Below are 72,089 nucleotides of genomic sequence, written 5' to 3' on the forward strand. Positions count from 1 at the left end.
AGTTACCTGGTCGCTCGCTTCACTGATACATTATCTTAGAAAAATGCACGCTTCTAACTTCGTTTATGCGACATTCAAGCTATAAATAAATGTATTATAGTATTAGAATATCAAAAAAAGAAAAAAAAAACAAAATGCATTTTTATGTGAATTGCGTTTACATTTTGAGAATTTTATACTACACTATAGAAATTAAAATTATAGCCGGTGAGATAATATCTCATAAATCGCACGAAATGTTCCGAACTGAGAGATGTTTTAATTTTATTTCAGGCAGATTTCGGGGCAGCCGGAAAGGTCCTGACTCACGTGCGTCAGAGGCAACACGTTTAACGCACAGTAGATTCACATTTTATCCGAGTTGAGAGATACTTTTCTTTGCATCCTGTCACCACGTCGTTCCGCAGACTTTTCTCCAGAATCGTCTGTTATTCCGACATGGGGAAGAGAAGCAGGCAGCGGCAGAAGAACCAGCCTGCTGGCAGAGACAACAGAGACAACGCTGTAAGATTCACACTGCTGCTGCAACTCCTGCTAATGTTAGGAGCTCAATTAGGCCATATAACACCTTTTATTTAACGGAACTACACGAGAAGGGAACTGAGAGTACTACAGTGGCTTTTAGCTTTATTAAACTTGTGCAGCCACGCAGCTACGACACGACTGAACAGCTGCAACATCACGAAGCTTTGCTGTTAGCTTCCGTTAAATCAGCTCATTTCAAAGCCATGTGTGGCCACCTGTCACCTTAAACTTTACGTGGCTCTTTGTTGTGTGGAGAGACTGTGAGGCTTCACCAGACTTCGCTCAAAATTGTGATAATTTAATGTGTCCATGCGTATGTGTAGTCAAGTTTAATCAAAACAAAGTGGCGAGCAATAGCAAGCAGGGTCATTAAAAAGTAGGAAACTTTATTGAAATATGCAAGGTATGATGAAAATGACCATTAGACCATGCCAACAGATCTTATGACATGTTTTGCAAGTCAGTTACATTCTCCCATAAGACAAAACATTAAATTTAAGGATTTTTGAACATTAAACATAGACATTTAGTAGGTGCTTTTCCAGTAAAGTTTGTAAAGGCAGTTATCAATGACCCACACTGATATCCATGCATCCATGTGTTTCAGGGCTGGGGAGCTGGCTATGCTGACATTGTCAAGGAGAATAAGCTGTTTGAGCACTACTACAAGGAACAGGGCTTGGTGCCTGATGGAGAGTTCGAACAGTTCATGGATGCGATGAGGGAACCGCTGCCAGCAACCATCCGCATCACTGGATACAAGAGGTGAGATGGACAGATTTATGACCCCGGTTCATACTCTTTGTCTCGTTCGTGCCAAGTGTCATGCTCTACACGATGCAAGATACTGTAAAATGAATGTGCCTTTTCCTTGACAAGTGTATGCACACATAAGACTTTTCTGAATCATTAGGAACACTTGTAAATTCACCAAGAGACCTAAGATACTGCTCAAATTTTCAAATCTTAGAAGTCATACTCTTTTATCTGTTGCACATTTCTCACCTTTGAATTCCTGTTTTTCAGGACATGAAATATATTGTTTTGCACACCTGCTGTCTCTTGATCTAAGCTCCCGTGTTTGGGCTTTTAAGGAAGACAGTGGTTTGAATTACTGGATTGTTAATGTTGGATCACTGCTGCCTGATGCTACCAAATATTTAAAGGTACCTCAGTTACCACATGTTCAGTTTCTCTTCCTCTCCGACTTATTCCAGTCACGCCAAGGAGATCCTCCACTGTCTGAAGGAAAAATACTTTAAGGATATTCAGGAGCTGGAAATTGATGGCCAGAAGTTTGAGGCTCCACAGCCTCTCAGCTGGTAATACCTCACATCGTTTATCCAAAAATTACATAACACACATACATGTAGTCACTTCGCACAGGAAACACAGATTAAAGAAAAACTCACACTGTACCTGTCTTGCCCAGGTATCCTGATGAACAGGCCTGGCACACCAACATGAGCAGAAAGATCATTAGGAAGTCTCCCCTGCTGGAGAAGTTCCACCAGTTTCTGGTCAGCGAGACTGAGTCGGTGAGTCAGACCAAACAGAAAATCAATCAGAAATTTCTGTCACTCTGACAGGAATAAGGAAAACAAAATGTCAGAAGTTGCCAGAGAAATACAGACATGAGTTTTATGTTTGCGTTTGTCCTTGCAGGGTAACATCAGCCGACAGGAAGCTGTCAGTATGATCCCTCCTCTCCTCCTGAAGATTGAGCCCCATCACAAGGTAAAAGGAGTGCTGTCTTTGAATGTTAAATCTGTCAGTACTCATTATTTTCTTCCTCTTCTCACTGGGAAACACACATTCCCCGTGGCTTGACAACAGTTGTGTTTAAAATAAATAAAAATAAAAATTTGAAGCGTTGGTCATGCATGTGTTTTTGTTCAGATCCTGGACATGTGTGCAGCTCCCGGGTCAAAGACGGCCCAGCTGATTGAGATGCTCCATGCTGACATGGAAGTGCCATTTCCAGGTAAGAAATGCACTTTAAAAACTGTGAAAGCTGTTTATAATAATTGATTTCTTTTTATTTTAATTAGAACAAGAGGAAATTAACAGCAGTCCCTGCTACTGCAGTGCCACTGCATTAAGAGTATTTAAATCTGACCCAGTCCTTCACCTTTCAGAGGGCTTTGTCATTGCCAATGATGTGGACAACAAGCGCTGCTACCTGCTGGTGCACCAGGCCAAGCGTCTCAACAGCCCCTGCATCATGGTGATCAACCACGACGCCTCCTGCATCCCCTCGCTGCAGGTCCAATCAGACGGCAAGAAGGACATCCTCTTCTACGACCGCATCCTGTGTGACGTGCCCTGCAGGTCAGCAGACGGCTGCAGCACATTGCGTCATATATCTGGCTTGTGTCTGCGTCACTGATGGGTGTTATTTCAGTCGGGTTAGGGTTTAGAAGTCTGAGGAGGGAGTGGATAACGCAGGGTATCTACAAAAGGGCTGTTAATACTAATATTTACTTCTTGATGTTTCAGTACTTGATTAGCGGTAAAACATTACGCTCGTGTAAATGCCTTCTTCACTTGAAGTCTAGCTTCATTTTGTGGCCAAAACAGACCTGCCTTAGTTTGCAGTGCTGGCTGAGTTCGGCCAGCTGTAGTGCTGAAGCCAGGGGTCCCTGCCAAACACAACAGAGGGAGAGGGAGGGGAGGAAAAGCAGTAATGAAGACAGAGCAAGGCAGGCAGGCAGCAGTGATGTGAGCAGTGAGCTATAGCCCAGCGTTTAGACAGTTTGTGCTTCGCAGACATTTTTGCCCTGTGAGAAGTGTCGGGGTTCTCTGGTGGTTTCAGCACCTCGGGCCAAACCGATGATGTGTCTGACTGCCGCTGCTGCTCTCTGCTTCTGTGTTCACACAGCGGGGACGGCACCATGAGGAAGAACATAGACGTGTGGAAGAAATGGACGACCAGCAACAGCCTGCACCTCCACGGGTGAGCAGAGAGAACGCCTGCATGAGCGTGTGCTCATAGTTGCGTGACAACATAGGAATTCATGCACTCGTGTGATAGATCAAATTGACTAAATGGCAAGGGAATGGAGTGTGTTCTTTTGGTGCTAATTAAAAAGAGTTGGCAGTATTACAGAGCATGTATGTGTGTTCGCCAGACTCCAGCTGCGTATCGCAGTGCGCGGTGTTGAACAGCTGGCTGTGGGAGGGAGGATGGTCTACTCCACCTGTTCACTCAACCCTATAGAGGACGAAGCTGTCATAGCAGCACTGCTGGAGAAGAGCGAAGGTAACAAACACTCACAGGCGTATACGACTTAAGCAATATGCACTTTTTTTGTTTTTTCTCCCAAATCGAACTTCAATTGCAGTTTTGTTTCATGCAGTTATTTTATTTCCTTTTACTAAAATGTTTCTTCATGAATAGTATATTGATTGACATTAGGTGGCCTGCTTGATTTTTCATTTGGACCTTTTTTGCTTTTGGCTCTTAACTTGCGGTCACTATCAGCACATACAGTAAGAACAAGTCAAATGTCTCAGCCGTGACTGAATCTCATAGCCTACTATAAACTTCTCAAAGTTGGGAAAACAGATGCACATTTATGAGAAAATCACGTGACCTGACAGCAGCACATCCACTGCAGATATCAGATTAAAAAGGCCATCTTTGACACAAAGTTACAAGCTTACAACTAGTCACTCAATCACTAAACCAGCTGATATTTTGATTTGTTAGTCTGGAAGCTGATTTCTGATTTTAAAAAAACATTTCACCCAACTGTTGGATAAAATATATATTTTATTAATAACATTATTTTGAATAACTTGCTTGTTACATAATAATGAGCCCGTGTCTTGGAAAACTGGACTGATGTTTATATCTGCTGGTATGAAGACAGGCATTCCCTAAAACAAGTGTAAAAACAAAAATTTTGTTTTTATCATTCTAACCACTGGTCACGTTTGCTAAGACACACTGTGACGAGCAGCAGACCTGCACAAGCACGTCTTGATTCTTTAACTTAAAGACCGCCTTCACTTTTGACAGGCTGAGGATTTCACAATATATGAAGATTATATCTAAATATAGTCACTCATTTACTGCCAAGCTGTAATGTCTCTCTTATCCACATCGCCAGGAGCGTTGGAGCTGGCTGACAGCTCAGCTGATCTGCCAGGGCTGAAGTGGATGCCTGGGGTCACTTCCTGGAAGGTACTGGAACATTTAAAAAACATACCAACGACAACAAAGCATGAAGGAAAACAGCGTTAAAATCATGAAAACATTTCGACTCAGTCAGACTGAATTCTGTAGGTCTGTGGTCCTGACTGTATGTTAGTTGGTTGCATCAAGCACTTAAACAATTGTCTCCGTAGCTGATGACCAAGGACGGCCAGTGGTTCTCAGACTGGTCCGAGGTTCCGAGCAGTCGCCACACACAGATCCGCCCCACCATGTTCCCGCCAAAAGACCCAGAGAAGCTGGCTAGCATGCATCTGGAGAGATGGTAAGAACACAGACATACACAGTCAAAGTTTGTACTGTGATACAATGTGGAAGGCTGTGTTTAACCCCCAAACGAGCAAATTCTAAACTAAGACTATGAAGATGTCTTTCCAATGTGGAGATTTGTGGCTTTTTTTTTTTTCAAAGTCTTTGTCTCAAAGCATTTTGTTCTTAAGAATGCAGAAAAATAACACTTTGACCCTTTTCTCTGGTGATTGATGTCATATTCATTAGCTGAGTAATGTGCCTGATATTATTTTCTTGGCACAGCTTTGTGCATGCACATACACGCCGTCTGCAGGGACGCACGTACAAACTCACACCTGCACACTCACATAATGATGTCATTTGTACTCTGCAGCCTTTGCTTTAATGTTTAAAACTGACACAACCGCTGGCCAGCAGAGGGAGCTATTGTCACACATTGTCAAAGCTCAGTTTATTTAATGCTGGAAAAAAATCCTTGTTTATTTTCACAGTAGGTGGCACCATAAAATTCAGAGGCATGATTTGTATGTGTGTGTATGTGTGGTCCAGGTATTCCTTACATTGTGAGGGTGTAAATCTGTTTAGACAGTTGTTTTGTGGGGACCCGCCTTCCTTACGGGGACAAAAAGCAAGTCCCTTAACATAAACTGTTAATTTAAGCTAAGACTTGGTTTACAGTTAAGGTGTGTGTGTGTGTGTGTGTTTTATGTCAGCATGAGGATTCTGCCACATCACCAGAACACTGGAGGTTTCTTTGTGGCCGTGCTGGTGAAGAAAGCTCCGATGCCTTGGAACAAAAGATATCCCAAGGTACTTTCTCACAAACACACACTTAATGGATGATTAGACTGGTAGCCCCCCCACCCCACCCCACCACCACCACATCACTCACCTGTTCAGTTTTACTAACCACAGCTGGGACTTTGTCTCTTCACCCCCCCCCCCCCCCCCCCCTCCCTGCCATCCCCAGCTGAGGAAGGACGTCTCGTCCAGCTCGGCGGCCCAGACTGGATGCTCTCCGGCAGCCACAACCCAAGCAGACGCTCCCCGCCTCCCTGAGAGCGCCTCGGACGACGGGGAAGGGGGAGTCGCAGAGGGGAAAGTAGAAGAGGAGGCACCCAAAGGAGCTTCTTTGGCTCAAGAGACCAGTGCCAAACAAGAGGGAGTGTGTGGGTGAGTCACGTTGGTCTGCAGAGCTAATACACAAAGGAAAACTGAAGGCTCTTGAGTCATAAGAACTAATCAAATAACATTGCAAGGAAGGAGAGATTCTTCCTCTCTCTCCAGACCAACGAACCCATCACTGGTCCTGCAGATTTTTAGCTATTTCCTTCATTGATTTTTTTTTTTGTGGCAATCTTATGATCAATAATCAGTTCACCATTAAAAGCTCTTACAGAATACATGTTTTTCCTCCATGAAATCTTTATTAAAACTATTGACGTGGAATATTTTTGCAGGACAGCCAGAATAAATTCGGTATTTGGAAATTAAATAAACATAAGTAAATGATGGAATCATAAATTATTGTCTGTTTCCTTTGTGTGTTTTTCAGGCCTCCGCCCTTAAAGAAGATGAAGCTGTTTGGTTATAAAGAAGACCCCTTTGTGTTCCTGACAGAAGACGATCCTGTCTTCATCACCATACAGTCAGTATCTTTATGTGTATTAGACATGGGAATGATGATTGTTTTCAGCTTTGTGGTAGTTCTAAACAGGTCTCCTTGTTTTGTTTTTTTTTACTTTCATTTAGATCTTTCTATGATTTGTCCCCGAACTTCCCCAAGCTCAACGTTCTGACCAGAACCCACGAGGGCAAGAAGAGACACTTGTACATGGTGTCCAAAGAGCTGCGCAACGTGCTGCTCAATAACAGTGAGCGCATGAAGGTGTGTGTGTTTTCTTTTCCCAAAAGAATTGTATCACATCACAACCCAGCTTTGATGGTGATCGTAACACATTTCCTCGGATGGAAATCTGATGATCACTACAACAGATCAATAATCAGTTATTTCCAGACAAGGCATCTGGTATTGATCAATTCTATACAGCGTAATCAAACAAACTGGGTTATGATTATCATAGCAGAAACACACAGACTGGCCAGTTTTTGGAAATGGACATATTGGCTTTACATTGGCTACATCAGTTTGTTTTTCATTTGTGTGTGTGTGTGTGTGTGTGTGTGTGTGTGTGTGTGTGTGTGTGTGTGTGTGTGGCCATCAGAGGGAAGCAGCCTAACAGATGGGACCCTCTCCTATCCTAAATCCCTCTGGTCCTCCACCTTGTAGCACCTGCACAGGTGGTGCTGTGTGTGTGTGTGTGTGTGTGTGTGTTTTGTTTCTCAGTCTCTGTTCTCCTGATTGTGTTTGATGTTTTTACACTTTTTAGTCACTTTCTGTTGGCCTGAACCATACTGAATTGTGTGTTTACCCAAACACCTCTGTTAGTTCCGTACAATTATTGATTTCCTTGTCCTCATAATATCTTTTCACGAAGAAAATCTAGGAAATTGTGCTTTTTAATAGTTTAATATTAAGACTAATTAAGAGTTAATTTTTGCTTCACTTCTTATACAACATGCATATTTTTTCTATGCAAATCAGCAACAGTCACCAGCCACTCCTGCTGGGACACGAGAGACCAGCTGCACTTTGTTTACCCACAGCTTCATAATATCTCGTACAGTAGATGCCTTGAGCGAGGCAGTTTGCTGAACAGCAGTAATTATAAAAACATTTCCGTAATATTACAGACCACTAGCAACATAATTTGTCTTTTATTTTGATTTAAATTACCACCCTTGATTAAATTTTTCTGGGGAGATATTAATTAGCAATATTAAATTCAGAAGATGTTGGCATCATCGTATTTGCACACATTCATGGGTCATTCTGCTTTTTTTTTCTTTTTTTTTTTTTTCCTCAGGTCATTAACACAGGGGTGAAGGTGTGGTCTCGCAACAGTGATGGAGAGGAGTTTGGCTGTGCCTTCAGACTGGCTCAGGAGGTAACAAATACACACACACAGCACCCTGATCATCAGCCAGTCACACTAGTTACACATCCATACACAATTTAGTCTATCCTAAAACATCAGTCAGGTGCCCAAATGGACATTGCGTGTTTTTCTTGCTGTAATATTCCTCCCGTTCATACTGACCATTAAGAGATCCCTTCATGATGCACTTTCAATGTAAGTGATGTATGTTGAAGACAAAATCCTCAGCCCTCTTTCAGTGCAAAAATGTATTTAAAAGTTTGTTTGAAGCTAGTTTGAGGCTTCAGCTGTCCAAATAAGTCAAATCAATTCAATATCTCTTAAAATTAGTCTTTATAGTGCCAAATTCCATTTTTTTGTTACCATCCTTGTACGGAAGCTTCTAATAAACTGTGGATTTTGTCCCCCATCACTTACATTGTAAGTGCATTGTGAGGGGATCTTCTAATGGTCTGTTTGAACAGGAGGAATGATTACAGTGAGCAAAACCTGTTTGAATGTTCATTTGGGCTCCTGACTGTTGTTTTAAGACAGACTTAAAAAAAAAACTGTGAACCTGTCCTTTTTAAAATAAATTATTTTCTGTATATCCATCTATTTTTGTATCTTTATCATTTGAAATCTGTTACTGTGAAAATGTAACACTCACCATGAATTTTTTACACCAGCTGCACATTGTCACACAACGCTAAAAATCCTCTTTTTCTATGCTAATTAATTTCATGACATGAAGGGATGCATGAGGCTTATATTTCTGAGACTCTTAACACTCTACATATTCTTAGATTTGATAATAAATCATTGTAAAAATGGCTCCTCTGACGGTTAATACAAGAACTCAGTGCAAACACACAGACACGAACACAGCTGAATAACATGAGAGCCAGACGGAAGAGTTCACACTCTGACGAACCGATAATTGATTCATTTTATATGCACTGTGTAACCGTAAAGAATCTTAATTGTATTCGTCTGCAGATTGTCAACCACATCTCTCCTCTCCTATCAGGGTATCTACACTCTTCAGCCGTATATTCGCTCCAGGATGATCACAGTGAGTGTGGAGGACATCAAAGTGCTACTGACCCAGGAGAACCCCTTTCTCAGCAAGCTGGAGGACGACGCTCATGCTCAGGCCAAGAAAATGGGTACGCACTGCACTGCTTTTAAAATATGATTTAAAGATTTTAATTCCAAAATAGAAGATGTTTACTCAACTAGATGAGCACTTAATATTAATATTATTACATATTTAATACTACAAGTTTTGAAAGTGACAACGAGATGACAGAATTTGGGCGTCAGTCCCAGCCTAGATGTTAGAAAAGTGGATTAGGGACTGTAAGGTTCTCGGCTTGGTGGCTAAAAGTGAAAGAGGAAATTGAACTTCCTGCTGTTTTAGTTGACCTTGAGCAAGGCACTGACCTAACCTCACCAGAGCAGCTGAGCAGTTCCTGTAGTTACACAGGCTCATTTTAAGATATTCATGTAAGTAAGTGTTCAAATGGCAAACTGGATTAAAGCATCTGAAATGGGATTTGGAATATTTCCTTGTTTTAGTTATTAACAGTTAGTGATCTATTTATTTCTCCACAGTAATGGGCAGTATTGTGTTGAAGTACATTCCCAATCCAAAGTAAGTTGTTTTAAGTGTGTATACATATTTCATCATTGTATTTTGAAGTGATGTCCTGGTTTCTGGTCTCATCTGACTCCAACCGTCATCTCCTGTTTGTCAGTAACCCAGCAGAGCCGCAGTGTCCCATCCAGCTGTGTGGCTGGAGGGGAAAGACGTCCATCCGAGCCTTCGTCCCCCGCAACGAGAGGTTCCATTACCTGCGAATGCTGGGCGTGGAGGTCTTCAGAGACAAACAGGGCGTGGGGCAGAAACGAAGGGACGTAGATAAGGAAGGAAAGGAAGAGGTAGCGGACGGAGGGGAAGAAGGAGCGGTGGAAAATGAGGGAGAGCTGGACTTGGAGAACGGAGATGAAAACGGATCATCAGAACCAAAGACCGACGGAGATAAGCAAGGGACTAGCAGCTGAGAATGTAGAGGAGACAGGAAGGACTGACTGAAGATGTATTAAAGCTCTCGTGGTAGAGGAGGGTAAACACTTCTACGGGTTTCTCTGTTCACCACACTGCCACTGCAGGATTCCCTCCGAGAGATAGACTCCCTTGGGATTTTTTTCCCTCTTGGATCCCCCCCCGCCCCTCCTGCAGAAGTCAGCTATTTAGTTTAATGGCTTATTTTATTTTATGTATCTGTTTTTTTTTATGTTTTAACAAATTTATTCCACTGACCAAGTGGCAACAATTTTCTTTCAGTTGTGCATGTTTAGAGAGGTTTTTATTAACTGCCATCTCATTTTCTACACCTGTAATTAAAAAAGTATGGAGTTGATTAAAAGCGTGAAAGGTTAATAACTCTGTCACCAGTCAAATTATTTTATTTTAACAACATAATTTTGGGCCTGTTGAAGTAAATATTTGGGAAGGGATTGTTACAGACAGAATAAAACACAGCTATGAAGAATTAAATAGGTTCTTAAGGTGGTATGAACCTTTAAAACAGTGGTGAAGTGGGTGTCGTGTCACCTGGGGCTGTCTTAAGGCCAGGCCTGATAATGTTTCACCATTTAAAAAAAAAAAAACAAAGCAACATTTATATTAACTACATTTTCATGTTTTTAAGTGAAGAAAAATGTAATAAATAAATAGAATCACCCTGATTTAAAAACCCTGTTAAATATGCAGTTTTGTCCCAACAAAGACTTTTGATGACAGCTCAAAGCAAAATGCAAACTGTCCAGGCAGTCAGAAATAGTGACTGTCAGAGTGATGGAAAGCTTTGTCACTGAATGGATCTCACAGTGATGTATCTCAGTGCACAACACAGTCTGAGACGACCAAAAGAACTAAAGTCAGACTGTATGGTGAAAGCTACTTGTCTCATGGTTTTTCATGGATAGGGCAAGCTAGCTGTTATTCTTACCTTACCTCATATATATGTTATATGAAATATGACCTGTGTGGGGTGAACTGGTGGGAAGCGCATCTATGTGTGCCATGTTTAAAAAAACAAACAAACTATTAAGCAGTGGTTTAAAAAAAAAAAGTATGGGATGAGTGATACATTTCTTTCATTGACGATCAAAACATAAACACCATTACACTTTCCATGACAACAGCATATTTGCCGCATCTTGTCAGCAGTTGCCACGGCAGCTTCACTGCACTGGATGGACTGACATCTCTCCTCCTGTTTATTACCCAGTCCAGCTGCCATGACAACAGCTGTCATGACAACCAGCCCCCTCACCTCTCACTGGTGACGGGAGGGAACAGAGGACAGAGGGACCACAGAGAGCATCCTGCACTCCTCCGCTCTCCTCTCGTTTTCTTCTCCCAGCAGCTCCCTACTCACTTTCCTTCTATATCCTCTGCTGTCGTTCTGTCTCCTTCTTTTATTTATGTTTTTTTTTTTTTATTTGATCCATGACCTCTAAAGTGCACGGCAGTGTGTGTTACCATTCAGGAGAGCGGCTGTCATGTCAATTCCCTTGGCTGGGGACACGCCAGTGACAGCGTTGTTTGCAGCGGCAGAGGGGGGGACAAGTCGTGGGACATGAAGAGTCGATGTTTGAGTTGGATGCAAGGATCGAGTGGAAGAGTAAACCCAGTTGTACCCTGATTTATTTGCTTCACCCCCCTCCACCAACTGTTTTCAAGTAAAGCAAAGGGACATTTTGACTAAATTAGGGTGATTTTTGTAAAGCACTGCTTTTATTGCAGAGACAGATGGTAAAGCATTGAAAAGAAATATTGGACAACCTGGTGGAGGGAGGGGGAAGGGAGATTGGAAGATTTCTTTTTCTAAAATGTGAATAAGGTATTTCAGAATGAGGATAGAACCAAAGCAAAGGGGGAGCTGTTTGTGCTGTCGGTCAAGGATGAACGAGAAGAGAAAAAAAAACGCTCAATTCTTTTCGAGCTGAGTAGAGAATAGCACATGAAAATGGAAGGAGTTGAAAATGATAAAAGCCTTTGGAGGATGAGGAGAGACGAGTGGATGGAGAGGGAGAGAGAGGGTGGGGATGAATAAATTGAATTGGACAGATAGAGAAAGGTTTGGAGATGAGGCAAAAGTTGTTACTGAGTCATAGGCCTATATGTGTGTGTGTGTGTGTGTTTGAGTTAAGCCTGCATGTGAATATGTGTGTATACTTCAGCTAAGCCTGCCTTTGTTTGTGTGTGTGTGTGTGTGTTTTATGTCAGCACGAGGATTCTGCCACATCACCAGAACACTGGAGGTTTCTATGTGAATATGTGTGTATACTTCAGCTAAGCCTGCCTTTGTGTGCGTATGTGTGTGTGTGTGCTGGTTTGTCAATGTGAGTGATGCCTTCTGCCTTTTAGCTTCAATGTTTACTGCCAACCTACTAATACTAGTAATGACATCAATTCCGCACAGGGACACATACATTCACTTAATGTCGTCTTTCTCCTTCATCCTCTGCCACACCTCTCGTCTCTTCCTGTCTTTTACTTTCTGTTTAAATTTCCATCCAGTCCTTGTCTCTAACATTATTCACACCACTCACTTCCTCTTTCAATTTTGATTATCTTTTTCCCTGGTAGAGCTTTCTGAAAGCACTCACAGCCTTCAAAAGTTCAGATTCTAAAATGTTCTCAAACTGTCATCTCAATTTAAGTCTCTGCTTTTATGGCAACATTTTTCATTGGAGCACTGTTGTTTTTCTGTCCTCCATGTTTGTATAATACATTAAGATACGTTTCAGGGTTAAAAAATGTAGCATCAGATAACTACTACATTATAAAGACTAAAAAAAGTTCCTCTCTAAAGTTATTTGTCCTGATAATTTGATACATTTTTAAGGTGGATATTGCTGCACTTTAAAGGTGCACTAATCAATATTTTTATATTTATAATGGCTTCATGTAAAGGCTCACTCATAGTGACAAACTCACAGAAAATTATCAACCAACTCTGCGGACCCTTTGGGTCCTGTTTTATTAATTTTAGCCTCTTTTAACTCATTGTCTCTGACAAAAAAGCTGAGATAAACCCACTTTGAAAAAAAGTTACCTTTTATAAATGCTTTATAAGTGGAACTAATGACTTAATGAATGGTTAATAAATATTTATCAAAGCTTTATAGTTTCTTTTTTTAGCTAGCTCTTCTAGTTTACCAGGAAGACCAGTCTGCTTCCGGGAAAGTGCTGCATTAGATCTGAACCAGTTTACTAACAGATTATTAACATTTACAACTGCGGATGTGATGGATTATCAGGCAAACCCTCTATTAATGACTTAGTTAAACTACACACTTGATGACTTTCCATTAGAAAAAAAGAAGTCCATCACCTTTTACTGATGACTTCTGAACGTTTGTAACAGCAGATTTGAGAGATTTTTTTACAGCCTATTCCAACCCAGAAGTTGGTATCATTAATGTCTTATGAATAAATAGTAAATGATTTATTGACCATATATCAAGAAATTAGTGACAATTTACGAACCCTTTGTCAACCCTTTGCCATTAAATGATACCAAACCCACTGTATTCTACCAACCTACACTCCCTGCCAAGTTAGCGAGTTAGCTTTAGCTGCTGAGGAAAGTCAAACAAATCAGTTAAAGACCTTGTCAGGATTTATTGAAGACCAAAACAGAGCTAAAAGTTGCCAGTGTGAATACTGGATTACATTCATCAGATGCTTGGATACACAAATGCTAAATGCTAATGTTGCTCTGTGTCAGCCGAAGGGCTATTGCTAACATGTAGGCCATATCTAATTATTTGTCAGATTTTGTATTTTCAGCTTTTTACAAAGTTGGGCAAAAATTAAGTTTAAAACAGCTTTAAGAGGAGCATCTTTAAAAAAAAAAAAAATTAAAATAGTTTTTATCTTCTTATTTGGCATTTTATTGAATTCTCAACCAGTTTTTTGACTTGACATGTTATGATATTTTGATGATTTATTACATCATTTGACATTTTTTGCATGATCCTTTGTGTGCTACCTTGTACTATTTAGGGAAATCAATAATTTAACACATGTCCTCTGCTCACCTGAAGATGAACATACATCATTGTGAGTGGAGGCAACGTCTGATGTCACTGGAACTCTAATCCAGACAAGAAGGGAACTCAAAGTACCACAATACTGTGGATGCTGTCCCTTCTTCACCCCTTTCTTTTATTTTCCTTCCTCCTCCTCTTCCTCCTCCACATCTTCTCTCGCTCCAATTTGATGCTCTTGCATGCTTCATGCCCTCTAGCGCTCAGCCTCGTGGACATGCATATATGTTTGGGATTATATAATCAAGCTGTTACGCAACACTAAAAGAGACTGAGGGAGGCAAATTCACACACACACACACACACACACACACACTTGGAGAGAGAGAGAGAGAGAGAGAGAGAGAGAGACAGAGAGGAGGGGGGGTGGTAGTGGTGTATGTGTGTGTGTATATAGTGGTGGGGGAATCTTGTGTTTCATGTTTGGATTAAACCAAATCCCACTCAGCTCTACACACACACACACACACACACACACAACTGCTCGCCCTTTTAAAATCCGCTGGTAAATCTCTGGTTATGGATGTTGGCTCTGTCTGATAGTGTTATTGTGCAAAGCCTGTGTGTGCCTGCATCAATGTGTGCACGTGCGCCCACAAAATATAACAATTTTAAGGCAGCTGCCTCTCCACGTTCACACATGCACAGAGACAGACCTCGTCCCATGCGATTTTTTTTCTATCTCCGATACACACACTGTTCTCTAGTGTATGACGCTGCAGCTTTCGCAGGCTTTAATCCTTTTTTTCCCCCTCCTCATCCTCTGTTCCTGACTCGTGATAAACGTGTGTGCATGCATGTGTGTCCATGCACACTCCTCATATGGCACCATTAGCACTGAATGTGCCGTCTCCCAAGACTGGATCAAGGGTTTAAAGCTGAATTTACCTCTAATTTGTTATGAAATTAATTCTCACAGGTGAGCAAACACCCACTCCTGCATTAGGCCAAATTAAAGCCTCAAGAGGAACACTTCAGTCCTCTTCACATTTATTGTAATCTACAGCTAAACAGCACCCACATCACAATGAATCTCTCTGCTTGCACATCACTCGGTGTCCCTAAGAGAAACAAAATAAGGTCAAACATTAGACCAATATTATAATCAAATCTGCTTAAATCAGTGATGTGAATATGTTACCATCTTTTTAAATGATTAGGTAATGTATACATGTACGTATTATGATTATCGCTATTTACCAGGGTTTAAAAAGAAGGATTTGGGAGTCTAGATGCACTAAATCCCTTCGTATCGGTCAAACCCAAGATCACCGAACAGTCCAGGGTCATTGCTTACAAACTGTACTTACTTGCTGCCTGTCAGGTTGACTGATCTCATATACGGTCCAAAGATTTATCCTCTTCAGCAGCATGGAGAGAAAGATGGGGTAGTATTTCAGAATGACAGTTTGGGGTTAGTAACCTGCCTGTGCCCCCAAGTGTGCTGTCTTTAACTATTGCCTCTGTCTTTCTATTCATATATGTCTCTGTGTCTCTGTCTCCTCAGCTCTCATCCTGTCTCTGCTGATAAATCACTAGAAGAGAATTAATAATATAACATCCGCTGCATTAACACTGTACACACATGGGATTTCCCTAGCTTTAAATAGGCAGTCCATTCAGATTCATCTATCCTAGCAGATATGCTGCTGAGCTTTCCGGTACTTTACAGTTCAAAGACTGCACCAGGCTCTTCAACAACAGTTCTGTACAGTACCAGAAAATAGTTCTGGAGGCTTTTACCATCACTGAACCCTTTAAGAATGTATGAAATGCTCCATATAGCGGCTGTATTGAAAGAACAGTAGCTTGAAGAGAGAAGGATGGAGAGTGTTTCTGTTGGTGCCTGTGGAGGCGTTTGTTGATGTGGAGGTTTACTGGTGCTCTGAAGGAGTACTGAGGCACTTTGCTTACAAAATAATAAAAAAACTAAAATTTGAAAAAATAAAATGAAAGCCTCCATTACATTACTAATTACAAAAGAACAACTTGTTGACCCTTATTCAAAACTAACCAGCCTCTGCACACGTTCTTCTCTTCATGGTCATGAGGACCAGTTTCTCTTTCCTTTTGTTTTGCTTTAAAAGTGCCTTGAAACACTTACCTTACTGTCATGTCCCAAAGGCAGTCTAAATGTGATATGAGAGTCAGACACTGTAAGATTTCATTAAGTCCTTCTGAGAGTGCCAGCTCTGAAATGCTTGTGATAATAACCCCTATAGACCAGCTGCACCATAATAGGCTAAGTTCAGACTTAGCCTATTTTAAAAGTAAGTGTTTGATGAAGTGATGATTTATGAATCATTAAATTGACACAGGTTGCACCACAAATGCAGAGATTAGTTGTTAATACTGTATATACACCTGGGAAGTGCCAGGTATAACTGTTGTGTAGCTAAATAGCATTAGCTTCGTAATATGTAACCTGTTTAGAGTGAAGACAGAGAGATAATATGGAATTTGGTTGACACATTGGACATGACACTCGATGAAATGTCTAATAATGTTGTAAACTGATAAGAATTTCAATTATATTTCACAAAAATAACACAACATGACTCAGACTAAAGTATGTTGTCCCATATTTTGCTAATGACCTACTACTGTAAACTAGGTTGAAATGATCTTAAGTTTCCCCACTCATTCCAAACTGCATGAATACTAGTAACTTTGAAGTTAACTAAGTACATTTACTCAAGTACTGTACTTAAGTACAATTTTGAGGTACTTGTACTTTACTTGAGTATTTCCATTTGATGCTACTTTATACTTCCACTCCACTACATTTATTATATTGTACTTTCTACTCCACTACATTTATTTGACAGCTTTAGTTACTTTTCAGATGAAGATTTGACACAATGAATAATATAACAAGCTTTTATACAACACATTGTTAAAGATGAAACCAGTGGTTTCCAACTTTTTTGGCTTTTGAAATCTTACAAAAAGCAGTGTGTAGTCGGGGTCACATTTCAGATGTCTATGAGTTGTTAACAGCTCTACCAAATATTGATTTTTCCCTCTAAACTTCTCACATGCTTTCATTTCAACAAATGTTCAAATGATCCAATATTTCACCAAAAATCAAAGATTAGAGAAAAAGTCCAAAACCTGAAAACAGATTTGTGTATCAGAACTTTGTTTTTTTTCTTTCCTCTCCCATTAATCATCTCACGACCCCTCAGATTTATCTGGTGACCCTTTGGAGGGGCCCGACCCCTAGGTTGGGAACCACAGGACCAAACTAGTTAACTGTATATAAAATAGTTGAAACTAGCTCCACCTCCAGCAGCTACAACAGTAACATGCTGCTCTAACACTGATGCTTCAGTATTAATAATCTAATGATGTCATATATAATAATATATCAGTCAGAGGATACTTTCACTTTTATACTTTCGGTGCATTTTGCTGCAAAGGATTATAAATATAGGATATATTTGAAAAAAATGGCAAGTTTAAGATATTGTTTGCCCTAAAACTGGTTGAGTAATTAATTACTAAGAATTTAAGACAGACTACCCACAGATTTGGTTATGGATGTTTATTTTCTACTTCACATTTATCTACAGGTCACTTGTAAAAACTTTTGCTTAGTATGAAACAGAAAATTCATCGCAATATTAGGAAAAATATTAGGATTGTCTTCTGCTAAATGTATCTCAGGGGTATTGTTAGTAGTAGAAATGAGATATATTGTTGATTTTGATTCAACACCTGCAGCTGCTTTTCAGTACAAATAGAGGAAGTTCTTAAAGACAACACTGGATCCTGTAATCTGATTTACCATGATAACTATGTCCCTGACCTTTTGGGTTATTTTTTAAACCAGGGAGTGCTGTTCCTGTTCAGTGTCAAACCAGAACCCCAACCAAAAAAATAAAAAGACTTGCTTTCCGGTGTGGAGGGGATGATGGAGGAGGAGGAGGACGACAGGATGTGTGAGGGGAAAGTAATGGCTGCTGGGATGACGGGGTGAAGGGTAAGGGTCCTGGAGAGGTAAGGGATAAATGAGAGAAGAAGAGATGGATGAGGTTGATGAGGAGAGAGACAGAGAGTGAGAGTTGGAGTTAGGGGTGGGGGTGGGAGGGGGGTGTTGAATAGCGGGTACAAGGCTTTATTTAGTGCATGCCTGCAGGTGTTGCCTAGTAACAGAGAGGAAACAGATCGAGGGAAGAGAGCTGGAGAGCACATCCCCCTTTATCTTTTTCACTCTTTCTCTTTTCTGCTCCTGGCCTTACCCTCTTCCAAAATCCCAATGCATACACACACTCACACACAAACAAAGACACTCTCTCTGTGTCGTTCTCCCTCAGACTCTGTTACACACACACACACACACTCTCACACACACACACACGCACACAAGCAAAAGCCTGGTCCCTCATTAGCAGTCAGGATGGCTGCTGTCCTCCTGTCAGGAAGAAGACGAGGAAAGGAGGGCAAGGAGAGGCAGGAGGAGAGAGATGAATTAGGGAGGAAAAGTAGACATGGAGATGAGAAAATGCAGCGAAATCTTCCTATAAAGAAACATCCACCAAGATTGTTACCATAGCATTTGTTACTCCGTTACACTCTCATCATTTGCTCCGTGAAAGCTTGTTTCGGAAGGTTGTTCTACAGTTTATGGATTAGTGTGATTTCCTATTGATCATACACGACACATCTGACCAACATGATGGCTTTTAATGAGTCTGATTTATATTCAGTGTCTTACTTGAGAGCTTATAAAATGAGTAAGGAAGGCAGCTCAATAAACCGCTCAATGTGCTGTTGTATCTCACATCCAATCACGGCCCTTGGCGGCATTGATCAAGGTTAGATTGAGGGCACTCTGGGTGTGAGTGTGTGTGTGTAATCCACCCAGTTGCCTGCAACCTTTAACAAGGTTGCAGAACAGATAAGGGTGGTACACTGGAAAGAAAAAAAAAAGACAGACAACAGATAATCAAATCTACATTAGAAATTTCCATGTTGTATGTCGTGATTAAAAAACTGAACGGATCATTCACCGTCCACGCACGGAAACACACAAATGGCATAACTGATGTGGCTAATGATCCATGGATGTGTCTAATGCCTGGATTACCAATGACTGCCTCTACTGTGTTTTTAATCTTTCTGTTCTCTTTAATGTCCACGTGTATGCAAAAGGCTACATCCTCGGGTGTTTGCAGCACTGCGACTGTGAGTGTGTGACCGCTGTCTGCTGCTCATGTTCATGCATGCATGTCTTGGTGGTCTGGGGAAGGGTGTGCTTTGCATTTTAACATCCCGTCCCTCACTACAGACGTCTGCTAAGGCTTTTCTCTCTTCCTATTCTTTGGTTTTCCCCTCCAGTCCCCGTCCAGTGTTAGCAGTGTGTCTCTGTGGCTACATTCACATTACAGGCCTAGATGCTCAACTCTGATTTTTTTTAGACAGATTCGATCTTTTTGTGTTGATGGGTAACGTACATGTTTGTAACTGATATGTATCCAGCTCTGGTGTAAACAATGTTGAGGTCCTACTGCCATGCATGCACAGATTTAATGTGAGTTGCATGCCTACAAGAGTAACAACAATAAGGTAATTTGTGCAACAGTCAAATCATAAACATGGATGACATGGCTGTGCTAGCTTTCGGTTAACATAAGTAGGCTACCTTCCACTTTGGCTTGCATCGAGGCTTCTCCATAAATGTCCAACAAATCTGAAACATCTTCGACTGTCTTTTGACCCCCGACACTGTTGTTGCTCTCCTCCATGTTTATTTTTTACTGATGATAGGAGTGAAGAAGTGAGAGATTAACAAAAAAACACAGAATCTGTGGCCCAGATCTGATGTGAAAAAAATCTGATTTAGTTTGTTCACACTCCCATAAAAAATCAGATGAGTCAGTTGAAGGGGGAAAAAATCAGTTTTGGGCCACTTCAGCATTTAATGTGAACAAAGCCTATCCATCTCTTGTTTGGCAGAGAGGGATCACCTCGCCCAAAGTCCCAAATGGACTGAAATGCAGATCCTTAAAACTGGAACCTTATTGATTGAAAGGTTCACATAGCGTATCCTACCTTAAAAGAACTCACTGATAATCAATGCTGTGACTGTTGCCAGTGGACAGCAGTCAGAATTGATTGATTGAATTGAATTAATCAAGGCCGACCCTGATGCACAATTGCGTACACATGAGGAGAGTCACGTTAATCCACCGCAAAAAGCTGTCTGGCTTCGTAGCTGACATCTAGTGAAAGAACTGGAAGAGGCTAAAAATACATTTTTCCCACATGCACTGTGCCATATAAAATATTTATAGTGAACCCTTGTCTGCTAAGAATGGCAAGAGATGTTAGAGAGAGAGAGAGAGAGAGAGAGCGAGAGAGGGAGAGAGAGAGAGGGGGGAAGTAGCTGCCAATGCTGGCTGTTGCCTCCATCCCAGTGCCAGAGCTTACATAAGAGCTAACTGCAGTTTGAAACAGAAGAGTACAGAGCTTTACACTCTCTATCTGTATTTAACACACACAGACGCTCAAACAGAGAGTGACATAGAAAGACAGACAGGAAGAGAGAGAGGAATGACTCTACTGTGTTGTTTCTCCAGGAATCTATTTATATCAGCTCTTTTTATACTCTACAACTCGCTGCTACGCATGCCTTGATTTCACCAAGCTTACAGTTGTGGGTGTAATCCATCATCCGAAGCCAAAAGAAGCAGTAGACTAAGAGAAACGTGCAAGGGAAGAACACAAAATTATAATTTAGATTGCACTAATATTACATTATTCATGTTAGTATAGTAGATTAAGTCTAGCTGAAATGTATCACAGTACTCTGCAGTTATTTAGCTGTCACACTGTCCATATTTTGTACAATTAGGGACTTTCAGAGATCATTCCTCACTTGTCAGGAACTTGACAAGTTGGAAATACCCATTTTACAAGCTTGACAGTTTATATTTTGGCCCAATATTTTTTGAGCAAACTGGGGAAAAGCACTTCTGTACAGAGGACATTGATTTATTTCAGCAACAAACCAGCACATTAAATGTACAAATTCATTCAAAACTGGTTACTTAAAAGCTCTTTATTTCTTGTAACCAAAAAATACGTCTTCACTGCACACAGAGCCACTTTTTGCCTTAATGTGTCAGGAACTGCTGTGAATCTATGAGGAACTGTCCATTTCAAAGCATTTATTCAGTAAAATGTCACATATTTTACAACATGTAATAAACTGATAATTATATAATATGAACTATTTTATAAAAACAGTGATCTCCCGACCTCACATTCTTGACTTGAACTCCCCCAACCACCGTCATTTTCACAGTACAACATTCCCAAGCTTGGATAGTGATGACATAGTGTACATATTATTGAGTCAAAGGAAAAACATTAAGAAACACCATATCTTAAGTTAGATATTGATACAATGACGTGCACTAAAACCCACATAAAAATATGAAAGGAAACATCTGCAGCTGCTAAAAATACATTTTTCAAATATCTAAGGACTAAAATAGCTTTCTGATGTTGGTTCAAAACAACCATCAGAGCTCTTCTAATGTGATTTTGGTACTATGCCATAGCTGCATAAAATAATGCGGTTTGATATTGACCTTGGCTGTCTCGCGCTCCTCTGTCTGGCTGTGTATTCTGTGAAAACACCATCTCAGATGACACCATTTCCTATTATGGAAGAAGAGAGGAAGGTTTCACTCAACATTCACAACATTGCTTTTTCATTAATAAAAGCTACATGTATTCCCATGTTGAAGTTAGAGGTGTGGTGATGTTGCTCAGTTTTGAGATTTTCATTCGGCTCTTGCTTTTACAGAAGAATACTGAATTAGAGAACTAAACTACAAACAATTTCCTGCTTTCCTTTAAAACATCTATAATCAGAAATGCGGATGCTGAGTAGAGCTGTGTTTGGGATGTTTCACTATCATTTAGAGGGCATCAAATACACAGACGCTAGCCATCTAGCTTGTTAGCTGACATACAGCACTACTAATGAGCAACAACAGATATCCTAACTGAATGATGATAGAGCTGCTTTTAGTCTAATCACTCCACACATCCGCCATTCTTCAAACTGTTTTAAGTGTCCTCCTTTAATTTATCTGGCAGATGTTTGCTCGTGGAGCCAAATCAATTTTTGATGGCCCCAATTCTTCACACACACACACATGCACACAGGCACGCACGTACACATAAAATGCATTCATGATCTATGTGCAAATCCTCCCACACACACAGCCTATCTTATCCATACATCTGTGTATCAGCAGGGAAAACAAATTCATTATTTAACATGGTATTTCCAAGTGAGACACCAGTGTACTGGGTGTGAATGCATAATGCATGCAGGCTGTATAGAATGAAATCACATCTCCGGTGTCGCTCTCTCCACACAGTAAAGCTTCATCTCATCCTACGCTGGATATACAGCATCACTTATGCACACAGTATTTCATATTATTTCTTATCCTGCTGTGGGGAAGAAGAAGAATTGTTGAGCTCCTACTCAGGCTGGAACCCACAGCATTATTGTATGTCACCCTGTGGGAATTAGCATGATCATAAGATAATATATTATCTGTGATCCATATGTCATCGACGCAAAAGCTCCTCCAGTATTTCATGTATTTTTGAAAGACAGCTATATACATCATGGATTGACTTATGTACAGAGAGGGAGGGAGGATCTATAATTCAACACAGGCTTTTTGATGGCTCTTCCCCAGAGGATTCTAGTCCTCTGGTTTTTCTTCTCTGACCCTTTTACAGCCTCTTTCTGCCTCTGCCGATCCTCTTGACATTCACTCGGTCACCAATTGAAAACAGCAAGTGTTTCTCTCTCTGTGTGAGAGAGCGCTCGATGTATGTGTGTGTCTACTAGTGTGTATGTTTGTGTGTCCTGCGAGTAGAAAGCGGTTCTCTGGCCAGCTCTCCGCATGGCTGATCTCAGCCACGGCTGATTCTGGGAAATCTCCTCAGCATCGTGTGTGTCAGTGAGGATGGGGAAGAGGAAATGGGAGACTCACAAATCACATCTCATCTAATGAAGCTAATATAATTCAGATGGAGAGGAGCTGAGCCCCTGCTGTCTGAGCTGTGTGGCCTTATTTCACTGTCTTGTTACATCTCTTTTTGTTTTGAGTATTAAAATATTCCCTTTTCACTGTCTGTACTTGCTTCATTGAGGGTCAATCTTCCTGTATTTATATTAAGTACTGAAGTGATTAGACGATCAATACGTCAACTAGCCTTAAACAAAAAAAAATGGTGGTTTGTCAGTGAATTCAAATACAACATCCATTACTTCTATAAAAATGTATCTTATAGGCGTTTTCTGATCTAATACCTGCTACTATCATTAAGGTTTGGTTATGTTTATGCAACTAAAACTACTTGGTTAAGGTTAAAGGCGTGGTTAAAAGAAACTGGTAAATATTGGTAATAGGTACATTGTGAACAGTGGTCTGGTCCCCAACCACACACCCTGATCTGCTTCAATGAGATTTTGCGGTGCCATGGCTTTGTCACACTACTTCCACTTTTGCATCAGAGAGAGGTTTGTGAGGTTTTTCTAACTAGGTCACCTGACAGGAAAACCTCAAACACTGCAGCATTTGAAACAATGACAGGTACCTTTGATTCGGTGAGGGCAGTCTTACAGGATAGGTTCACAATTTTCCAAGCCTGTCTCAAGTGCCTGTGCGAAAAGTGAAACAGATTTTGCTCGCTGTAATGGTTTTCTCTGTTCATACTGGACATTTGAAGATCTCCTCCAAATGTGTTTTCAATGTAAGTGATGGGGAGACAAAATCCACAGAATTCAAAAGTTCATCTGTAATGTGAGGCTTCAGCCGTCTGAGTTCATCAAATAAATCTTCCACAGTTAGTCTTTTTTAGTAAAATATTCCGTCTGGCACTAAAAAGACAGTAACATTGAAAGATACTGAATTGATTTGACTGCTGAAGCTTCATATTAGCTTCAAATAAACTTTTAAATAAATTTAATTTTTAATAAAAGGGGGACTGTTTCAGGACAGACTTGAAAAATTGTGAACCTATCCTAGACTACTGTAATAAAAAAAGACATTAGACAGAGTTCTGACTAAAAGAAAAAAAGCTGAACATATCACACCAGCCACAGAATCCATTTTAAATCTAGTTTTTAAGTCACTGAATGGGTCGGGGTCCAAACACATCTATGATTTACTTTCACACTATGAACCCGCGAGAAGTCTCAGGTCTTCTGGGACTGGTCTGCCGACTGTTCCCAGAGTCAAAACAAAAACATGGTGACGCAGCATTTAGGTATTACACTGCTCATTGTTGGAACAAACTCCCTGAGAACCTGAGAAACGTGCCAACGCTAGCTTCTTTTAAATCCAAGCTAAAAACTTTTATGTTCCACTACTTTCCCTTCAACTGATGAAAAATGGTGAATGATGAATTTTTAGATTGTGAATTGCTGAATAATTTTAACCTGACAGAGGTTTTATTGACACTTTTATTTGATCTCTTCTGTGCATGTATGTGTACGTATATATGTATATATTTATATATTTCTTTTTTCTCTTTTTTTAATTGCTGTATTTTTATGCCTTTAAATGTCTGTTTATGCCTTGTGTAAAGGACCTTGAGTTGTCTTTGTGTATGAAATGTGCTGTACAAATAAATTTGCCTTTAACGCCATCCACTCTGTAGGCTGTAGGTATGTATTTGGGGAGAGACTTCCAGAGGGAGAGGATGATCCTATCACTCCAGGTCCGGTGCTTTGTCCTGGATGGCAGGGACAGGAGGGTGCCATCAGGGGCCGGGGGAAGAGGTGTATTTAACGGACAGATATGAGAGTGTTATTGATCTTTTCATCCAACTCTCGGTGAGAAAGCCAATACATGTATTTCCCAAAATGTTGGGAAAACTACTCTTTTTGAAGAAAATAAATGACAGACTAATTCACAGTGAACACAGTTTCCCTCCCAGTAAAAACTGATAAGAGGTGTAAACAGCCAGCTCTCTAAACAGATATCAACCACTGGCTATTTTATAGAAACCATTGATTTAAGCTTTTTCACTTAAAACAAAACCCTTTTTCTTATCTAACAGCCCCCAGTGTGCTGCTAGTTACGCTGATGTATCCTCTGACTTTATCATAAAGATTTATGTTCACTCTGAAAAGGAAGGTACGATTTTCCAGAGAGACAAACTGCATTTAGGAGGTTTTACCCTCCACTGCATCCATAATCCTGAATAAAACAACACTGCAGGTACGACGCCACCCATATAAAACAGCTTCTCATTCTGACTAAGCTTACCCCACGAAAACAGCTGCCACATGCCCGCATCTCTCAGACTGTCGAAGCTCTATTTTATCACGCTACGTGTTGCTTTTACAAATCACATAAACAGCTTCCTCTCGGGAGGGAGGGGGGGGGGGGGGAGTGTCATTTTTTTGGAATAAAAGCAATAACCTGAATACATAAACACAGTCATGGTCACCTTCCTCTCTTGTCTCACTCTGCCTCCTGTTTTTTTCTGTCTCTCTGAGCTTTGCTGAGGTTGTTGAGGATGTTTTCTGTGTCAAGGTAACCTTTAGGGGATTCAGTCTTGTTGTCTCACAATTGAATAATGACTGTTTTTGTCTGTTGCTTCCACTTGCGCAGGAGCGCACACAAACACACGCTTGCACACACACAGATATGGCTTTTTTTAGTATGCTTACTGTGTTGACTAATCAGAAAATTAAGCTCCTTTGCTCGCCCCGGTGTGCTCAGAGTATTGTGTCATCAATATCTCGCTCGCTGTCTCTGATCCATACACTGCTCCGTCTCTCGCCCGCCCTAATGAGCAGCGGGGAAAACATCAACTAGACAAAAACACAAGTGCTCAGGGATCAATTAATTGGGATATGTCAGCAATGATGATAACAGTGTGTGTGTGTGTGTGTGTGAGGGAGGGTGTGCGCGAGTGTTCATTTAGTTTTTGCAAATTTGTGCAGGTCAGCAGATATGTGTTGCCGTAACTACCTGCTGAACAGGTGCTGACGAAGACAGAATTTTCACATTAGATTGTAGATTTTGTAACATTTTGCACAAATTGTAAGAGATCTTAAGAGATTAGTTTGAAGCTGTAGTATTAGTAGTATTTGGATAGAAAGTCCTTTTTCACAGTAGTCATTTTGCCTGGCAGTTGATCTAAAAGTGACTAATTGTGATCCTTAAAATAATGGTTAATGGTCCAAAAGATAGTAGAATTCACAATATTAAGAGAGGAAGTGATAAAAACAGATACCCTGTGGAAAAAAAGTCGTGTATGTGCTCTTGTTTTTGAATCTGGTTCTGAAGCTAAAAATACATATTGTCGATGGAGTGAGATCACTCCAGGTACATCCGATGAAAAGCAGCTTGTTCAATCAATTTGAATCAGGTGATATTACACTTAAATATGCGAGATCACACCACTAGTATTCAAGACGTCAAACTGAAAATGGAAGAAAATTGGGTTGTCTCACTTTGTCGTCACAGGTTTTCACATCGGTTTAAGGTCCCTGGTTCGAAATGCAGATGGGACCTTTGTTGCATGTCCTTCCCAATCTCTCTCTCCTCATTTCCTGCTATCTCTCTACCATCGACTATATAATAAAGTAAATAAAATTAATTAAAAAAGATATTTATGACATGATAAAGTTGCAGTCTGTCCTGCCTTAATAGGTGCAGCAAAGCTAAGAGGAGAGTGAGGGAGATATAAATCAAAACACACACCTCTGTACACACCCACACACATCTGAGAGGAGGTCCAGTCAGCCAAAATAAGTGAAATCACCTGTGTGGGTGTAGCATAGGTGTGCACGCCAATGCTGTACTACTCAAAGTGACTGATGACAGACATGTTTTGCTGCATAACCTACTGCAGCTGCTTTTTGCATGAGTTATATAATACAATATGGATCATGGTGATACATCATCTGTTGTTCATGCTGATTATTAAGGAAATTTTTTCGTTTTTTTACAACCTGGGTCATAGTTTTGGCCATCATTCCTTCTGGTTATGGAATTTTTAACTCACCAACTTCATCGCTGAGATCAGGGGGCGCTGCGAAGCGATCTGATGATTGTTTTGACATATTTTCTAAACCAGTTATCCAGAGGTAAAAGTTAATGCACTGTAAACGATACACAGTAATACCTCACTGCATAGGAAAAGTCAAAGTCAGTCTGCAAAATACATATTTTTATTTGCAATGGACAGATGAGGTAAAGATGTAAAGTTGTTTAAAAATGTGTTTTAGAAGTTGGGTTCGTGTGCGACCAGTCTGTGCTTGCCATTCTTGCCTGTTGGATTCCAAATTCCAGCAATGATGTCGAAAAAATGTCAACATGGCTGATAGATGGAAAAAACTACATAAATAAGACCCAGGCTGTAAAACAAACAGAAATGTTCCTTTAACATTTTTATCATTTCTTTTTCAGTGCACCAAATTTAACCTTCACAAAACGGCTTGACTGTTATGTTGAGGTCATTTTTAATCTCTCACCATGACTAGTGCGCACACTCTCTTTTACACATCCACTGACAGGCGCCCATGTGTCAGATTAGGGTGTCCACTCGACACACATGGAGGGTTTCCATCAAGCTGCAGGCCGACTGATAAAAGCACAAGAGCAGAGGACGGCCTGTCCTTACTGAGGATGTTCGAAACAAAGTCACTGACTGCAGTAAATGAAAGTAGGACAATGCAGGGGCCAGGCACAGGACACAGCAGCCTGAAGTGGGTCATTTAAATGTATGCAAGTGTAGCAGCCAATGAGGCACCCAGGTGTGACATTAGCTCACAATGCAGATATGAAACAAAACCACAATCCAATCAGTTTGAATAAGCTGTAACTTTTATTGCACATTCCTGTTTGGTCTTGCAACGACCTTTCACCTTTTTGAACTTTTAAGACCTCGGTCTCGACCAAGCGCTCAAGTCAGGAGTGGGATGAAGTTGCCCAAAGTAACTGATCACAGGTCAGATGTGCACATTCCCTTCACAAAAAGTGAGATTTGAAGCATTGGGAGCTCATACTGATCCTAAATCTGTGACTGAGGGGAACTTCAGTCCAGATCTTTGTGTTGACTGCATTACCCATAAGCCAAATCACTGTCTAGAGCAGGACCAATGGGGAAGGGACAGTAGTGACATCATGAAGGGGATTAGGAAGTTTTCTAAGGAGCGAGGGAATTTTCTCGATTCCACTTTGATGCACTCCGTATAGTCTCCAAAAAGAAGGAAATACTCCCTTTCAAATCTTGAGGCTTTGCAACTTTCCGACTTTCTTAAGTCCCTGAAATCCCCCCAAATAAACACACCTTCCCCCGTCACACAAGTACATAGGCTATCATTCTTAGTAGGATTTTTTTTTTCTGCTCGTTTTCTTGTGACAATACCTGCAACATGCTTCAAATCTTCATTTTGGCAAACCACAAATAAATTAAAACACAAACATTCATAAAACACAATGTGACATTTTTAGGACGCTTAGAAAGAAAAAAGAAAATACATACAGTACAGAACCCAGAAAAGAAAAAAAAAAAAGAACCAGGAAAGAGAAGCATTTGCATTTTTGTTTTTCCCCATGTTTTTTCTTGCTTTTCTTGAAAAAAGATATACAGTAGCTAGCTACCAATCACATATCACATGCAGATATAATACAACATAATCAGTTCACCCAGTTAGTGTCTGCAAACTACCAGTCTAAACTATATCACAAAATTATTCTCTTGAAACCAGCAAACACTCAGCTTTTGAGATATTTTGTCTTAATAATAATTCAGTTTACAGTTTTCTCCGCTGACAAGCGGAGAGAACACTATACGATCGACCCTGAAATGACTAGCCAAATTGAAAGAGGACTAACACGCTTTCGTACATGATCACATACCAGATGGTGTGTTGTATCTTTTGTCTCTTTTTTTTTTTTTTCTCTTCATGATGGGAGTGTAACATACATATTTGCTCACACATGCGCTCGCATACAGACGGACATTTGTTATCGACCACAAACGCAACGCGAGGGGGGCTTGGGAACGCAGCTCGACTCGATCCAAACACGGCATGCTGGCAGCGCGGCTCTGCCTCAGCTCAGCAGGTTTAAACATCCTGCTCCAGGATTACGGTCGGGCCTGCTGAGAGCTGACTGGCATCGAGATGTTCCTCTACCCCAACCTCTCCTCACCTAACCCACTTTCTGCTCTCCCTACTCTCCTCCCTCTCCCTCCCTACCCACCCACCCCAAAAAACAGGGCAGGGGCGGAAAGTGACAAAATGTCAGCACCGAGCGGGAGGTTTGACATCCTCCATCCCTCTGCTCTCGCTGCTCTTCTCTAATGACGCTCTGCTGAAATGTCAGACCAATTAGCAGCTTTCCCTCTGACATTTAACTGGCAGATAGGCTAGCAAAACAAACACACGAGGAGCCCACTGGACTGGGCGGACAGATAGTCTGTGGCTAGTAGGGGCCCGATTGATTGAGAGAGATGCTGCTGCAGCCGTAGAGTTAAAATTAGATATTTATAAAGTCCTTTTCAGGGTTGGAACTCAGGAACTGTGTGTCCATTAAGTAATCACAGAGGGCAGAGCGAATAATATCTGTCTTCGGCCATTTTTCAAGCCACCTGACATTTATGAGAAGCAGTCGGTAGTGATCAAAGCTTCCCACAATTCCCTCTCCTCTCTCTATTGCTGTCAGTCTCTCTCTTTCAGCAGACATCAATCAGGTGGGCTCTGAAGCGTACGCTCGTTTAAAGCACCACTCCATCCACGCCGGTGCTCGAGCTCCTGTCTGTCTTCATTTCTGGGTGTTACCGCCACAGTCGCGGCTGCAGTGCGTGTGCAAGAGTGTGTTGTATGGGCTGGTGTGTGTATGTGTGTGCGTTTCTGGATGCACAGCTAAACGTCCGATGCGTATTTTTCAACTGACCTCTAGTTCTTTAGTTTTCGGAGAGAGAGAGAGCCAGACGAGGCTATGTGCACATAGATATTCCCTCACAAACACACACGTGTTTACAGTAACAATAATCAGGAGCTGACATAGACAGTGGGACAAGACAACTAAGTTTTAGCAAAAAACAGCACTCCCTTTAGGCCTCTGTGTCATTCACAGTAAATCATATTTTTCTCTGTTTAAAGGGTTGTCTCCCTCACACACACACACACACACGCACGCACACGTGCACACATGCATACTGAGGCCTGGCCTTCAGCTGTACCATCTGGTATCTAAATCATGGGAATTACAGTCTTCTTCCTCTCCTACACACACACACACGCATACACACACGCACACAAACATGAGACACACAAACATGAGAGTAGAGAGAGAAAGAAAGAAAGAAAGAAAGAAAGAAAGAGGTGATTGACTGTCTTTCTATTTATCATACATAGTCTCCGCATAAAGCAACATGTGACTTCTTTTTTTTTTTTTTTTTCTCCGTTAGAAATCAATATCCATCTACGCAACAGTGAGCTCTAAATTTAGCCACGAGAGACGGAGAGAAAGAAAGAGAAACAAAGTGAACGAGCGAGCTAAAGAAAGAAAGGAAGAAAGGGATAGAGAGAAAGAAAGAGAGCACAGCTCCATGTAAATTACAATCGTCATGTTGCATTGAACTGTGAGCAACGGCACAGTTGAAAGAAAGGGGAAATGAAGGAGTGAATGAATGAGTGAGTATAAACGCCAGTGTGCTGCCCGTCTATTAAACATTAACAGCTTCATTTATATGTAAATGACCCGACAGCTACAGAGAGAGAGACAATGGGAAGTAATGCCAGTTCAGTGCTATAGAGAAGAAGGAAGCGAGGGAAGGGCAGAGAGGAGAGGATGGGATGGCGAGGATGGACGACAGGAGAAGGGGATGAGTCTCCTTCATTCAGTAGTCTTTCACATGGGTCCACGCTGTCCGATTTGTCCGACTGCACGTGCATGGGTGTGCGTTGGGCAAAAAAAAACAAAAACAAAAAAAAAAACAGAAGAAGAAGAAAAAAGAAAACAATCCACCGACAGTAACGCACACTCCGATGCACGTGCATACACTCCCAGCTGATGTCCGATGGAGTGATGGAGTGAAACATACACACACACATACACACACACACCTCCCTCGCAAGCCTTTCCGAAATGGGGGAAAGAATCTCCCTCCTGGGCGAGAGGGAGGGGGACGAAAGTCGCACCTTGGAGGAGGAGTGACGGTGATGTCTGCTCTCCGAGAGTTTCGGTGGAGATGAGGACGAAACGAAAAATCCAAAAATAACAACACAGACACACACGACTAAAAGGGGGGGGGGGGGAGAAAAAAATCTTGAGTGGAACAGCAAAAGGTGAAGATGAGAGATTGTTGAGTTAGCGTGGTGTGTCGTTTTGCGTGTCGGGGCTAGCTGGGTTTGTTCCGGCTAGCGCGGGGGTCGGAGGGTCGACGGCCCGGCGCTCAGCCGTCGGACACGGGCGGGGACACCCAGCCGTACTTCTCGTGGGTCTTCACCAGGGACTTGAAGGTGGCCTCAGCTTCCTTGCGGCTGAAAGCTTTCTTGGACTTCCCTGCTTTCCTACATATACGTCCCTGTGAGGAGAGATGAGATAGAGAGAGAAGAAGAGGGAAGGGCGTGAGTGAGGAATTAGGTTATTATGAAGAAAGATAAAAAACTACAGCACTCCTAAAACTGTCCCCTAAGCAGGACAATAAAGACTCATTCTTTATTTTTATTAGGATTTTTAATGGGGTCTGCAAACTTTTATACTTTTCCCTTCCCAACTTTCAAATTTATGGAAAAACATCAAACCACCTTTAATATTTTTCTGTGGGTTAAGAGGTTTTCACAACCTGATCATACAATTCTGCATACATTAAACATGGTGCGTTTTCATGGTCTGATGAATGTATTTTGATTTTCTGCCATATTTCTATTGCATGCAGAACTCTTAACACTATCTGGTTACCATCATGTAACCAGATCGAATTTACAGGAAAAATGACGGAACTGTTTCACAAATATCATGTGGGAAAAAACCCCAGAAAATGTTCTTTCTTTGGTTCATGGTAAAAGATTCTGAGAGATTGTGTTGGGAGTACTTCAACTCATGGCTTGAGTATTTCTAAAATCCAGACTACAGCCCTGCAGCATATAAGCACTATGTCTGCCAAGGAAGCTGTTTCCACGCAATACATTTGTTTGTCTGGCTGTCTATCAGAAAGAAACATCAAAATTATGAATGTATCTTCACAAAATTGGATGGACAATCAGGTCCTGAGCCAATCTTTTAAATGTTGTTGGCGATATGAATCTGGGATCTAAGCCAGTGGGTGATAAATATATTTTTGTTTAGCCATAAGTATGAAACTAATGGTGATATAGGCTTCTTTCCCAGTCATATGATTGTCTTTGCATTGCTGAAAATCAATATCACTTCAAATTTAAAGCTGCAAAGCCCTTACGTGTAGAATTATATGTCATTATTTCATCTTTTTAGGGCCGCGACGGACAATTACTTTCATTATTGATTGATCTGCCTATTATTTTCTCTATTAATGAAGTAATTGAGTGGCCTGTAAAATGTCACATTTACTTAAAACCTAAGGTGATGTCTTCAAACAGCACAAAACCTGAACATTGATATAAAACAAGGAAAACTAGCAAATCACCACGTTGGAAAAGCTGGAAGCAGAGAACAATTGGATGTTTCGCTTGAAAAGTGACTTAAACTTTTTTTTTTCAATTGTCAAAATGTTGCTGATTAATATTCTGTTGATTGGTCAATTAATCGACTATATACATCTTTATAAACAATTGAAGTTGAATTATGAAGCTTTCAGCCCATTTATCTCCGCCTTGGATCCATTCCATTCATTTGCAGATCCGACATATAGTGTCTTTAAGTCTTGAGAAATTCTTGATTTTCACAATGTCATTTTGCATGTTGTCATTGATTTTGCTTTCTGCGTCTACACTCAAATATCATGTGAAAACTCAGAAACCAGCACATGTCAAAATATTATTAGTCTGATCCTGATATGCATTGTCAGATCAAAAGAAAACACGATACTCCTTTCACTAATGCCTCTGAACATCGTCAGTGGTCGTGTCAAGCTTATTCTGGGAAAACTGAGTGATTTTTCAGGTTCAACATTTCCAGAACAACATATTGCAAGACTGAGACGCAGCCCGCACGTGCACATGGATGAACTTGCTGGTGAATGCACAGCCGCAGGGGAGATGTTGACAGGACAAGTGGTCTGAATTTGGGTTGACCAACATTAGATCAATGTTTAACGACAGGGAAAGGGCTTTTAAGACGTCAGGTTCAATCAGGAGTGAAAATATACCCTCCACTACACTGGGCAATAGGGAAATAAGTGAAGACTGGGACCAACCACTACAGTAAATGATGAAAAGGTTGTAAATATGACAAAAAATAGATATTGGAGCATACAACCCTCTTGTGCTCAGTGTGAAAAGCCTCTCACCCAGAGCCACTGTGACATCAGACTTAGACGTGAGGCATTTTCACTCAGGCACCACCCACCTCGATGAAGCCCTCCCTCCTCTCACACGCTGAGCCTAATAATAAATGTGGGATGAAATGGGGGTGGGAGAAAAAATGGAGAAAAAGAGGTGTGGGCGTCGCTTGTGACGATAAAGCTGCTTATTCTGTTGTTGGCAGTGTTGCTAAGTCTTTCCTGAAGAAGAGTGTGTGGGAGGACGAATAGGAAAAGAAACAACTGTCTTTGCATTAAAAAGCTGAGGGAAAGATACACAACCATTGACAACACAGCCAGCGACAAAGGTGTGATTCATGCGAGTGTCTCTACATTTTGAAGCCGATCATTTCATGTATAAAAATCCCCTTGGAAACATAAAGGGAAGGTCTTTAAAAAACGGTAAATTTCTGTCCACTAGGGTTGTACCGAAATTTCTGTTGTGGTTGACTCACTATACATGATGCCTGCTGCTGTGTTACATGCCAGGTGCTTTCCTGTATTTGTTTGTACACACTCTGTAACACTGCACCACTTCCCTCTACGCTGAATGTTTCTTGGCAGGGAGAAAATGGCAGTGATGCTCTCCACTGAAACCAATATTAATGAAATTCTTTTAGAAGGTGAGCCCTTCTGCATGCTGCAGTGCAGTACAGATAAATACCCTCATATTATTACACATCCAGCCTGCACCTTAATCCTGCATTTATATGCTTCAATCCTGCTTTTCAATAGGAAAACAGAATAAACGGAGCATTAATCCAACAGTGGAGGACCCAGGAGTTAGACATTATAGTGACACAATATCTGATACACAAGCCAGCAATCATCATCTTATTAATCAGTTTCAATCAGTGATTAAAGGGTTAATTCACCCAAATTAGTAAAAAAAACATATTTTCTCACTTATTTATTTCGCCACAGAACACACTGTCAACAGATTGATTGGGACTATTTCTTTGGTAGAAAGTAGTTCAGATGAAAACTGTCCACAGAGAAGTCTGTGGTTTACCCAGAATAACATGGACAATGTTTCTGGAAAGACACATTGCTGGTGATTTTTTAAAAAAGTTAATTTCGAGCAACACAGCTGAAATTCCCCTCTATTGTATTGAGGTGGAAGTAAAAATCCCATCAATATCTCATTAACTGGGTAAATACTGTCTGCACAATTGGATACTAGAGGTAAGTCTGAAAATGTTCTGTTTCTTCAATAATTAAGGCGAACCAACTCTTTAAAAAATATTATTTTTATATTTATTTACTAATTTATATTTTTTAAGCAAGTGAAAAACAAAATGGCCGATTGGGATGAGTTGCTAGCTTGCGTCAGTGCTAATTAAGCTATTTTATATAGAAGCTTTTTACTTTTTTCACAACATTTTAAATCCATTCAAGAAAAAAACCTCTGAATAACATTGATTTGTATTTGGAAACAAATAAATGCTCATCTTTACTATAATTTTTCAAGGTTTTGGGTCAAATAACAACCCTGCTAGCTTGGTACAAACAGATTAGCAAACTGTCAGTTGATAGTTTTAGGTTATATTGTGGCACTTTTGGCATTTTTTCGCCATTTGTCTTTACTTTTGTTGTTTTCTTTACCCTGGTTAACAGTGGCTATTGTATCACTTGGATTGATTTATGCTATAGCAACACTTCTATGTAAATTTATACATGGGTATGTGCTGTATGTACACCTTAGTAGTGTTGAGCTTTGCATATAAATTGAGAGTTTAGTTTTTGTGGCCACCAGCTGTTGTTTGAGTTGTGCATTTAAGTAAAAAACACAATAAAAAAGTGTTGATTTTTACACTGGTGTTATATGGGGACACAATGTCCCCATATAACTCTAGTTCTCTCCTGGATCCAAAACATAACAGCTGGCATCATTTTAAACTATTTTGCCTCAATATCAGGAAAGAAAAGCCTAAATACAAGACTTAGAGCGAGACTCAAGAGATTAAACAAGATAAGAGTTATTATCTCTAATGCACCACAACATTGCTCCATAACTTCTGCAGTGCATGATATAACAAAGTCAAGATAACAAAGTTCAACGTCAATTCTCTGCTTCCATGACATCTGATGGATGATCAGTACGTCCTCTTGCGTACTTGCTCGTCTATTTTGGGTTAAAAGTGATGTAGGGGATAAAGGGAGATGAGGTGATAACATTGAATGATCTGGAGATTAGGGTTACAGTTTCCATTCCTGTAACAACACTGGCCTCATTTCACTGTGGGGCTTAGTCACACACACTCTCTCAATTTGTCCCTCTGTCTCCCTCAGATAAACAAACATTTAAAAGATTATTTCCTGTTGTACTTCCGGCAATCTTGAAATCAATCCTTGCAACAAACCACCACTACAAGTCATTTAATCTCATATTGAGTTTGACATATGAAACACATGACACTCAGACAATTGAAACAAAGCAGAATATGGCTGATCTCGCCACTTGTATGAAGACAATGACATGATTTGTAAGTTGAGTGGCACTGGAAAGAAGAAAAGTTTCCCTTCAGGGTATTTCACTTGTTTTAGGAAGCTGAAAGCATGACTCGTGGAGGTACTCATTCAGAAATATATGCGTTGTTCCTTAGGACTTACTTTCTGTTCCTCTCCTTCACTAAGCCACATTAAAAGACAACCTCCTCTTTTCTCAAACAACTGGTCCACACAACCTTTAAAACGGAAAATGGACTGAGTGGGTGACACCAAAGCAGCGCTGGCTGAAACCTGCTCTGCCTCTCCATGCAGCCAGAGGCCTATAATACAGATTACCCAGACTGACAAACACAGATAATGCACCGGTTGGCTACTATCACAGAGCATAGCTGATATGTTGTTCTCTTCTCAAATCACATGCATATCTTCACATCCCACCATATGGTGACTGTCACCACCTCAAAATGGCGGCCGCTGCCTTGGATGGATATCGTTATGGCAATTGGCCATCATTAAAGAGGTGTGATTACCATGGTGATCGATGCCAGGGAGGAACGTACCCTCAGCTGAACGTTATGTTGTCATTAAACCAATCGCTGTGAGCATCTTGTACTTGTTTCTACACACAAGAGAAACCAATATCTCATTGGTGTGTTCTCTGGGAGGAGAACATGGGGGAGTGTGTGTGTGTTTGTGTGTGTGTGTGTGTGTGTGTGTGTGTGTGTGTGTGTGTGTGTGTGTGTGTGTGTGTGTGTGTGTGTGTGGACAAATTAGATGTACTCTGTTTGCATGCCTGTGAAAACAGTGGCTGTGTGTGTGTGTGTAAGAAAAGACAGAGGAAGAAACTGTGTGAATGAGAGACACTCAGAGAGTGAAAATGTGCTTGTGAATGTGTGTATTGATGCACAAGCCTGAACAAAAGTCTGTGACTTCAGCATGAAAAGGGGAAATTGAGCATTAATTAGCGCCATTGTGCTCGCAGTCATCTACAAGAATGGCTCAGTATGACGCATCCAACGATGGACGGAGAGAGAAAGTAAAAATATCTGCGCGTGAGAGAAAGAATGGGAAAACAAAAGAGAGACTATGTGTGTGTGTGTGTGTGTGTGTGTTGCAGTTCAGCTGAGTGAGCGCCCCAGGACTATACAGTGCCATGTCAGTGTTTATCTATTTCAGCTAAGCGCTCACTCGTTGAGAGGGACACACTCGTGTAAAGTGGCTGCTGGGTAATCGTGTGAATGGAGATCAGTCAATGGGCAGAGCAGGGAAGGCCCCAGTGCATGTTGGGAAGCTGCTCTGGGGACTGGGGGTGGAGGGGTGGAGGGGTGAGGGGGTGGGATTGCATAACACAGACATGTGCTTTAAGGGGTCGGATAAACAAACAGGGATCGATGGCATCATCATCCTCATCAGATCACTAAGGAGAGTCCCTCTGGGACTGATGGCGGGGTCATTAAAGGGTAATACCACTGTTTTTTTTTTTTTTGAAGTTAGTGCCAATGGTCTCGGTTTCCATGTCTGCACACAGTCAGTTTAGCACTTTGCATTCATTTATCTTTATGAAAATTATCTTCCACAGAGCAGTGAAATCCATCACAGCAAACAGGAAGTTTTAAAGGGGGAATTCAAGTTCAGTTTACTGATGATGTCATCAGGCTTATCTCAGCTCAGCTTGACTCACTTTAAGTTTATTACAGAGAGTCTGCATTACAAACTGACATTGTGAAGTTTGAAAGAAGTGGACCTTTAAGAGGCATTAGGGTTGTGAAGAAAGTTATGCAGTAGCATTATGGGAAATATAGGTGTTTTTGGTGCTTGACCCTTAGTAGGAACTAAAAGTCAGGATTTCCCTGCTGTTTCACTATTCTTGTTTTAATCTGTCACTTGTGAGTCCATCAACTTTATGGAAGTGACAGATTTTGTCAGATTTTAGGTCTTATGTTCATCATGTCTAGGACTGCAACTGATGATTATTTTCATTATCTATTAATCTGCCAATTATACTTCTGAATAATCAGTTGATTGTTTAGTCTATAAAATGTTAGAAAATAGTTTTAAAAATGCCAAACACAAGTTTCCAGAGCCCAAGTTGACATCTTTAGGTTGCTTGTTTTGTCCGAATAACAGTCCAAAGCTAAAAGAGTTTCACTTTACAATATGAAATAGAGGAAAAGTTGAAAATGATTACATTTAAGAAGCCGGCAGCAGCAAAAGTTTTTGTGTAATAAATGACTTATAAGGATCAATCAATAAGGCTCAATCAATTATCAGAATTGTTGGCAATTGATTCTGCTGATCAGGCAATCGTTGCAGCACTATTGATGTGAGGAGATGAAAGCCGAACCACCTTGAAAACCTCACATCTTTTCACTGAGAGTGTCTTTTTTAGCGTTTGATAGCAGTTCATTTCATGCTAGATTTAATATCAGGGTTATGTTTTTTTTTAAAAAAAAAAAAAGAATAATGAACAGGTGACAATTATGACAGTTTAATTTGACCAAGTCGTTGTTAATAAAGTGAGTGCAAGAGATCAACAGTGTGTTGGATTCTTTGGTTTATGTACAGAAATGAATGGTTAAGAAATATTTGTTTGGCAGTCTAGTGAGATATGTCTCCAGTGCAAACTGAGGAGAGGAGCATAGGTTATAGCCTGTAGTGAATAGACTATAATTCTTAATGACACTGGTGTACTTTCTAAACACTGCTGTACAGAGAACAATACACAGATCAATTACCAAATTGGCTCACACTACAAAGAAACCCATATTGAACATGATGCTGAGTTTGCTCAGACAACGGTTTTCTACCACCTGCACAGCATTGTGGGGCTTAAATCACTGTCATACAAGACAGATTACACTGTGGCAGTGACTGTCTTAAAATTAGAAATTATGTATCGGCAAAACCAGACTGATGACTGCCTTCAGTTCAGCAAAACCTCTTGAAAAACACACCTATAATCTAAATGTGTGATTGTGACTGTGTGTGTGTGTGTGCTCCCTCACATCTGCAGGTAAAGACATGTGTAGGTCTGTTGACTTTCAGCTCACCACTTTGTCACTGCACGTATCCTCTCACACTAAAAATAGAGGGAGCTGCTTCCAAACAAGCTCCATCACTATTGTCACATAGAGCCGGAGCCCAAGGACGAATAAATATATTCTGTGTATTTAGGTTTATATATAGTTCTGTGTGCTCTGTCTGTCACGGTGGTGCATGACAGATGAGGGCATCTCCCAGGAAATTAGGACAGAAAGCACATGCAAGGGCCTGTAGACACACATCCATTAAAGACCAAAGAGATAGAGATTCACACTCACACACTCACACACACACACACACACACACACACACACACACACAGGAATAATTAATCAATATTGTTTCCATTAGCAAACTGAAGAAGGAAGACACTGCACCATAATTGGGGAGCACTGCAGCGCCGCTAGCTCATGTCCTCAAGCAGCAAATCAAGATGAACACACGCACCACACACACACACACCACACACAAACACACACACACACACAAACACACACACACACACACACGCACACATTTTCCTCTCTCTCTCTCCTTCTCTAGTTTTTGCATGACCTCTCTTAGTAACAGATGCTTAATGACCACAGATGACTCGGGAATAATGTTCAGTTATATCACCAAAGACAAAAAAAGCACTAAGAGTTGGGGGTTGGGCATGAGAATGGGTGACAGTTTACATAAGGTCTCCTGCTCCAGCGCTGTCATGCTGCTGACGTCAAAAGACAAGAGTCAGTGAGGAGAAATGAGCAGACTCTATATGGATAAAATTACTGTATATGACATTAAAGTGTGCATTACAAAACACAAACAGTGTTTTTTTTTTGGGGGGGGGGGGGGGGGGTGGAAAACAGAAAATCTATTGAGGGTTTAAACGTTTTTAGCCTGTAGTGCATTTGGAGATGCAGACATGCCCATCGGAATTGCAGAGCTGCTGCTGCTGCTGCTGCTGCTGCTGCAGTGCACTGAGGATGTGCAAAACAGATTTGACAGGATTACATAATCCAGTCAGTCTAAGTCACTGAGGGCTGCTGGTAGGTAGGCTACCTGCTGTCTTTATTTATCCATCTGTCTTTCTATCCATCATCACGCTTTGCACGTGTTGAATAATTGTCTTATGCCTATTTTACAATAATCTGATGTGAGTGCAGATATTGTGAGACTGCATTAGAGTCTGTATAGGGACTTTTCCATTACATGGCAGCAGCTCTTTGTTGTCAGAGGATGCTGATTTATGGAGGTGATAAAAGGAAAGCAAACCGGGACTGCAGAGATGAGCTGGCTTCAAGGAGATACTGGGTGTTGCATGAAATGGCCGACCGTAAAGTCACATAAAGATTAATAATATTCATAATCTTGGGTTTGCTCATAGCAGAGAGGAGGGGGGATAAGGAGACTAGCGGCTGGCCTATAACAGTGCAGTCTCTACTTCATAACTCACAGAGCATCAGTAGAAAAATGCTATAAATAAACATAGAGCAAGAATGTTTTCATACCAAATATTTTTGTCTTGTAATGATATTTTTCTTTGGAAATAAAAACTGAAACAGTCTCCCAGGATGGTTTCTTTCCTACATAGATACAGTTGTTTCAAGAATTCTCCTACAAACACGTTATCTTGAGAGATCACTATAAAAAGGACACTAGATTCAATAAAATTCAGATTGCAGCTTAATTTCCACAAAAAGATGAAATTATTAAGAACATATTTGCATATCTTTACATTTCTATTAAGGGAAATGCAAGTTATTCCATACCCGATTTAAACCAATACCGTGATGGACACATGTTGTTTTACACGCGTAAAAGTAGTCTTACGCGTTAATTACGCATGACGCATGGATGCTAATGGGTTGCTCATATCCAGTGCGTTTCATGGCTGAAAATAGATGAACTAGAGATGAGTAACATGCCGTATGGTTGATGATATTCCAAACAGGACCCTCACCCACCAGCCCTTCCTCCCCTCACCTGTCCTTTTACGAGGCTGGCCGCAAACTGCCTCATGACCGCCTCCACCGTGTAGGCGCTGGACCATCCGCGGGGGGTCAACAGCTCCATGCATATGGCCCCGCCGTCCAACACGTAGCCGTTCTCCAACCGGGGCGTCAGGACCCGCATGAACGGCGGCGAGAAGGGGAAATTATCGGGAAAGGTGACGTTGAGCAGTATGAACTCGGTGCTGGTCTCCTTCATGTCCTGCCACAGCGCCGAGTCCTTGTCCACCTGGTGCAGCTTGACGTTCCAGTCATACAGGTTGTCCTCCACCAGCTCCACCGTGATGAAGTTGTCCCCTAACCTCCTGATCTCCTGTAGCTCCTTCATCAGCCTCCGTGTCCGGACCTGGGTGCAATGTTGCCGGTGAGGCGCCAGCGGTGGTATCGAGGAGGCACTGGTGGCTTTACTCCCGCCTCCTCCCGTCTGCTGCTTCTCCTTCGCATCCTTGCCCTGCTTATCCTTGCCGGACGGCTTGTCCTTGCCGAGCTGGTCCAGCTTCCTCGCCTTAATCTCCGGAGTGCTCAGAATGTTGGTTTCGTTGGCTGTCTGACAGTGTTTGTTGGCGTTGTTTTTCTGGTTCCCTTTGGTGCCCTTTAATGAGCCCTGGTGGTGCTTTGGGTCCTCGGTGTCCCGGTCGTGCAGACGGATCAGACCGATCTTCCGCAGTAGGGTGGCCATAATTTTTATAGATCTATATTTCTCCGCCGATCCCCCCGCAGAGGGGCGAGATTCACCCTTACAAGTCGGTTCCCGTTCGCGGAGACGACCTTTATCGATGCTGATTATTAACCTTGTTGTACCGCAATCCCCCTCCGTTCACTGCAGCCTCAGGATGAACACAACCGGGGAGCCTGAGCTGTTTTCTCCTCAGTGCATCATCTCGACACGGCTCGACTGAAGGCAAAAAACAGGAAAACAACAATTAAATACCAGTTTAGATAATCACTCACTTACTGACAACAACCAAATGACATATTCTGCCAAACCAGATCAATTGAATTTCGTTTTTTTCCCAGAAGTGGACCGACATCATGACTGCAGTTGCTCAATAGGACGATGCATTACGCAGAAGCACTGAGGTGATCTTATAATACATTTTAACATCATAACGAAAAACACAGGCTAAAGGAACATGTTGCATGAAAATCATCAAATTAAGGCTTCAAGAATGGAAATTATAGTAGAGAAAACCATAAAGGCATCTAATCTCACTAATGATTACAAGAGACACTCGAGTCCAGCAGAAATAAGATTTTAAGGTCACTATAAACTGGCTATAAAGACATATGGGAATATTATAAAGCCCGATGAGGTCACACAAAGATCCAAACACACTCTAATAATAATCTATATTTTCCTTCATGCGCGTTCTCCTGCCCACACAGACCTAATATTAAAGCAGCAGTCCGGCAGCAGCCCGTGCTTACCGTAGACTAAATTCAGAGTATCTCCTTCTTATGTCCCGTAATACAGACCGGACACCGATCCCGCTGTGTGTGTAAAAAAAAATAATGATACGGCTCCACCATCCAGGGGACCTGCCGTCGCTCTGAGCTGCAGTGAGGAAGAGAAGAGGGAGAGCCTTTGATGTGTGTGCTGCTGCGGCAGCTCCAGCTTTAATGCAGCCGAGGACGAAACAGCTCCGCGTAATCTTTCTCACCCAGTCTGCTCTGACCGGAGACGCGCTGCAACGCTTCAACTTAAAAGCCCCGGAATTGGGTGACGTTTGGCACCAAAATGGACACATTCAGAACAGATACAGAGATGTAGCTACTAATCATGTAAATTACTGTATTGATGTATCTATGCTAGTGATAATAAGATAAACATAACAAATCAATTAAGCTTTTTAAAAGTATTTTCTCCCAATTAAAATAACAACAACAACAACAACAACAACAAAAAACTATCTCAAGCATCTTTTAGGCTACATCAACTTAACTGTGTGAAAAATTAAATTGGTAATAACAAAATTATGATTTCTAAAAGGAAAATTGCAATACAAGGACTGACCACACACTAAATGAAATCTCTCTTTAATTATATTATCAAAGTTTCAACCAGTTACAGGTCTTATGTTTATATGTACAGGTTTTACATATAATCATAAGACAATCAGTGACCCCTATATGTAAAATAATGGAATTATGAAACAGTTTGAGTTACAGCATTCAGAGGACAGCAGTGGAGCATAAGTCTACTGAAGCAAAGAAATACCCCAGTGTTACTGACTTTATCTCGCAAAAGGCATAAAACGTTGTTGTGGCTCCTAAATATGTAGATTTTGGAGCTGGACTATCCTGGTCAAAACAATGTGGTACCAATAGACTGTAGCATTACTTTTATTTTGAAGGGTGTGTTTCCTGGTTTTTTTGTGGCTAACGCTGTGCGGATTGGCCTCTCTGTGTTTACCTGAGAAAACACCCGGTTGGAAGACGGGAATGTACTCTCTACGTCATTAATCGATTCACTTTCACTTTGAGTCTCCTGTTTACCGCAATACAGTCAGCATATGTGTATTTTTTTTATTCTGAGGTCAGAGCTTAGCATTATTCTAGAGGTTAATGCAAACAATTCCAGTCTTTTCCTTGAATATTTAAATAGCAGGTTTAATTATAAGCGTAAATCTTTCATGTTTTATAGGAGAAGTCTACAACTTTAAAGAAATGTATTATTCAGATTAATATGCAAACTGTACACAGAATAGTGTATAAAGTGAGTGTGGCTAAATCATCCTCTATTGTCTTATTAGCCCATTTGATTTTATCAGAAGAACATGTACAGAAAGTGAACTCTGCCAACATAACCGTAGGCTACTAATTTATGTGGAAAAATACACGTCTGTCAGTGGGATCTTATGTATTTTCACAGAATTATTTGTGGAGAGGATGATATGAGGCAGTTCAGTGTGCACTGACCAGGGAAGTGAGAAAAAAAAATCAAATAATAATTTCAGTCCTACATGAATTGGTTAGTTTACTGAAGTCTGTGAATACTAACTAATAATTATATTTAAAAAAATAGGCCTACAATGTCTTGGGCTTTGTCAGGCTTTAGGCTACATATTTCCTTAAAGAGGTCTATGCTTTTGCATTTAAGTTTGTAGGGGGTATTTAGGATGTGTCTTCTTAATTGTCTTTTTTAAATGATCCTTAACACATCTGCAAATTAGCAGTATAATACAATAGTGTGCTGTCTAATATAACACAAGAGGAGACATGTTGATGCTTTGTAAAAAACAAACAAACAAATAAACAAACAAAAAACATTTTTTTTACAGAAGTAGTGTAGCCTACATGCTTTCACTTTTGATATTTGAGACATAATTGTTTCCACAGCACATACACTATGTTCAAATTAAATATATTTTCAGTAAGATTTATAGAGGAATAAATAGACCGTTTCTGAACATTTGTTCTTAGACAGTACTGTTTTGACAGTTTAATAACTGTGTTAATGTTGTTACATTTTTCTGCTCTTGACAAGGAAACTGCTTCCTTGCTTGGCAGCACGACACTTTAATGCATTTGGCGTCGGAAAACGACATTCTCTCATTTGACGTTGCCAAGGTAGCAGAAGTAGTATCCGCAGCAGCGATTGGCTATTATTCTGCCGCAAAGCACTTTGACGTTGCGGCTGTCGTAGTGTCGGTAGCTAACAGTAAACAGCGGTTATTTGACAAAAGGATTCTTCTTAATCGAGTTATTTATATTTCTTTCTTATTTTTCGTGTGTTTTATTGACAGTTAATGAAATGGCAGAAAGATTCGACAACCTGGAGGAGCATCTGGAGAAATTTATCGAGAATATTCGACAGTTGGGGATCATCGTCAGCGACTTCCAGCCGAGCAGCCAGACGGGACTGAACCAAAAACTGTGAGTCATGTTTCCATGAGCTCGTCATGACCAGTATAAATCTGCAAATTAAACATATTTTTAAAAAGTGTCGATTATTTTTCCCCCTCAGAAATTTCATGATATCTGGACTGCAAGACATCGAGAAGTGCCGTCAGCAGCTGCATGAGATTAACGTGCCGCTGGAGGTCTTTGAGTGAGTCCAGGACCTGATATATTATTGTGTCTGTCTGGTTGAAAGCCTCGTTTTAAACTCTACTATCGAGTTAAAGCCACGCCAAACACACTGAAAAATCTGATAATTTAAAGTGACGATTCCTTGCCCACGAATATAGTTATTTTACATACCTCATATCAATTTTTCTGTGTTGTTGAGAGACCCTTCTTACATTCGGCATACACATACTATACAAACAACATCTACAATTGTCAACTTCACTCTTTTTGTTCTCACTCCGCACAGTGTACTGTAGTAAAGGTCTGTCTTAAAACTACAGTCAGGTGTCTTTATGAACAGTGAAAGAGGTTTTCCTCACTGTAATCATTCCTCCTGTTCATACTGGCTATTAAAAGATCCACTTCAAATGTGCTTTCAATGTAAGTGATGTGGACCAAAATCCACAGTGTGTCCACACAGTCATTTTGTGCAACAATGCCTTTAAAAGTTAATCTGAAGCTTGTATGAGACTTCAGCCGAGTGAGTTAGTTATATCAAGTGGATATCTGCCACATTAACAGTCTTTTTAGCATCACATTCCCTCTTTGTGTTTCCTCAGACAGTGTTTCCCTGTTGAGTTGCGGTGGAAGTATAGTAACAAAAAGAGGGACTTTGCTTTGGCACTAAAAAGACTGTAATGTTGAAATATATCTACTTGATTTGAGGAGGACTGTGGATTTTGTCCCCCAAGTGCATTATGAAGGGATTTTCTCATGGCTAGTATGAACAAGAGGAATGATTATGGGAAGAAAAACTATTTCACTGTTCATTTTGGCTCCTCACTGTTGTTTTAAGACAGACTTAAAAAATGTGAACCCATCCTTGGTGGTGGTGAATTGTTGGAATAATAAAGATAAGCAAACAAAACTTTGATAACATAAAGCAAACCAGAAAGCATTCTGAAGTGATCTAGTCAAGGCCAGGAGTCTCATAAGATATGGAATGTGCATTTGCAAGGCCACATTACATAATGTTGATAATGGCATGTAGGATGTTTGTGCTTCATAGCTTTATCATAGTCCCCTCAGCTGATATTATGCTGTGTGTTTGTAGATACATTGACCAAGGCCGAAACCCTCAGCTGTACACCAAAGAATGTCTGGAGAGAGCCTTGGCGAGGAACGAGCAGGTCAAAGGGAAGATTGACACCATGACGGTAAGAGATAACGCCAGGGTTGCTGAGATTCCACACTGACACTACAAGAATCTACAGAGCCTTTAAACTATTTCACTGATTTTTATGCTCCTATACACATATTTGGTGGTTCCCAAAAGATAGTATTTTCCTCTCAAGAATCATCTTCACTATATAAAAACCTATGTTTTGAGGATCTTTCTCTGTCAAGACGTCGATATTGATGACAAATGAATTGTCTAAATCTTTTTTGTACTTTAGTAGATGCTCTGCAAGACAAATTTAGTTAAAGTCTATATTTTTTGTCTGTTTTCAACCCTGCAAGAGCAAAAGGCAGATTTGTTTTGGGCAAAAATGATCATTTTTTACAGGTTTGTGACATGAAAGTAGTACCTGAAATAAGAACCAGTAATAAATCAGTTATACACCAACATTTGCTGTCCTATTTGTTTCATTCCAGAAATTCAAGAGCCTTCTAATCTCCGAGCTCGGCAAAGTCTTTCCAGAGGAGATGTCCAAATATAAGGCTATACATGGAGACGACACCCCCTCCTAGTGACTGCTGCACCAAGACCCCCGACCTTCAACCTGTGACCCTTGAATTGAAAGCCTGGATGGAGTTAGACCGAGCAGGATACTCTGCGGTTGCCAGCAGGATGTGAAAATAACCTGTTATTATTTCTCATAAATGTTGTGATGCTGTTGCTGACCAGTATCCACAGGGAGAAGGTTTTAATTTCTTCTCAGCAGCCTGACTCAGCCAATCTTGTCCGTTCTCTTGTTTATCAAAACTTTTTCATTTAAAGGAATATAAATACGCAGCAAACGTATGGGAGAAGTAGAGAGGAGAAACAAATAATTTTCCGCATCGGGTCGTTGCGTTTTCCAGGAGACACATTTGCTTTTACTGTCCCTGTTTTTGCATGGACACTTTAATTTAGCAGCAAAGTATTTCTACAAATCCCAAACTGTACAGGAGAAAACGCTGCCCAGCGCCTTTCTGATTCTACATTTAGGAATTTACTTCATCGGTTGTACATACGGTATATTTATACACTCTACCTTTTGTAATGCTTCCTAATAATTGTGCAACATACATTTGTACCACACACAGTTCATAACATTTTGTATCAAGCTCAGGTTTCTAATGGCCATGATAATTGAATGCAGATGTTATTTGATGGTAATTCTGTGCCTGATCACTTGACATGGTCAGAAACGAGTCCACTCTTTATTTGTAACTTGTTTGTATTATAATTTTTGTTAATAAATGATCCTTGTTGGACTGATACTGTGTTTTGTCTGTTTCATTTCAATTGAAGGATTCGATTTTTTGTAACATGTAATTAGTTGCACTCCTAACATTAGTTTGCTATTTGTTATAAAATATAAGATGATATGACTGAATATAGCAAATAATACATCAGTAGATGTATTTAATTATACAATCTTAGAAACAAATCCATAAGCTCACATCAACTGAATCTTTAATATCTTTTAAACATTTATGAAGTGAATATTATGAAATTAATATAAACATTGTGTTTAGAGTGGGCAAGGCAGATATCTTGTGCTAATATTAAATGTCATGATTTTTGTCATCTCTAAAAATGCAAGTACATGGTTCCATAAAACATTATTTCCTAGAATGAAAAGACTGAAATACTGCACAATAACACCACCACCAATTAGACTACTGCTGAAAGTAGTCCTACTATTTTTACATGGAGTATTTTTCCATATCTAACTTTGCTGCTATTGCTAATATAAATTATTATAAAATTTGTGCTTATGTGAAATTCTTTTTACAATCACAGGAATGAAGATGATTTCTGTAGTGGACAGAAAAAGGACAGAAACATGAGTTAATGTGTCAGTGGGACACCTGCAGACATGACCTGCATGGACATGAGGACGTGTTCACTTCATCCAGCTCAAGTGTCGTCATCATTGCGTTGTAACTATACACTGCCTGTGTAAGTGTGTGTCTGCCTATCTATATACCATAGGGACAGATGCTCTGGAAACAGACAGGGCTGCGTCACCAGGCAGGTCACAGCCCAACACGCCTCCTCCTGCTGAGGCTTAACCAGAACGACACACCCCTCTGACCCTGGAGGCCGATCCTCTGAGACAGAAGGAGGGAAATGAGGCCTGTTATTGGTTTGTGATCTATGCAGCAGGGTAATACAGACAGCCCTCTTCCATCGCTGTCACCCCTCCCAGAGGATTTAGGAACACGCGTCTCGTTTAGTCAACCGTGGTTTAGTGAGGACTGAGCTTCCATCTTATAGCAGGAGAGGAGCAGAGCCACAGAGGCCATGCTCACATACAAAAGGTTCTCTTTCTTATTTTGTTTCTCAACCTAATCTTTATCTGTTGCCTGAAAGCATTATAATTTGGGTGATAACATGGATAGTTCGACCATCACAACAAACCTTAATACCGGCTTTAACATGTTACTGTAGCATATAAACATTGTACTCTTCTCATTCTTGGTTCTCAATATTAAAATCTGAATTATGGGCACATTTTCATGTAAAGAAATATGCAATCAGAACACACTTTTGCTGTTGAGTTCATAATTTCCTCTGGCAAGGACTGTTACATGCACAGCAACGAAACATCAGTGGGATATGTTCAAGGTACAAAAACTTACACTTTTAGCTACATTTACTAGCTTTGCTAAGCTTAACAGAGCTCTGAGTCCAGTGTGCAGTTAGCTCTCTTTTGTAGTGATTTTATCATTTATTTATGGTCATAGTTCCAATATTAAAGGATATATTCACATTTTTCCCAAATATATCTCAAAACATTAGTCACATGCCCTCTGTGTACATGAGGTTATTAGTTGTGGTAATCATTTCTCCTTCCTTTAGTTGTCGCTTGAGGATGGTGGATTTTGTCCCCCATCACTTCCATTGGAATCCTGTTACTGTGTTTAGGGAGAAAGTGAGGTGAATTTTAGAGGCGGTGTAATTGAATACTAAGTCAATAGAAAGACAGGAAAACACATCCCCAGGACAGGTGGGATTTGCTGCAAAGATGCATCAATTTGTAAATGTTTCAACTTGAGCAAAACATTTGTGCGTATCCCAGGGCTTATCTGTTTCATACAGAGACAAGAGGGGATTGGGGTGGAATTAAAAGATAGAAGCAGAGTTTCTGGTGAGTTTTGAGTTCACACAAACACACAGACACTGTTGGTGTGTCTGGTGCAAGCTAGCTTACAGCTAACATCTGTACAGGTGGTACATTGGCTGTTAGGGGCAAAAACACATGAACATGTTCCAGCGGTGAAATTTGTACAAAAGATGATGAGCAAAAATTCACTATGGGCATGTGTGTGTGTATGTAAGCGGATGAATGAGCAATGCATTGTAAAGCGCTTTTGATAAAAGTGCAATATAAATGCAGTCCATCGAAATCTGATCCAAAAGGGACCCAAGGACAGTCCCAACTAATCGAAAATGACCCAAGGACATTTATATTAGTCATGTCGGGTCAGGTCTTGGTTATTGGGAAATGAGTGGACCCATGAAGACCTGTAGCTGGCAATCACCAACTGTGGCAATTATACAGCAGAATTAGTAGTTTGGGAATGATACATTGATGTTTTAAAATATTTATTAAGGTAACACCTTTAACCTCAAAAGTCTCATATGTACCTAAAGAAACAGGAAATCCATAACACCATCAGCATTGAGTGAATTGCCGTCAGCAGCTTCTATTCCTCTGTTCTTTATTTCTATTTCTAGCCTATTTTCCTTGCCTATGTCCTATTTTCACCTTTGAGTCTAGATGACGAACATCCACACTGCAGCGAGTCACAGCAGCAGTGGTCAAGGGTACCTTTTCAATCCAATAACAAGCCAATTCAGAGAGCTGAGAAATGAAATTAAATGCTGTTTTTATCCAGTTTGTGTTTGTGTCTGCACACACCATGACATTTCCTTCACAGGGTGACACTGTGTGCTCAAGCCTCAAAGATGTGTGTCGTGATGCTTGACTAACCAGAAAAGGTAGGGAGGGAGATGGAGAGAGTATTTTACTGTAAATATCTGTCTGTATGAAGTGCTGAGGTATGTTGGGTGACTCATCCAAGGTGAGCAGTCTTTCTCTCTCCTGTACACGTCTTCCCTCCTTTCACCTCCTCTTCTTGTGCGCTCAGGCCCGACACCCCCGAACAAACATCCTCCTCTGTTACCTAGGTTACCTTCCTTTCCTCTTTTTCAACGACCAGACACTTTTCCTTCTTTAGCATCTTTCTCTGCTTTCCTTGGGAACAGTGTCGGAAGGATGTCAGCAGTGTTGATTGAAATGATTCATGTGGAGGTGGCTCGTCTTCCCTTTTGTTATTGTTGTTGATGTGAAAGGAGGACAGAGTTCATATAACACACTGGGTGGAGTAAATACCGTAATTGCCAGACCCTGTGATATTTCATTTTGCCTGCTGGAACAGCCCTCCATTCTCCAATTTCACGGTGTAAATAGGACGCTCAACAAATTGCTTTTCAAAAACAAAGGCATGAGTGGACTGCGCCGCTGACTTTGTCCTGCAGGTATCACATTGTGAAGGAGTGTTTGGTGTAGTATCAGGTGATCTGTTGCCCTTGCAGTCTCTAAATAGTTAATTAAATCCCCTGAAAACATGAATTTAGATCAAAGAAAGGCAGCTTAACAATGACATCCAATTTGTGATCATGACAAGGCAAATAACCCCCAATATGAGCAAGAAATCTTTTTGCTTCCGGGATGTATTATTTAATAACTAGATATGTATGTATGATCTAACTATATGTTTATTTAATGAAGATCTTAAAAGGTGCTTGAACTCTATAGTGAACGAGTCTTCACATCACCTATGCACTGTTACTCAGTGGAATCTCTTAATGAGGTTTTTTTGATAGGTCGTTCTGGGGTTTACCACCTGTAGACTAAGATAAGAATGTAGTACGTCACTTTCTATTAGAATTCAAACCCTTTAGGATTCTAACAAAGTCAAACAACAATTACTTTATTAGCCTACAAAACAAAACCTAGTACTTCCATAAAATCTGAACAGCGCAAAAGGTGTGCATCATAAATAAGGTTTGTCCATTATCCATGATGTTCAACAATGCTTTTTTCTCTTAAACCTGCATTAACAGATTTTTTTTGACCATTTTGCGCAAGCACAAGAAGCTGTAAATACAACCTTTTAAGTTGATATAGCAAACAGCTGCTTATTTACACGTCCAGCAGAGCAACATTAGTGTTCATTTGGAGTCCTTTTTTTTGTCATTTGATGAATGTAAGTCAAGTATTAACCGTCTTTTTAGCTCTCTTTGGCAAAGAGGCTCTCACTGATAATGCTCCACTATGTTCACCAGCTAATTGCTAATATTGTCTGTTAGCCATTTGGTGCTAGTCAGATAGAAAAATGCTGCCTGCTGTGGCTAGAAATGAAGGTGAAGAGAGCAGTGAACCAAAACAACAAGCTGAAAGACACTGAAACACTCTGTTGAGCTGAGGTGAATTGCAGAGTTGGCTGATAATTCTCAGTGGTTTCATCACTACAAGTGATACCTTTGCCATTACACATGGTGAATTGATCCATTGCAAATATAAAAATATTGATTAGACCGGTGTTAACAAGTTCTTAGCCTCAATCTCTGCTGTCTAAAAAATGCTGTTCGGCCCTCCCAATTCTATCATCCTTCATCACAATCATGATGTTTTAGCTCGTCACTTGACTGGCATCAGTATGTCACGCTGGGTAGACTAAATAAACAACAAAATTCCATTACTTTTTAAAAATGTACCATCCGTGACAAGACATTAGGGGAACATGGTTATGTTGCAGGACTGGGATTTTAGTAATTTGCGCTATAAATGTTAATGTGATTTTGAAATAGGTTTAGCTACTTCTGGAACAGAAACTGTAAGTTCTGGCTTCACTTTTGCTTTCTGTTCTGCAGACAGAACTGAGTTTAGCATGTTTTACCCTCCGCCTTGGCAATGTGAGGCTTTCCCTCTTTGTGCCCGCGGAGTGTTAGACCGTTAGAGGCTTGGCCATGCTTCATCGTTTGTTGGATCCATTACATTTTATATATTTTTTATTTTATGTTCATGCAAATGCTTTAGGATTTAGGGCTGGAACGGCAGTTGAAATGTAAAATCCTCCCGTGCCCTTGGGTTGGCGCAGGAAACACAAAGGCGGGGGCTGCTGCCTTTGATGCTATTAGCATAATGTCTTTCTGATGCTAATGCTAAGTGCCTCAGACTGACCGCTGAAGCTCACACGGCCCACAGCCATGATGGGCTTACATAGCTGCTGATCGCTCGCTCCTTCTCTCTTGTCTCTAGCACTGTGACTACCACCTGTCTTGCCTCAGCTTAGTGACCGTCATTCACCTTCTCAATGAGGGTCAGGAGGTGGACCCCCTCTTCCTTCTGTCACCATGGTCACCATGGAAACACCCCTCCCATTCTCCGTCAGCCACCCTTTCTCTCTTCTCTCTGGACAATGGTCTTTGCTATGTGTGTGTGTGTGTGTGTGTGTGTGTGTGTGTGTTTTGGGGTAATAGGCCCAATCTCATTACAGCTGATTTGTGTTGGTGATGCTACAGTACTCCAGGGCTCAGATATGAATTGTAAACCACATCACAGCGGGGAGCAACACTCCTACGTACTGCTCTCTGAACATCTATTAACTCCACACACCCACACACACACACACACACACATGCATAAGCGCACAGTGTGAGTTAAGTCAGAGAGCCTTGCTATGGAGGTGAGCAGGGCCTGACTGTGTTGCAAACAGTAATAAGACACACAAGACAAAGGCTAGGGCTATCTGTGTGTGTGTGTGTGTGTGTGTGTGTGTGTGTGTGTGTGTGTGTGTGTGTGATGGCCAGTAATCGGATGATAAAGACACTAAATGGAAACTATAAATTAGCCCAATGATGTCTCCTCGCACCTGCCTCAGCAAAGCACCAGTCAACAGTGGCAACTGAACAACTGCACAAAAAGAAAAAAAAAACAACAAAAAACACCACAGATGGAAGTTAATAGATGTAAAATATTATTTTTCATCTCCGCTTTGTGTCCCAGCTGCCGGCATGTGCACATCCCCTCTTTTCTCTCTCCTTTTTTTGGATTGCCATTTTCATCTGATGCCAGGCTGATTTGCTGACAAGCAGTAGAGAGTGGGAGTGAACAAGACAGAAAGATAGAAAGAGAAGAAAGAGATAGGGTGGGGTGTGGAGGGGGGGTTGGGAGGGGGGAGAGTTGTTATAATTTCCCTCTGGTTTAATTATCTGAGTCTGTAGACAACCCTACTCTTTCTCTCTTGTCGTTAAATGTTAGAGTTGAAAATGTGAGCCGTCTGTGTGTATATGTGTGTGTGTGTGAGATGTTCTTTTCCCCATGTGTGTTAATGGCATGCACAAAGGCACACAAGCAGTGCTGAGCAGGGAATAGCGTTCTCCCACTGTAGTGTTTAAACCTTGCTCATTACACAATGAAAAGAGGAAATCAATCATTTTCATCACCCACTGTCACTGTGTGATTACACAAGTCAATGAACCATCTTTTTCATAGTTATGATATACTGTACGCTTGTGTGGTGCTCCTTTCAATGTACCGTGCTGGCTCTCATGATTAGAGCCTCTAAATAATTCTTCCTCTTTTGACAATGCATGGGAAAACCATCAGTGGAGATTCTCACATTTTTATTGCAATTGTGATATTGGTGTTTGCCAGAGGCTGTTTTGGCCTGAGGCAGTGTGTTTTTGGGATATCAAGACAATTCTGTGGGAATTCTGTTTCATTATATATGTGATGTAGTGGTCCTCTTTATCTCATGCAGTGTATCGTGTAGCTGATATATATTTGTTATCTATCAGCAATCAAACAGCAATGGATATTTTTCACAGCAGACATTCTGACCCATCATACAGTAGCATGAAAAGCACAGATGTAATTACATTAATGACGGCTCACTTCAATTTGAAGTGTTCCAGTATGCCAGCACACACAATAGCAAAACCCTGGAACCAGCTCACCTCAATGGATTGCAATCTTTATAAATGTTATTAATTACACCTGTGCTTTCTCTGCTAAGAGATCATAAAGATCACGTTCAGTTCAAGTTTGGTGAACTTTGACCCTCAAATTTGCACCCCTTGACCAAGACCAATATCAAGCAGTTTTGACAGTGTAGAAGTTCCATAATGGAGGAAGCAATCGTAGCTCATTAGCTGTGTTGCACCATTCACTATTATTTAACCTTCTCTACTGGTGTAAAATACTGCATGATATGATTCGCACGGTTATTATTTTATCTTATGTTCATGATATTAATATTTTGGTATCATTGTTATTTTTTTATTTGTTGATTATGTCATTGTGTGATGAAAAAATGTGCTTCTGGTGCACTGTCTATATAGAGTACAGGCGTCATCAATCTGTTCTCACTACTTCCACCTTATAAAGACCCTGTGAGGTCAAAAACATCCTGCATTTAAAAAACAGTATTTCCCACTAAATGAAAGCTTTTGATATAGCTACACCCTTACTCTGCCTAGGAGTGCCTTTATTTATGCACTTTATACTTTTACTTCTACTATATTTCATAGAAAACCTTGTACTTTTCACTCCACTACATGTATTACAGGCTGAAGTCTCTTTGCAGATTAAGACACAAAACATGGCTCTGTTTATAAAATATGAGCTACTGCTGATTAAACTATCCCACAATAAATAGAGTAGTTAAAATTACCCTCACCTCCGCCAACTACATTCAAATCCTTCTTATATCAGTAATAATGAATCTAATAATACGATATATAACAATCTGAAAGGGTAAATTCAGCATAATGAGTGCTTTTACTTTTGATTGCAAAGCACATTGCTGTTTACATTGTAACATTTATGCAGGACTTTTACTTCTAATTGAGTATTTATTCCACTTTTTTATCGTATTTCTACTTTTACATAAGGAGTATGAATGAACTGCATTAAATAACAGATGTATTATGATGGTTTGTATTAGTGAAACAGAATGTATATAAAGGCAAATGTTACTGATCATTTTATGATGGCTATGTGAGATTAATAGGTGGTGTCCCAAGTGGTCTAGTGAAATGTTAATTTGTTTCTTGAATAATTTCCCCTTTAGTCAGCTGCTACACATAACCTCTATTGTCCTCAGGGTGTCTCTTTTATCCCTGTGGACACACACACACATACACACACACACACACACATGCACACATACGCCAGGCTCCATAAAACTCACAGCCACGCCCTGCCTTTGTTTCGCCATTTGGCTTCAACTTCTGCCTTCTGACGTGACCCCCACAGAGGTCATCACAGAAAATGCCAAGCTGGTCGACCCCCCACCCCATTTCACCCCTACAAACATGCAGCACGCACCCCACCACACACAGGGTGACTGGGCCACATGCACATCACACAAACTTCCACCCACGCACATCTGACCGTGGGCCAGACATATACATCAAGACGCCTGCAGGGAAGCAAGAGAGAGACAGAGAGAAAGAGAGAGAGAAAGAGAGAAATAAAGAAAAAGCATATGCAAAACTCTGCTATAAAAATGATAATATCTCCAGAGGGTTCACAGAAAAAAACGCAGGATTAGTCTTTACTTTGGATAACTTTCAGCTGGTTTTAAGATTTTAATGAGCATATGTAAGTCTGGAAACAAGCCAAAATAATTGAAAGAAAGCCCCAAATTCAAAACAAAAGCTTCCAATTGGCTAGATTAAAGCAGTCAGTTAATGTTTTTGTTTGTCTGTTGTAAAACTTTATTCATTTTTGTTGCTTTCTCTGTTTATTTTTGCACTGATTTATCTTATTAAAGCAATTTGCTAATGTTCTCTGTAAAAAAAAAGCATGTAAAGTGTTAAGTATTACTGTTATGTCCAGGTGACGATGCAGCAGCTGCAATGTGGTAGGGCTGAGGTCACAATCAGAGAGGAGTCTCAGTGGAGACCCTGAGTGAAGCATTCTGGGAGTTCTTAGGGATGCAGGTTGAGGTCTTGGGGGATGATGGATACAAAACGTATAATGGGCATATGTGTGTGTGTGTGTTTGCAGGAGTCGTGTGTGTGTGTGGAAGGGGGTGGTTGGGGACCAAATGAGGTTGCCACCAGCATAATGAGGGCAGAAGTGTGTGTGTGTGTGTGTGTGTGTGTGTGTGTGTGTGTGTGTGTGTGTGTGTGTGTGTGTGTGTGTGTCTGTATTCTGCAATATGACTGGCCACTGTGTAATGGGCCAAGTAGGCCATATTGTTTCTGGCTCGTGCTGAAGTCCCCATGGCAGCAGATGTGGTGTTACACAGCAACAAACAAAAGCTCTTTAATCACTGTCTAGGATGTGTGTATGTGTGTTTGTGTGTGTGAATTTCTTTTTCTGCCAGGCTGTTTTACATGTATGCATTTTTTTCTGTCTGCTTCTTCCATGTGTATTTTGGTGTTTCGGTGTGTGTACTTACGTGTGTATATTTGCAAGCCAGTTGTGTGTACAGCGGTGTGTGAGCTCCCTGGAGTGTGTGCGTGCATATTTGTGTGTGTTCGTGCTGGGGCAGCGTGGGGTCTTCACAGTAGTCTCATTCAAAATGTAGCTTGGGGGGGCTATTATGTGACACCACCATAATAAAACACCAATACCAGCTTACACTACCCTCTGATTCTGCTTACACTCATGCATACTGTGCACACAAACACACACACATGTGCACACACACTCTGCTTGAGGCATCATTCATCTCCAGAGGTTCAGAAACAGCCTTATAGAAATGATTTACACCATGATGATAACACTATTGAGTGTGATGCTCACTTAAACACAAAAGCAAACACACACACACACACACACACACACACACACACACACACACACACACACACACACATAGCTTGGAAAAGCTGTAGGTAGACCTGTGGTAATCTGATAAACAGAATTCAGTTTGTCCTGTTTCTCTGGATCCTCCCTACAATTACGTGGGATATTTGATCAGGTCACAGGCAGTTTGTATTATATTGCCCCCCCTACACACATACACCTCGTCATGGATGACTCAAACCCACACTGCCTGAACCCACCTGCTACCTACACTTGACATATTACAAAGTACGATAGGGACAAAAGAAGCACAGAGTCATCCCTCCTCTCGATCTCTCTGTCTCCCACTCTCTCTGTTTTTGCCTCTCACAACTTGTGTCTCCATCAGCGCGGACAGTTTTGTTCTTTCCGTCCTCATCGGAGGAGGGTAGGATGACGTTCCAACATACTGTAATTCATCAAAATCTTAATGACTCTGGATGAGGTCCTGATGTTGGCTTATAGGCAATTTCATTTCCACTTTGGATGTCAAATGCTGTATTCACATTCCATGGGAGAGAATACCAGATTTGCATTGGATAATGCTGTTAATCCTTGCATGAATGACCTATGTTTACATTACTTTTACTTCATATGGTCATGTAAATAAGTCTCTAAAAAAGCTATCGCTATAAATATACTGACATTCTTAAACCACTGCAAAAAGTCTTTGAAGGAGGGTCAGGCTGAGTATATGGGTGACAAAGGAGTATCCTGTCTCCAACTAGCAGTCAACAATAGTTTGTTTCAGTCAGTGTTTCAGATGGAGATTTTGTCCCACACTTAAAAATGACCACCCACCATCTTTAACTACCTTAAACAAGTAGTTTTAATTGTCAAAACTCAATAAAGTGAGAAGAAATGAGAAATCCTGCACACTGCTGGTCACTTGTACTCACTTCATTCTGGCTGCTTTCAGACAGACAGCAGCACTGCTTTGATGGGTGCCAACGCAGGGGCAGCAGCAACAAAGTGCAGGGTCGTCCAGCTAAGAAGTTGAACCCGGCCCAGTGTGACATCACTTGGTTCACCAAATATGTGCAGGGACACATTCCTGGTAGAATATTTTGTAACGTGAATGCTGTATTTCTACTGTTTGTCTAGTGCTTGTCACAACAAAAGATCATCGTCACCCTGATAAACATCCAGAGCAGTGAAATCTTATCTTATAAACTCAAACTATCTCTTGCAAACTGCTGCAGTGTTTTGGCTTCTGATAAGCCTTCAAAATCATGGATCTCTTACTCAAAACCAGTCTTCCCAGATCACCAGTATCTGAAACAATTCTTCAACAGTGCTGCAAGTTGCATTTTTCACCCACTTAACGACATTTTGGATTGGTATACCATTATTAGACAAAATTCATTACCAGATGAGATGCAAATCTTACCTGCTGAAGGTCTATCAACCAAAACACTGTTGCTGAATTAGGTGAGTACGAGTGGCTAACAGTCTGAGGGATTTCTGGGTTCTTCTCAATATTCTCAGATTTTGGTCCTCCGCATGTATCATTAAGCTTTTTTGGTGTGCAATAACTTTTTGGATGTTTCTTGCAGGTTGTAAACACACCAACAGTTATGCCATATGAGATACCATGTTACTGGGGTCAAAACTGAAGATGGGCCATAAGCTGTGGAGGATGTTTATAACAAAAAGTTTGGGCTGTGTGCCTTGGTTTTACCTGCAAAGACTAACTTGGAGGTTTGTTTTCAACCCGTAGGGTATGATCGTTTGGACACTCATAATACTGCAAATCTCCCATTAATTAAATGATGAAAGCATCAGAATCATTGATTCTTATCCAACCACCGTTTAGACAGGAGTTTCTGTGCAGACTGTTGTAGAAATAGCCTCTTGGAAGGCACTGGAGTGTTTTTGGTAGGACACAACCAAGGAGAGCTTAGTCTGGAATCACACCAAGCCAGGCAGTAATGTAGCAGCTTAGGGAGGAAATGCTGTTGGTATCAGCATGTCACATAATAGTTTCACTGGCGGTGTCCAACAAACCTTAGTGCCAAACGCCTAAATCCTGCTGTGTGTTACCTTCACGGCTGCTGCGCTTTGCCCTTGACACCTGCTGTTCACCAAACACACACCGTGCACTTTCAAACTGCAGCTGAGGCCAGAATGAACTGGAGTAAACAGAGATCACCGCCTGGCTAAGCCTAAACTGTCGAATTTAGACCCAGTTAACTTGTGTTCACAGGGCGAGCAGCTTAATGGCTTGTCCTGACAGATAGACCGTCCGTGGCAACAGTAGCTGAGAGTTACATAACACTACGTCATGGAGTCGGATGTGGCCTTTCTCTCTGACTCACAGCTGGGAGACCGCTGTTCTTGGAACCGCGACATTTTGAGACATAATTTTAATGTTTTGCCAGTGTTCAGCCTTTGGACACATTAATCTGGAATTAAGATTTGGGCTGTCCTCAAGGAACCTCTCTGAGCATTGTGGTGAATCACCACTAAACTCATTAGACCTGAGAAAAACCTGCAAAGACAGGGTCATGAAATATGTAACAGTTTTTCATGTAAGTTTGACTATTTTCATCTTTCAAGCCCCAAACCAAACACATTTCACAGAGAATGCACTCAGTCAGCCTCATAAATAAGTTACATTTGTGCAGGTTTTAAGATTGGAAATGGTTAAAGGACGTACATTTTTCTTGCTCCCTCAATGTATGGCTGTGCTGCAGCTCTGGACGAAGTGTCTCCTTAAGGCCTAGAGAAAACGATGACTGAATTAGCAAAGCAGCAGAGAGAAGCAGAAACACCTGCTCACAGTAATGATGCATGCTCGAAACAATCCTTCCAGACAAGGCTGAAAGTAGGCCTCCGTACTGCCTTACATGCCACACCAGGCACCATCATGCATTAAAATCAGTGAATATGTGAGCCTCTGAGTGTTCCTGCATCTGTAGATATGCAAGTGTGACTGCGAGCTGTACCTGTGTGACGTTCAGAAATTACAAGGGAGGGAATTTATAATGGCCTTGTTGCTTGGGCTCTAGTCTCTAGAGTGTTAAGGTGGGAGGATGTGGGTGGATGTTGGGATAGAGAGGGGGGTTTATTTTAAAGTGCACAGTCGTGAGCTGGCCAAATTTAGATTGGCAGCAAACTGCTGACTTTCTTACAACGTCAGCACTTTGTCAGTTCAGGGCAGACACGTGCGGAGAAATGAAGAGAACTGAGGAGTAAAGTGCAGCATGTGAAGTCCATGTGGAAAAAGCAGTTTTTAAAACAAAAACCTTGTCCTAATTGGCAAAGATCCAGTTCTCTCACTTTATCTCTCTGTCACCTCTTTTTTGTACTTGAAAAAATTAAAGAGCCACTCTACTAATTTTACAAACAAATGTCAGTTTACTAGTCATGGGACTACTACTCAGCCTGTGAAAACAGCTGTATAATGTCTTCTGTGGCTCTAGGAAGGAACTTTCCGAAGTCTGAAGAAATAACCCTGATGATGTCATCAGGGTCATCTTGCATTGGGCTCAGTGACTACAAAGTAATAATTAATCAGAGTCTAATAAAAATATGCCATTGGTTGATTTATGGGAAATATTGGATCCAGTATTTTTGTTTTTGTTTGACCAATTCTAGGTATCAAAAGTCTTCAGCCTCCTCTGCTTCAGTTTTGACCAATGTTTGCATGCATGACTATTGATGGCAATGTTGGTTGGTAGATCGGTTGCTCCACCACTTTGGTCCAGACAAATCAAGAAATATCATCACAGCAATCAGATCATGGAATTTGGCACAGAGGATGAATCCTAATTCACACAACCTTTTGTACATTAATGGTTACCAGACAAGGTATTCCAATGACACTGGAGATCTCCTGATGCCAACATGAGGTTGACATTAAGGGTTTTGAGTTGGATTTCCATGAAATTTGAAGACATTCATGTTCCCCTCAAGATGAATTCTAATAACTTAGTTGATCCCTTAACATTTTATTCAGCACCATTATCAGGTCAAAGTTTTAATATGTCCAATAGTTTGGTTTATGACCAAATACCTGCAAAACTAATGAAATTCCCATCAACTTTAGCTGTACTTTGTGTTTAGTGCTTATTAGCAAATGTTAGCATGCTAACCTGCCAAACTAAGATAGTTAACATAGTAAAATTATACTGGCTTAACATTAGCATGTTATCATTGACATTGAGCACGCTAGAATGACTTTAGCCTTCAGCTCATAGCAGCTCTGTGCCAAAGTACAGCCTCTGTCTCTAATCTGTCTCTTGTGAGTATAGAAGTGTAATACAAAATCTCTGGAGTGCCTCTTTAAGAGTTGAACGAAGGAGCTAATTAGGATGTGGTCCCCACATTTGAGACACAAACATGTAAATTATAAAGATCAAAACTTTAATTGAGTAAAGGTTGCTAAGGTTATTTGCTATGATATACTGTAAGTGCAGGCTTCATATCCCCCCCAAATTAATTTTTATCCCTTTAAAGGTTTATTTGACACATTCGTGAGCTGATGAGGTCAAGGTCAGACTTGTCAGATCAACAATCATTCACCTTCCCCATTGTCATGAGCACAAATTTATCTCAGACCTTTGTACATCAATCTATTCATCCCTATAATAATTCTCATGTGAGAACGTGGGCTTAAACTGCATCTCAGATCATTTGTGAGTGTGCTGGGACTATGGACTAATCCCTTCTCAAAAACCTAGCAGCTTTGCATTTAATTTTTTCAGCCCCTCTGCCTTCATCTTTCTTTTCCCTTTAACCCACTTTCTCCCTCCTCATGCCTTGACACATTGAAAAGCAAGATCAGTGGTAAGGATGTCTCTGGCTTTTCTTATCCGTGTCCATGAGCTTATTTAAGACAATTAATCTGTCTGGGTTTGTAGGTTTTAATGCCTCTGCTAGAGTACAGAGTATAGAGCCTGTGTATTAAATGCAGGAGATTTTTAGGGATGTTCATTTTGTTTGTGTTCCTTGTATGTACTACAGCTTTCTGCCTACTACTGTCAGGACTACTACTGCTACTACTACTATAATCCTCTCTCACATCACACGTGCTTTCACACCATCACACATACACAAAGACATGCATGTACTCTGACTGAATACATCTTTTTATACATATTCATCAGTCACAGTAAAAAAAAAGCATTTTTATTCAAACACAGAGTCCTTTATTAAAAGTCACCCTTTCATCTAAACCCGTTGCTGCTGTTTCATCTGTGATCTTTTGGCTTCTGTTTCTCATCAAAGTATCAAGAAAATCCCTAAATAAAATATCACAAGCATAGCACTTTGTCTCTGTGAGGTGCTGAAAGCAGCACAGACCTGGAAATAGCATTGACATGAGCCAGACATTCACAGAAAATCTCAACAAACAACATGACGATATGGTTGGACGTAGTTGTCTATGTAAAGACCAGACAAAGGTTCAGCATCTTTATTTAGAAGCAGAGGTCACCGTCACTCCTTTACTCCATGCCGGTCACCTGGCAGGAATAGGATGGGATGAAGATGGATTAGACAGTGATGTCATGAATTCATGCTCTAGGAAAGTGTCATTCCGTGTTGGACATACGTCACAGCGGCTCCTGGAAAAATAGAGCTTAAGAGAACTTACTCCAACTGGATGGTGGTGTGTCAAGGCCTTAGCTTTCTTCTGGTGTGTAGAAAAGTAGGCTAATCTTTATTAATTAAACCAAACCCTCTTTACCGCATTTTAGCATTAGTCTCACTAGCATTGTTGGCACTAGCATTAGTGGGGGAGTTGTTTTAATTGTAACAAGCACTTCTGTGTTGTTGTGAAAATGAGATTTCCAAGTCTAAGATAGACAACTCTCCAGAGTCTGAGAGGAATAATGAGCACGCTCACCACTTTCTAACAGCCTGCCACAGACACACACATTTGCTCACACTAGCAGCTCTGTAGTACTATTACAGCCTTCTACTGCTCCAGAGAGTGATGTGATGGGGGGTTTAGTGATTTTCACAAAGGCACCTTGATCAACTGTCAAGGGAGGAGAGAACACATTGCTCACCTGGGGAGTTGAACCAGTGACTTCCTGGTCACAAGCCTCTGTTTTTTTACCTCCAGGCTACTACTGATGTGACTTACCTTTCATATGACACCGACCTGCCTGCAGGATGATCAGACTGTGATGGGATAGAGAAAACTGCCACAGTACAACCAGGTGTACCCCAAAAAGCAGATCACTGATTGAAGGTGACCAGAGATACATTTGTCCACATTTCTAACAAAGTGTAATTACAACACATTTCCAAATCACATAAACATATGTATGTGAACAAAGAAATGATAAAATAAAAACACAAACACCCAACAAGGATATGCACACAAACAGATGGCAGGCAGCTTGCACACTAATATACTAATAAAAATTGTATTGTGGGGTGATAAAAGCATGTAATAAAGATGTATTTACTATTTGTTATGAAGGATCAATATTATGAGAGGAAGTGATGTGTGCAGCTATTTTCATTTTGTTTTAGGGAGGAGAAATTTAATGTCATTTTTGGCACTGATAGCAATTTAAAAATTACTTTTTAGTATTTATGCCGACAGTGAAGAGGCAGACAGGAAAAAAGGGGACAAAAATCCAAGCCGGTATCAAAGCATGGACATTGAGGTTATGTGCCTTAACCATTTGGCTATTTGGCCCCCCTTCACTGAAGACATTTTAAAAGAATAGTTTGATATTTTAGGAAAATATGCTTATTTGCTTTTTTTTACTGACAGTTAGATGCGAAGATTGATACCACTCTCATGTCTGTATGATAAATATGAAACTAGAACCAGTAGCTTAGCTTAGCATAAGCATACTGGAACAGTTAGCCTAGCTCTGTCTGTAATTCTAAAAACAAACAAACAAACTAACTAACTAACTAACTAACTAACTAACTAACAAAAACGTCAAATCTTCCTGTATTATCTCTTTTACTCAAACTGTACACAAACTGCAATGTAAATGTATGTAAAAATATATTTTTAAGGGGAATTATGTGTTTTCTTGGTGACCAGTGGCCACTGCACTGGGCTAAGAAATAGTTCCACCACAACTTGTTGTTTTTACACTTTGGTTTGTCTACTGATCAAACAAAAAATGTATACGGCATAATGAGTTAATTAGTGAGATTTAGAGGTGCTTGTAGGTGGATTTTGTTTTCAGACAAAGCCTGTTTCCACTCTTTATACTAACTGAAGCTAATTGCTTGCTGGCGCTAGCTTCATATACAGATGACGGTATCAATCTTCTCATCTAACTCTTGGCAAGAAAGCAAATACACTTATTTCCCAAAACATCAAAATATTCCTTTTATACTGAGGACTAGATTGTATAAAGGAGATAAAAATTCTGATATAGATGCTAACACTGTGGGAAAAAAGAAGATGGATTGAATGCCAAAACCAGAAATGAACAAATGGACCACAGACAGCTGGCTGAATCTGATGTGGTGACATTAAAGCGAGACATGTGAGGGTCTACAGCACTGCTGCAGCCTCTGCTGTGAACCTCAGACTCCCTCTGCGCTTTTGAACTCAGCCACCTAAAAAATAATGGACCTGCTGTCTTTCACCGGGGCAGCCAGTGACTGGACACATTGAGTTTATGGACTGTTTCACTGTATGTGTGTGTGTGTGCGTGTGTGTGTGTGTGTGTGTGTGTGTGTGTGTATGTGTATGCCCAAATCACATTAGCAATGAGTACTTTTTCCAGAAAGCACCAGTGGGATTTTGCTCTGTAATGGAGGTTAACAGAGTTAGGCCTTAAAAAATGCTGCTGGGGTAGAGATGAGGAATGACAAATACAACACACACACATACACACACACACACGCACACACACACACACACATTTGCACTCTTCTATTCATCATAATGACACTCGCACTCATAGAGAGACTTTCACTTGACTATAATTTCTGCCTGATTAGTTTTTTTGTGTGCCCTTTTGTGTGTGTGTGTGTGTGTGTGCGTGTGTGTGTGCGTGCGCATGGTTATGGGTGCCATATCTCCCTTGCCAATGTGTTGGTGGGATCATTTGCATGCTGATTGATGAGCTTGTATGCACATGCCTGCTATATGTGTTAATTAATCCATGTTCACCGTTCACACTCCATCTGCAGAGTAGGCCTATATATACGCACATGTATACACCCTTCCCTGTAATTTCCACCTAATGAGCAAGTACATATGAGTGTGATAGTGTATGTGTGTGTGTGTGTGTGTGAGTGTGAGAGGCACAGAGAGTGTGGAGTGTATAGATGACGCAGAAGAGTTCATAATGTGAGTGTCATCTGGCCTTCTGCTCTGTTTGAATGTCAGTGTGTGAGGTCAGTCTGAACACACACACACACACACACACACACATACAATGTTTTAGTCAGTCAGAGCAGTTCGGCTCCTTAAGCTCATGTAAGCACCTGTGTGCTACAGTCGGCACAGACAGGAATAGCCCTAATAAGGGGCTTAAACACACACATACACACACACACAGCTCCACATCTTTGAATGAGGCTAAGCTTCTTTTTCCCATGAGAGAGTCGTCAATGAAGTGTTTTCAGGCTTTTGTGCCATCTTGTTTTCTCCAAGTAATCCACATTACATTTCATGATTTTATTCCCCTAAACAGAAGCATTAAAAGCCCTTGATGGGGTTAATTGGGTCAACCCTTATATAACACAATTCAATCACATGTATAACTCCATAAAATAGTTGCTTGTGGCCAGCCAGTAAAATGTTAGAGTGACCTGTCTTTGCTCTAGGACAGTCATGCCCAGGGCAGCTCTTATGTAATGGACTTTATGCAGCCTCATGAGTCGCTGGTGATTTTCTCCGTATTTGGCAAAGGGCTGAGGGTGACACAGCAAAAACACTGTCGCCATGCCATGTCATTGCATGGCTATTTTAAGATTACATCCTCACTTGGCTCCTCAGAGGGTGTCTGTCTGTCCGTATGTGTTTCGTAGTGAGAGTGCTTGTCTGCCCTCTAATCTGTTTATATGCTGTTAATCTGTTTTTCTGTGCAGGCCCAGGAAAGTAACAGGTTCACAATTGAACTAGAGTTTAATAAATGAACGTATACAAATGTGAGTATGCAGTTTGTCCCTGTGGCTTTGTGTTGTTTGTGCAATTTGGGGTGCACGTTGAGTTAACATGGAGATGTAAACAGAGATGTTTATTCCTCCATGTGGTTTTGTTTTATGAACAGTAGTTTCATAATGCATGAGAAAACTCTGTTAGATCTGTGTTATAGCCAGGGTTTCCCTTGTCTCAGGGAAACAATTGAATCCATAGTTGGAGCTGACTCAGCTAGTATCTATAGGAATACGTAGTTACATACCTTACTTATTTTGCCAGAAGATTTTTTTCCTAATCTTAATCATACCATAGTTGCCATGCAGATACTGTAGAAAAGAGGAATTTCAAAAACATTGCCTAAACAAAAATAGAAAAAGAAGTTACTGATGTTTTGGTCTGGTGACTGCTCATTACAATGAATCCAAAAAAATAAAATCAAAGAACCAAACGAACACGAGATATTCCAGTTTCAGACTTTCTGGCTGTGGATTGCTACATATTGATGTAATCAAAGCCTCACACACCACCCACAGTCAGCCAGAATAAAGCAGAGCAGCCCAGAGTGTTAATGCTGCATGGGTCCACATACAAAAAAACATGAGAAGTGAATACATCCTACATTTGCTTTTTCATTTACATGTACATGTACATTTTCCATTTTTTTCCCCAGAAGACGATAGGTAATTGCCTTTGTTTTTATGTGCAATGCTGAGCGTACAGTAGTCCTGACATCTTGACAGTGCTGAGGTATGCAGAAAGGAAAGGTTAAGATGTTGGGATTTGGGGGTGGGGTTCTATTGGGGGGTGGAGGTGGCCCTGCCGAATATGAAATGCTATCAAATTACCATGCTTCACATGTCTAAAATTAGCATATATCAGATCAAACAGCCTGAGACTCCTCAGTGATTATGCATCCAGGCGCATGTTCAGTTTCAACCCTATTTTACTACCAATTATCATATCATTATCATAGCATTGCTCCTCAGCTGCTGGGTAGTCAATTTAGTCTACACTGCACTCAGGGGAGTGGTAGACATGGTGTAGCCAGACAAAATGTCTGCCCAACCAACCATCCATCCATCCATCCATCCATCCATCCATCCATCTACCTATCTTTCTATCTAGGAAAACAACAAAAGAGAAACAAAGACAAGAAGAAAGAATCCCAGAAATGGAAACAGAAAGTGTTGCAGAAAATCAACAAAAACAAGAGGTCATGCTGACGTCTGTGCTCTTTGACTTTGCTGTCATGATGCTCTAAACTCTGAATCATCCTTTGCTCCACTGTAGGTAAAACACATGCTTAACAGTTACAATATGGCACTTATTCATACAGAAAAGCTATGTCTTCCTCATCTGGAGCCATTCATAAAAGTAATTTTCTGTCTCTACCCTCAATGTTTGGTTAGTCTCTCATAGGAAAAGTCTTTTGGTGCACATGAACTGATGCATTTCACATTTTCTAAAATATTATTTGAGCACGCAGCAATGAAAGCCCAGCACAAATGTGAAGACAAAATAACAAAGTCTAAATGAGCATCTTGCAGATAAAAACTTTAATAACCCGGGAGTGTTGTGATTTAGTGGCCATAAATATGCACTTACGAATTAAGTGCCACCTTGTTATGGCGAATTAAAGGCACTAATATGGATTCGGTGCTGATCAGAAGTTGTGAATTATTTTGGAATTAAATGGGTGCAACAATGTGCTCGCACCATCCTTGACTGTCGAAAGCCACTCAACCTGTCAGAAGAGGGCCATGGCATCCGCACCAACTGTGATGCACAGTGTTAATATAAGCGAACAAAGAGAGTCTGAAAGCGCACCCTTGGAGGGGAAGAAAAGAATGGTTTAATAAAAGGACAGAGAGAGGGAGGTAATGACGGGCTGGGGAGAGCGGCGTTCCTTGGAGACAGCGATTAACATTTGATTGGCTGTCATACAGTTAACTCCTGCCACGCTGTCAGGGCCCTTGGAGGAATTAATGTGCCCGATTGTTTAGGAATGAACAAGAAAAAACTGAAGGGTGGAGTAACAAAGAAGAGATAGAAAAGGGTTGAGGGAGGAGAAGGATGTGAGGGAGGAGTGAGGAGAAGTGCTTTAATTAGAAGAGAGAACATTCTGGCAAATACCTGACAGGTCTTTTAACTCTTAGTAGACCATATGGAGAGCCGCCATCCCCCTACCAGTCCCCACCATTGATTACCATAAATGATGCGAGAGAGAAGAAGTTAAACTAACAAAGAGAAAATGGAAAGAGACAGGACAGGAAAGGATGGGACATGGTGAGGTGTGACAAAACGGCAGAGGACAGGACAGGTTATATAACCAGCCAGGTACCCAAGAGAATCAGTGAGGCGGAGCAGGTGTGAGCACAAACCATAGCAAGGCTTAAATGAGTCAAGACTTGATTTTATATAGTTGTAGGTACAGGTGTAGTATATACTTTTATAGAAACACATGGCACTCCTGCTTAATTTAATTTAAGAGAACTGTAGGCTATTGTCATGGTCATTAGTTTTAATTATTTACACTTCATTTACAAGAATATGATTTGACATGGCAGATGGTTCGTTACTTTACGAATAAGAGTCTCAGTGGCCAGTGATATAAAGAAGAAGTCAGTCAGAGGTAAATCAGACCTGCTGGAAATTCAGAATGTGTCATTGTTGCACTTTAGTATGAAACAAGGGATCATAGATATAATAGTATTTTCATCCAAAGTTGACCTAGAATGAGAACATGAACTGCTGAAAAGGCAACAGCTTCATATTACACCTATTTCACTTGGTAACTGCTGGATTTGTTCTTGTAATCACTATGTAATTGACAACATGTAAATTTAATTATTATTGGCATGTTATCACTGAATATTTTATCAGGTCTCTACAAAGCATTATCTTCAGCTTCCGGTAGCTGCTGGTACGCAAAAGAGTTTTTAATTTGGTTCTTAACCAAAATGTTCCTTAGCAATTGACGTTGACTTCTTTTCTTACATTGTTATATACACAAGCTTATACCTTTAGAATTTAATAAAGAAAAGAAAAAAGAACCCACTAAAAATCGAAAGACTTTTTTTCCAAATGCAATTGCTCATCTTTTGTAGTGATGATTCAACATCCGACAATAGACCTTTTTCACAGCAGTCATTTTGACTTGCAGCAGGAGAAGCACAGGTGGAACTGATAACGTCAATGATGTCTCATTTCCTTTCAAGTGTTCAAGGAAGCCATGCACTCTACCAGGGTTATGAATTTGGAAAAACTAAATGGGACAGCCATAAATTGCAACTGCTTTGACAAGCCTAAATGTCAGCTGTGAAAAAAGGTCTATTTCTGTAACTTTCTGAATCCAGCAATTCCACAAGCACGCCCATATATTCGTACAGGGGAATGGAGGTGAAAAAGTAAGCAAGGTTTTAGCTTCTCCCTCAAGTTCTCTGTTTAGCCTTCAATTCACTTACTTCTGTCATATCCACAAATGCCACACTTTTGCCTTTAGACATGGTTGGACAACATTTGCGAACTACTTTGTTTGGAGCTTTAACCCTCCACTTTGCAACAATGTAGTAGATTTGAACTTGTGTATTCTGTTCCCATTATGGTGGTGCATCCAACCATTTCACGAAAGCAGCTTTCCGTTCCTGTTTCTGATTTCCACCCAGTAGTCTTCAAACATGTAAGCTTTATGACGTAAGCAACCCCTCTTGTGATACAGCTCATCATCAATTCTGTTGTAACTCTTTGTGTCAGATGAAGCCAAGGTTGGATTCCCTTGCGTGAGTCTCCCACCACTGCTCTCTCTAAATCAATGACGCCTGTATGGATCCCACTGTGTTTGGATCAGCGAGGAAGGACGAACAAATTAGGGAACGAAGGATGGAAAAGAATGCCGCTCACTGTGGTGACTGACAGATGAGACGGAGTTTGTGTTAAAGGGAATGAAAGTCGAAGGAGCAATGAAAGAGTAGGTGACAACATTTTAAATGTTCTTCATCAAGTGTATTTGTAGTGGACTGTGTACGCACAGGAGATGTTGAATTGAATTACTTAAAAATGGAGTGAAGTAGATGAAATCCTGCACATTCAATTGATTTTAGACTGAAGTTTGGTTGGGAAAATGTAGATGAGCTTTCATCTAAAACATGTGAAAAATACATGCAGCCATGTCTTATGTCACCATCATTTATGATAGACTGCACATTTTATTAAAAAAAACGATCCCATCTGTCTCCGAGCGGCATTATTGGTTATATAACTCGCATGTATATTATTAGATGCATTTCATTTCTTGCCCTGTTGTGACAATAGACAAAGAGGGAGACAAAGTACTGGAACAGCATTTTAGTGAGTAATTCTGGATATATTATTCATTTGATACAAGGTGAATATTTCATGACATGCGAGTAGAAACTGCTCCAAGATTATTTCAGAGTCTGGGTCAAAACTCAGTGGAAATCAACCAAATCTGAACCAGCAAATCACATCTGCTAGCATGTTTCCTGTGTTATTGTAAATCTTATACGGGCAGTCATTTTGGGGGAACGGCAATGCACTCCACTCTCATCTATGCCACAGAAAAGAAGCTGTTAACCCAAGTGATTTGTTGGATTCAAAGTTCTAGAGAATAAAACATACTGCATATTGGCAATTTATGATGTTGTGGTTACTCTGTTGTTGTAGCATCCGAAGCCCTTCAGTTCCTTTTCTCACTCTGGCCTTGGCAATAAAAACTGTCTCTACAGTACATCAGTTCTACAGGCATTAGTAGAGGAAGATGCAATGCACCAATTTGTTGTACTCACTGTAACAGTATGATTCATGATGTTTGTTTGCCCACTCCAAGGTCCTCCAAGTCTTATGGAACAGGCTGTGCTGCTTTTAAATAGAACAATAATGCTGCCTTGATATTTTTTTTTTGCAGATTTACTTAAATAGATAAAACACCATAATACTGTTCCAGCACATTATTCCTTTTTATTTGTTCCCATTCAATTTTCCTGCTGAACGCTACAGTTTTGCATTCTGTTGAATATTCTTGGAGGTTGCAATGAAAGGAAAGGTTAATGAAAGATTTGTATCTACTGAGGCTATTGACATCAATGATGACCTTTAGGATAAGCGTATAGTGATTTGGCGAAGCTGGAATGAAAGTGAAAATATTCAATCTAGTAGTTAAGTGCATTGGCTGTGGATGCTGATGCAGTGCTGTTAGGTTTTTTTTTTTTTTGGCCAAGTCAAAATAGTGTGAAAGGATTGGAGATGATAAAATATTTATTCATCTCTCAAGGCCAGAGTTCTCACTCTGCTTCTCCAACTAGTTTCAAGCAAAGAATTCACTACTTTTGAGCTTATTTTAAATTCAACATGAAGTAAAATCAGGACTGCAGTACAGTATGCTGCTGAAGTATCCACTGACACCAACGTAATGCAATTACATCTCAGCATGTTGCACCTGTAGCTTCTGTATGTATGTCTCTCTCCATCTGTACTGGCTTCCATGGCAACTATGGTCAGACTGCTTTAGGAGAAGATAATGAGCATTACACATGGCAGAGAGGGACAATAAGTGAACATAAATAATAACCCTCTATTTCCTGGTGAAAGAGAAACAGAAGTGGGGTTTCCATCCACAAAAAAAGTTGTTAGGCTCGGATGAGGTACAAAAGTTGATGTATCGATAAAAACATTCCTGAAGCTTCCGCCTGGCTGGACAGACGAGAAATGGTGGAAGATGTTTTTCACTGTAAGTCCTCTTCTTTCCTCTTGTGGGCAGCATATAATACATGTCTGTATAACTGACACAGGGCT

At 40.6% G+C, this 72,089-nt stretch overlaps 3 protein-coding genes across 3 annotated transcripts; 2 read left to right on the forward strand and 1 right to left on the reverse strand.

The window, feature by feature from the left end:
* The first annotated feature begins 288 nt into the window (after positions 1-288).
* On the forward strand, positions 289-10,426 carry nsun2 (NOP2/Sun RNA methyltransferase 2). The gene is made up of 19 exons (XM_067611466.1): positions 289-504; positions 1,133-1,290; positions 1,743-1,847; positions 1,958-2,063; positions 2,191-2,262; positions 2,425-2,509; positions 2,664-2,856; positions 3,407-3,481; positions 3,657-3,787; positions 4,641-4,714; positions 4,879-5,009; positions 5,710-5,806; positions 5,967-6,169; positions 6,552-6,644; positions 6,749-6,884; positions 7,924-8,004; positions 9,005-9,143; positions 9,592-9,631; positions 9,735-10,426. The coding sequence occupies exons 1-19, from the start codon at positions 439-441 to the stop codon at positions 10,039-10,041; spliced, it is 2,292 nt and encodes a 763-aa protein (XP_067467567.1). The 5' UTR covers positions 289-438; the 3' UTR covers positions 10,042-10,426.
* Positions 10,427-27,971: 17,545 nt separating this feature from the next.
* On the reverse strand, positions 27,972-42,770 carry ube2ql1 (ubiquitin conjugating enzyme E2 QL1). Its single transcript, XM_067611467.1, has 3 exons — positions 42,531-42,770; positions 41,077-41,997; positions 27,972-31,701 (listed from the first exon to the last, which is right to left on the reverse strand). Exons 2-3 carry the CDS (start codon positions 41,779-41,781, stop codon positions 31,570-31,572), a joined length of 837 nt encoding a protein of 278 aa, XP_067467568.1. The 5' UTR covers positions 41,782-41,997; positions 42,531-42,770; the 3' UTR covers positions 27,972-31,569.
* Positions 42,771-44,697: 1,927 nt separating this feature from the next.
* Positions 44,698-47,598, forward strand: med10 (mediator complex subunit 10). The gene is made up of 4 exons (XM_067611468.1): positions 44,698-44,978; positions 45,070-45,153; positions 46,228-46,330; positions 46,770-47,598. The coding sequence occupies exons 1-4, from the start codon at positions 44,857-44,859 to the stop codon at positions 46,863-46,865; spliced, it is 405 nt and encodes a 134-aa protein (XP_067467569.1). The 5' UTR covers positions 44,698-44,856; the 3' UTR covers positions 46,866-47,598.
* The last annotated feature ends 24,491 nt before the right edge of the window (positions 47,599-72,089 follow it).

Source organism: Thunnus thynnus, chromosome 15 (assembly GCF_963924715.1).
Source record: "Thunnus thynnus chromosome 15, fThuThy2.1, whole genome shotgun sequence".
In the NCBI taxonomy this organism is placed as follows: Eukaryota; Metazoa; Chordata; class Actinopteri; order Scombriformes; family Scombridae; genus Thunnus; species Thunnus thynnus.

Excerpts from the sequence above, each read along its gene's own strand:
- ube2ql1 (XM_067611467.1), bottom strand. The coding sequence starts at position 41,781 with ATGGCCACCCTACTGCGGAAGATCGGTCTGATCCGTCTGCACGACCGG. Across the intron at positions 31,702-41,076 it reads CCAGCCTCGTAAAAGGACAG|GGACGTATATGTAGGAAAGC; the intron begins GTGAGGGGAGGA and ends CTCTCCTCACAG.
- nsun2 (XM_067611466.1), top strand. The coding sequence starts at position 439 with ATGGGGAAGAGAAGCAGGCAGCGGCAGAAGAACCAGCCTGCTGGCAGA. Across the intron at positions 5,010-5,709 it reads AGCATGCATCTGGAGAGATG|CATGAGGATTCTGCCACATC; the intron begins GTAAGAACACAG and ends GTTTTATGTCAG. Across the intron at positions 6,645-6,748 it reads CCTGTCTTCATCACCATACA|ATCTTTCTATGATTTGTCCC; the intron begins GTCAGTATCTTT and ends ACTTTCATTTAG.
- med10 (XM_067611468.1), top strand. The coding sequence starts at position 44,857 with ATGGCAGAAAGATTCGACAACCTGGAGGAGCATCTGGAGAAATTTATC. Across the intron at positions 45,154-46,227 it reads GTGCCGCTGGAGGTCTTTGA|ATACATTGACCAAGGCCGAA; the intron begins GTGAGTCCAGGA and ends GTGTGTTTGTAG. Across the intron at positions 46,331-46,769 it reads GGAAGATTGACACCATGACG|AAATTCAAGAGCCTTCTAAT; the intron begins GTAAGAGATAAC and ends GTTTCATTCCAG.